Here is a 72,089-nt window from a genome sequence, read left to right on the forward strand (position 1 = left end):
AAAGGAGAACACCCCCCACCACCAAGGTGCATATAAATTGCCAATCACCCCCCCCATCCACCCCCTGTCAGGTCCTTCGGTGTTGTTGGACGTCAGCCAGGGAGTCATGTATGCCGCTACGGATCATGATGTCGAGGGGATCTCGACAGGCGGCTCCCCCTACCAAGGCTGCTCCTGGAAGATACAAAGGAACATATTAACATCTGGTTAAGGGTTTAGACTCCCACCCCAGGGACCAGGTTTCTGTGGATAGCGTCTGTGGAACTGTTTAAGAAGTCGGTTAGCATGTACATCCTTAGCCCCCACCCAGGATGCGTCCTCAAATGGGTACCCTTTCCATTTGATTAGATAGTGTAAGTTACCTCTGCTAAACCTAGAATCTAACACCTCCTCTACTTCATATTGGTCTCCGTTTATCGGGCCAGGTCTTTCCAACTGTTCACGAACATTATCCACTGGTTTTAATAGGCTACTATGGAATACAGGGTGAGCCTTGCCTAGCAGTGGTGGTAATTTCAACTCCACAGTTACTGGGTTAATGACTCTTATCACAGGAAAGGGTCCTATATATTTGGGTCCCAGCTTACGACTAGGCGCTCACATCTTTAAGTATTTCGTAGACAGATAGACAAGATCTCTTACAGCAAACGGCTTGTGTTCTGCTCTCTTCCTATCTGCTTGCGTTTTGTATGCTTCAGCTGCTTTCTCTAACGCCTCTTTTATTCGTGGCCATTGGTTTCCGATACGAAGGGCCCACGTATCAGGAGACACCGGTTCTTGATCTTGTGTATCTAATTCGGGAATGGCAGAAAACTCCTTTCCTGACACGACCTGGAAAGGGGTGGCTCCGGTACTACCATGGACCGCATTATTATACGCTACTTCAGCAAACGGGAGTAATTCCGACCAATCGGATTGTTGATATGATACGTAACTGCGTAAGTATCGTTCTACCATGGCATTAGCCCTTTCGGCTGCCCCATTAGTGCTTGGATGGATGCCTGAACTCAGCCCCTGTGACGACCCTATCATCCGGATAAACTCTCTCCAAAACCTAGCGGTAAATTGAACCCCCCTGTCAGAGATGATACGTCGGGGCACTCCATGTAGTCGATATATATGCCAAATGAACAGCTTTGCCAGCCGTCGAGCTGATGGTAGGCCGTGACAGGGAATAAAATGGGCCTGTTTAGAAAAAAGGTCAACTACGGTCCATATCACAGTATTCCCGTTACTTTCCGGAAGGTCCACAATAAAATCCATACCGATCTCATCCCAGGGCCTTGTTGGTTCTGCAACAGACTGCAAGAGGCCGAGAGGTTTTCCTGGCCGTGGTTTCACCGTGGCACATGTCTTGCAACTGTTCACGTATCGTTCGATTTCTTTCCGCATGCATGGCCACCAAAACTGTCATCGTACTAGATGTAACATTTTGAGAAAGCCGAAATGGCCGGCTGTTTTTGCATCATGACATCTAGTCAATACGGCCTGTCGCAATGACGCGGGAACGTATAATTTATCTCCAACCCAGGCAAACCCGTTACGGTGTGTGATCATAGTTCGGTGTTTTAACAGCCACTCATCTGCAGCCAAGGCCCGTTGTAACTCATCTTTCCACGTGGAGGACAGGTTGGTCTGCGATGTTTGGCCCACTTGTTGCTTTCCTGGCATCATTGCCTGCACCACCTCTTCTCGTTTACTAGCATATTGTGGTAACCGTGACAGTGCATCGGCCAAAAAGTTTTTCCCTCCCGGCACATATTTTAAATCAAAATCGAAACGTTGGAAATACTGGGCCCACCGTACTTGCTTAGGTGACAGCCGCCTAGGGTTCTGGAGAGCCTCTAAATTCTTGTGGTCTGTCCACACCTCAAATCGGATACCGCTGCCTTCTAGCAAATGCCTCCAGGTAAGTAACGCCCATCGTACCGCAAAAGCCTCTTTTTCCCAGATGGCCCAGCGTCTCTCAGTTACAGTAAATTTACGAGATGTATAAGCACATGGGTATAACGTGCCTTTCGGATCTTTTTGCAACAAAACTGCACCTACCGCAACGTCGCTAGCGTCTGCTTGCACAACGAATGGTAACGTGGAGTCGGGATGTCGTAATATAGGAGCTTGCGAAAACATAGTTTTCAATCCGTCGAAAGCCTTCTGACAATCCGGAGTCCAGAGCAGTACCTGGCCTGGTCGTGCTCTTAAGCCCGTTGCTTTTGTACGTAATAACTTGGTTAACGGAAGGGCTATATTGGCAAATGCGGGGATAAACTGACGGTAGAAATTGGCAAAACCGAGAAAACTCTGTAGTTGTTTTCGTGTTTTCGGCGCCTGCCAACCTAATATCGTATCCACTTTCTTCGGGTCCATTCCTATACCAGCCTCGGATATGCGATACCCTAAGTAATCTAGTTCTGTATGATGGAACTCACACTTCGAGAGTTTCACGAACAGTTTTGCACGAAGTAGTTTAATTAACACCTGTCTCACCAAACTTATATGTTCCTCCATTGTTTTGGTATAAATCAGAATATCATCTAGATAAACGAGCACACCTCGGTATAGGTGCTCGTGTAACACTTCGTTTATTACTTGCATAAACATGGCCGGGGCACCCTGTAAGCCGAAGGGCATCACGCGAAACTTATAGCTTCCCAAGGGACAGTTAAAGGTAGTTTTCCACTCATCACCGGGCTTTATCCGCACCCTATAATAGGCCTCTCGTAAGTCCAGTTTGGTGAATACTCTCCCAGTTGACAAGGTGGACAACAGGTCTTTCATCAGAGGCAGGGGGTATAAATGCTCGACGCACACAGCGTTCAATTCCCGGAAGTCCACACACAAACGTAGGCCCCCATCCTTCTTTTCTCGAAACAACACAGGAGCGGCCAAGTGCGAACGACTCGGTTGGATAAAGCCTCTAGCTAAATTCTTATCAATATACCGTCTGAGTTCCTCCAACTCTGCTCTGGTCATGGCATACATACGCGGCTTGGGCAATTTGACACCCGGTTTTAGCTCTATGGCACAGTCGGTGGCTCTATGAGGAGGCAACACCTCACATTCTTCCTCTTTAAACACGTCCGCTAAATCCTCATATACATCAGGATACCCTAGCTGGGAAGGGTTATCGGGAACCTCACACTGTACGGCTGCTTGGTCTACATGGGCTTCTGGCTCTGGTTCCGGGCCGATGCTTAGGCGGAGCCATCTGAAACCCCCCTCCCACCATATTCTAGGTCTCCATTTATCAAGCCATGCCAATCCTAGTATAACAGGCTCAACCATATCATCCACCACCACAAAACGGATGCTCTCCCAATGTTCGCCTATCTCTAACCACACCAGCTCAGTTACTCGTGTCGCCGGTTTACCACCCAAAAGGGACCCATCCATCTGTTCAAACCTAATGGAGGTCTGCAATTTTAGTGTCCGCAAACCCAATTCTCTTGCTACTGCTTCCCGGATGAGACAGCGGGTACAGCCCGAATCTATCAAGGCGTGTTGTTGGACTACCCTCCCTGTTTGGGGATGTCGGAGTATGATAGGGATAACAAAAGGGCGTATCGGATCGCTCACCATAGGGTCTACTGGAGCGTCTTCTCCACTGCTATCAGAAGCCTCCTGCACCACTTCATGCCCAGCAGGCGTCTCAGGCTCTGTCCGCAGACCACGGGCCGCTGTCGGCGTCGTTGCTCTGGACCAATCCGACGAAGACCGGGCTCTCTCCCGTCCTCTGCCAACCGATGATGGAACTCGGGATGTGGTGGTAGATGCGACAGCTGGTGCGGGACAGTCAGCTGCTCAATGGCCTAACTGATTACAGCGAAAGCAACGGATTGTCCCTCTCCCAACAGGTACTAACGAGCGAGGCAGGGATGAGCTCACCCCGCGCTGAGGCGCTGGCCTCTCTATGTTACGTCGGGGAGGGAGCGGATCGCTAACCACCCCACATGCACGAAATTCTTTTAAACCAACGTCCAGGTCTACTGCGGCACTAAACCACTCTGACAGCTTCGGTGGCAAGCCTCTGTATACACAGGCTTGTCTTAGCTCTCTATCCAGCCCCATCCGGAACTGGTGAACTAAGAGGCGTTCGGGCCAAGATCGTAAGCAGCCGGCCACAGTACGAAAGTCCTTAACATATTGTCTAGCAGGGCGTCCTCCTTGTCTTAACGCTACCAACTCCCCTTCCAGAAGTTGTGTTCTCGACTGGTCCTCGAACCGGGCACGTAGTGCTTCCAGGAACAACCCCACGTTTGCCAACTCTTTTGCATGATCGCTGTGAAGGTCAGCGACCCAATCCACTGCCTCGCCTGTGAGGACAGTAGTGATGGCAACCACGACCGCCCACTGGGACGGGTATAAATGGCCATAGAGGTCCATATAACTCAAAATCTGACTGAGAAACAAGGATACTCTATCCGCGCTGCCGTCGAAGGTCGCTTGTATAGGGGGAGGGCCCCAGGGCAGTTGCTGTTGGCCCATCCCGGACAACCCCAAATGAGGTGGCCCCGCCCCCCGAGCATCCGGGACAGCGCCCACCCCGCCAGCCGGCGGACCTGAACGGTTACGGATAATTGAGGGACCCATAAGGTGGGGGCCCTGCCAGTGCTCGGTCGTTCCATGCGAAGGTCCCCCCCCTGATAACGAGGCTGACCCAACAGGGGGATTATCCTGCCTTCCAGGGCGGCTCACTCCTCTCTCAATACGGAGCTTCGGGATGGCGAGATGGAACCGGGTCTCCATACTGCTCCGAGTCTCCCCCAGCCCCTGCCAGGCATCCTGCCCTGGCACCCACGGCTGCCAGGAGGGGGCGTCTTTGAAGCTTGCCTCGCCAAATTTCTCACGTAGCACGTCCGGGGTGGAGGCTCCCACCCCCATGGAGTAACTCCAATCATACTCGTCCTCTTCCATCCAACGCCGCTCCCTCCAACCCCGAAACGACGGACTGCTCAACTGGGGGGTCACCTGTTTAGTCCCATCGAGTGCTGGGCTCTGCCACCACTCCCTCGCATCGGTCCTCCCCTCGCCGACCGGTCCAGTCTCTGTGGAGAGGGTCTCCTGCAATGGCGGTAACCGTTCCTTGAGGCGCACCACCTGCAGCTCCGTCTCCCCCGTCGTCTGGACCGGCTCCACCACGGCCTCCTCCACCGCCGCGTCCTCTAGCCCTGGCGCACCGGCCACAGTACCTTCTGCCATACTGGTCCTGGCGCCAGTCAAACTGGGTTTCTAACGTCGACTTTCTGTCAACTTGCCGCTGCGTTTGGAGCGAACGAGAAGAAAACGCGTTTTCTTCTCGTTCGCTCCAAACGCAGCGGCAAGTTGACAGCAATTGTCCAAAACTGGTTTCATTAGGACAACTTTTTGTGAAACAAAGGAGCAGATAGCAGACATATTTACCAAACCTTTATCCCAGGAGCAACATCAATATCTCCTTGAAAAGATACCTATGGCTATATAAAATTGTACCATTTATTGTTGTAATGGATGTATTCAATATTATATGTACTTGTATTTGTGATCAATAGCCACAGAGAAGGGGATTGTGAGAGATAAGTTCTCTCAGGATTAGCTGTAACTATTGTTTGGTTATCAGTTTGTAAGTTTGAACTGGCCAATCATGCCGCAGTATTTGATTTCAAGTTTTTCCTGGGCTTTTTCCAATGGACATTCTTGAAGTATATAAGGGAGGGCTTTCCCAGCCCAAAGTGAGACACAGAGACAGGCTCACACAGATGAGGAGAGAGACAGAGACTTGCATACGCCACAGAGCCTCCAGGGCTGAAGTCACTTCAATGGAGCAAAAGAGCTGAGTCACTGCCTTGCTTCCGAGGAAGCAGACAAAGGACCGAGAACTCCCTATGCTGAGGGAAGACTCCATGAAGAGCTGATGGACTTCGCTAAGAGGAGAGCTTTTGGCTGTTGGTGTTTTCTTGTAGGCTTTTTTTAAAAAAAACAAATAGTTTCTCAAGACTCCTCTCTCGACTTGCATGCTTTAGTGCGTTTGTGTGCGTAATTGGATCACGGTCTATTGTGCACAGAACCTCCTTCACATTTCTTTCTTTCTTTCTTTCTTTCTTTCTTTCTTTCTTTCTTTCTTTCTTTCTTTCTTTCTTTCTTTCTTTCTTTCTCCTTCCTTCCTTCCTTCCTTCCTTCCTTCCTTCCTTTTTTGTCTACTGCAGCCACCCCAAAAGACCACACTGAATTCAACCCCCTCTACTTGTTTGCCAGCTTATCTGTCAACCTACTCAACCAGTCTGCTACCCGACCTCATCTGTCCAAAGAGATCTTTCCTGGTACACAATTTCGGCCTAGAACACAGTTGCAGCCCAGCATGTAGAAAAACAAATGACAGAATAAATTATCCATGACTAACTTTCCACAAGTTATGCTTTTTATTGACCTTTAAAAAAATTAAAACAGACCCCATTTGTTATTTGGAGCATTAAAATCTGTGGTACAGATTTACTTCCTCATCTCTTCTTTGTGAGAACGTAACTGCATTGCCTCAAGCATAAATGTCTCTCAAGATTGGCACTTTTTAAATCCATGGTCTGGCACCAATGCATCCATTCATTTGCTAAATGGAAGCCCTTCAAGCTTCTGATTACATTCCAGTCAAGCACAAATGTGTGTTTCCCCTGCACATCCAATTTCAATCATTTAGTTCCCTTCTCTTCCACTGGTTTATTCCAATTGTCTTACAAGCTTCCTCAAAGTATTCCAAAGACCATATTCATCACTTGTATTGCCCATTTTGATTTAGTCTTGTTCTACTGTTATATTGCAACAGAGTGTGCAAGATTATCAAAGCCACCCTTGTCATGAAGACCATGTCTAACCCAACTTCTCATAGATCCTTTGGCATTCTAAAAGATGCCAGAAGAAACAGAAAAGGTTTAAAAGGGGACATTCTGGTACTAGAGCTTTTTAGCAGTTGTTTGAGGAAAAGTGGAAGCTGAGGTTCATTGGGGAGAGTAGAATTGCTATTTTTCAAAGAAGCAACTGTAGTATGTTTCTGTGATGGAAGACAGACACGTTCATGGTCTAAAAGGAACATTCAGACTTCCAGAAACATGCCTGCAGCTATTCAGCAATTTGGAGGCTTGAGATCCTATAAAGAATAGAAGGGCCAAAGGCAACAGAAGAGACAGCAACAGGCAAGTCTAATGTCTCCAGAGGTGTGATTCAGCCGGTTCGGACCTGATTAAGCAAACCGGTTGTTAATTTTTTGTGCAGTTCGGAGAACCAGCTAATCCCACCACTGGCTGACCGCCACACCCCGCCCCTCACAATCAGTCCTTATCTCTCCTCGCTGGCTTTGGCCGCTCGCCTAGAGTCACACCTGTGGCATAGCTGCTGCTGCTCTCTGGTTCCCTTGCTTGCCTTGACCACGCGGCCCAGCTGATCTCTGCCTGGTGATCCTTCCTTCTCTCCTCACCATGCTGCCTCCCATGCAGCCCCCATCCCGCTTGCCTGCCTTCCCCACGGCCTTCCATGCGGCTCCCGCAGCCCAGCCTGCTTGCCTGCCTTCCCCATGGCCTCCCACATGGTGTTGTGGTCCACCAGCAGCCTGCGGAGCTGGCAGCAGAGTCGGACAGTGAGGAGGCTGGGGAGGAACATGGGCCAGTCCTGGAGTCTGGGGAAGGCTCGGATGAGGGCTCTGCATTGGAGGCAGAGATGGGGCCAGGGCCATCTGGGAATTATATGCGGACTCCGGAGCCTCCAGAGTCGGACATCAGAGAGCCAGAGGAACAGGGGGAACCTGTTCCTAGTGCGCGCATGCGCAGAGCTGCCAGAAGGCAAGAACAGTTAAAACAAAAGGGACAACTCAGGAGTAAGGCTTGGAGATGATTGGCCCCTCCCATAAGACATAAAGGAAGAGCAAAGGCACATGGGCCTTTGCAGGAAGCAACGTTGTGGATGGTGTTGGTTTGTACTTTGAAGCTCCGTTTGTGACTCTGTGTTTCTGTGTGGCCTTGCCAAGATAATTGCCAATTAGGTCTTTGGCAGCATGTCAAAGAAGATAAAGGTGGGTGTTTACCAGCCTTATCCGAAGGACTGTTGCTGACTTATGTTGGACTATTTATAAACTCTTGGTGATTCAGCACGTGCTGTGAATGAAAGGAATTCACAGCCGTTAAAATAAAAAAAGGGTTTTATTTATTTATTTATTTATTTATTTATTTATTTATTTATTGGTTCGATTTATATGCCACCCTTCTCTGGGCGGCTTACAATGTGTTAAGCAATAGCCTTCATCCTTTTGTATATACCTGCTTAGTAGGGCTTTTGGCCCCCTGTAAGCAGTGTTCTTTTTTATACAAAGTCAGCTTATTGCCCCCACAATCCGGGTCCTCATTTTACCTACCTCGGAAGGATGGAAGGCTGAGTCAACCTTGAGCCTGGTGAGATTTGAACTTGCAGTAATTGCAGGCAGCTGGCAGCTAAGTGCTACTTAACAGCACTTTAGTCCGCTGCACCACCAAGGCTCATAGTTTTTAGTAATAGTAATTAGTTTTGGGACTAATTGTGTGCTTTTTACTATATCAGGAAGCCTAGGTTCCTGGTGCCTTGCACAGCAACAGCATTCCACCTTCGTCATGGTATATTTGCGCTCAAGGCAACCCTCGCCTCCCATTGCTTTGGGCTCGGAGCTGTAAGCCATGTCCGGGAAGCACTGCGGTGGAGACAAGCAGCCGGGGCTGATTCTCCTGCACCTCATGTCTTTCTGGGTTTCACTGCCTGACAGTCAGGGTTTTTAAAAAGATTTTTGCAGCAGGTAATGGCAGGAGGCTACTTCCACCCTTTGTTGGTGCAGCTGGCCATGACTCGGTCACTCGGGGAGCGACCTGTTCTCCACCCCGAGACACTGGCTGGCCGCCGCCTCCTCCTCCTCATTGCCTGCCCACTGGCAAACAATGGATGCTTCAGAGATAGGGCGATTTCCTATGTACCATTCCGAGACCCTTCCCCCCCTTGGGCTGACAAAATAAAACCCCATCTAAAGATCACGACTGCCTGCTGAGCCTGCCTGACACATGCTGGCAAAAGGAGGCTAGGGGGAAAAAATAGAAGGGCCAACGGAAACCCCCATTTTCCGCCTCCATTGGGCTGTCTGTGCCGTGCTGGATTGGAATGGGGAGGTGGGGGAAAAAAGCAAAAAGCCCACTCCTTCAGTACTCCTTCCGCACCCAGTCAGCTTGTACTCTCCTCTCGCTCCAGGCACTGATTCCCCCAGAGCCCCATGCACGCAACCCCCCCCCCCCAAATTTTTAAGAATTAGAGCTGTGGGGAGGTAAGGCACACTGATCTCTGTCTCCCTCTAGGACTTGCCTTGGAAAAGCCCTTCCTCCGCCTCCTCCTCCTCCCCACCACAATCAGACTCCCTTTCTTCCAGCGCTCGTGCGGGGAACCCATGAGCTTAGAAGCAGCATATTGCATGCTTTTCACTCCAAGCATCCCGGGCTGGAATATGCATGGCTGGGTCCTCCTTAATAAGCTCCAAACCGTTGCTGCTCCTCCAAGTCCGGCTCTGGCTGCAGCCGACTGTCTAGACCCCAGAGGCCACCAGCAGGCTGACTGGGTAGGGAAGAAGTACTGGAGCAGCCAGGGAATGACTCAACTTCCAGAGCTCATGCAGGGAATCCGGGAGCTTAAGCGGCAGCATGTTGCATGCCTTAACAAGCTCGCTGGTGGCCTCTGGGGTCTGAATGGTCAGCTGCAGCCAGAGCCAATGAGTGGCAATGGTTTGGAACTTGAAATCCGGCAGGAGAAACCCGGGTAGAGAGGTGGACCGATCTCCCCCACTCCCCTTCCCCGAGGAAGGGCCATTGCCATGGGCAATGTGGGGAGCATGGACTCTCAGCAGATGGACTTCAGGGCACACAATCAGCACCTCAAGCTCCCGATGCCTGAACTGGGCGAGCTGGAAGAGAGATTCACCGTCGTGCTGCTGAGTACGGACCGAGTGGGTGTTTTGTTTTTTTCCCCCACCTACCCATTCCAATCTTTAGATGGGCTTCTATTTTGTCAGCCCAAGGGGGGGGGAGGGGCTCAGAATGGTATGTAGGAAATTGCCTGTCTCTGCAGCATCAGCCCACCTGCACTGCCCCACCTTGCGGTGAGTGACGTCGAGTTGGCCATGCCCACTCAGTCACATGACACACACCCCAGCCACGCCCACCCAACTGGTCACTAGGAAAAACAGGTTGTTAAATTACTTGAATCCCACCACTGAATGTCTCTATATAGTTAGTAAAGCCAAAAATCTGACAGCTGAGTGGAGAGCAAGCATTGTCTAGCTCCGTGATGGCGAACCTATGGTACACGTGCCAGAGGTGGCACACAGAGCCCCCTCTGTGGGCACGCACACTGCTACCAGCTGCTCTTCTGGTTTCCAGTGCATGCATGCCAGAGGTGGGTTTCAGCAGGTTCTGACCAGTTCTGGAGAACCGGTAGCAGAAATTTTGAGTAGTTCGGAGAACCGGTAGTAAAAATTCTGACTGGCCCTTCTCCCATCTATTCTCTGCCTCCCAAGTCCCAGCTGATTGGGAGGAAATGGGGATTTTGCAATAACCTTCCCTTGGATTAGGGAGGGAATGGAGATTTTACAGTATCCTTCCCCTGCCATGCCCACCAAGCCATGCCACGCCCACCAAGCCACACCCACAGAACTGGTAGTAAAAAATTTTGAAACCCACCACTGGTGTATGTGCACTGGCCAGCTGATCTTTGGCATGCCGGAGCCCCAGAAACCCGAAGATCAGCTGGCCGGTGCGCATGCGCGCATCAGCCACCTAGTTTCCGGGTTTCCGGTGCTCCAGCGCATGCGAAGACCATCTGTCCGGTGTGCATGCGTGCGCCGGAAACCAGAACACCAGGTGGCCGATGCATGCATGCACACCAGCCAGCTGGTCTTCGAGTTTCTGGAGCTCCGGCGCACACATGCATTCCGGTTTGGGCACTTGGTGCCGAAAAGGTTCGCCATCACTGGTCTAGCTAATGTGAAGTTAAGGGAATTTTTCCATGCTAGAGAGGAGTGAATAATTAAATTAAACAAGAATCTTGTTAATAAAGGAGAAAAACTAAAAAGAACATACAAATAAGCAGTAAAAGAAACACACACACAGAAACACACAAAACTAGAATCCCTAAAGCAAGCAAAGAGCAATTTTGGAAAACAGAAAGATTTTGTAATATAAGTTCACTATAAATAATAACTCACAATTTGAACAATTTAACACCTCTGTTTAGCTTCTAAATTATTGCTGATAATACACACTGGATAACTGAGAAGGCCAAAGAATAGCAACAAATGTCATGATGAAGCATTATGAAAATGATAAAAAGGCTTTTTATTGTGTTGATCATATCAAGCTGTAAAATGTGTTTAGAAAAATGGGGATCCCTGAATATCTCATTGTCCTCATATTCTCATCTTTTCTATTACATACTCCTACTGGCATCTTATGATTATAACTTTGTTGGTTTTATCTTATGATTTATGTCCCAAAGGTGCTTTTTCAGGAGACAACTGTGTGGGGGTGGTTGCTTTCTCAGTAGCTGGCAAACCATGCTGAGGAATGCAAACATCAGCACAATGATCCTTAAAGATCCTATCTCAGGAAGTCTCAAAACATGAGGTTTGTCATGTAAGCATATCCCATTGTTTGCAGCAGGAAAAGCATGAGCTGTCCATGAGCTGTCCACATGGATAGCATAGCCATACCATGAGCTTTGTTTAGCCAATCAACTACAAGTGAACTTTGATCAACGAATCAGCTTCTGCCACGAAGACTGTAGAGATCAATAAAAGGGATCTCCCAGAAGCTGTTCTGGGTGCCTTCCCATTAACCTTCTTCCTGCCTATGCGTCTTTCTTCCTCAAAACAACATCTGGTGACCCTGACGTGATACCCCTCTGCACTCATTCGGCCGGATGAGCCCAGGTGCACCACAGCGAACTTCGCTCCCAAAACTACGTGAGTATGGGGGGGGGGGAACTGTCAGCAGAAGTGTCATGCAAAAGAGCTACAGAAAATACTTAAAGACAATGGAACAGCAGGAGTTAGGTTAAGTGATTTAGAGCAGTTAGTAAATGAGATAGGTTGTCAATGTCCCTGGTACCCTGAGGCAGGAACCTTAGACTTGCGGGACTGGATAAAACTTGGAATTCATTTGCATTCGCCACCACGAGCACCAATTCAACATTTGTTGCTGTGGCAAAAATGTAAGGAAGCAATTGAGATTATGGGGACTCATAAACTCAAGGCACTGTCACCATCTCTCTCTTTGCTTCCTGAGGAGGGGTCTGCTCCCCCTCCACCATATATGCAGCTGACTTTGCCGGCAGCAACTACGCTGAAGACAGTGGAGTCTAGCTTCCTGACTGCATCTTTACCGATTGCTTTTTCACAGGAGCCATTTAGCGCAGTCAGAGCAGGGTTTAGGGAAGAGCAGCAAAAAGGAACCCTCACTGGGATAGAACTTGCAGAGGGTCTCCAAGCTTTTCCGGTCACACAGACAGTCAATCCACAAGGGCAAGCTCAATATCAGTGGAATCCCTTGCCATATCAAATTTTGAGAGAACTGAGGAAAGGTATCACAGAGACAGGTTTGCATTCCACCTATACTGTTGGAATGGTGGAAGGCATATCTAATGGTTATAATTTGATCCCACAAGATTGGAAGGATTTGTTTCGCATGCTTCTCACACCAGCACAGTATGTTGTTTGGGATTCAGAATATCAGAGAGAGGCAATTCATGCAGGAAACACTTCAGGAGGTTTATATATACCAGACCAACTGTACGGAGTTGGTGCTTTTGCTACAATACAGCAACAAGCTGCAGGCACACCCCTGCTAGCTTACTCAGTGATAGGGTGTTGTGTACTCAAAGCATTTAAGAAAGTGCCAATCTCAGGCAAACCTAGCAAGTCTTTTGCAGCAATTCGGCAGAGTGCTAGTGAAACATATTCTGATTTTATTGATAGATTGCAAGAAGCTATTCAGCGGCAAGTAGATAATGAGGAAGCTAGCGGAGAATTAAGGAAAGGCTAGCTTATGAACATGCTAATGCTGATTGACGCCGCGCATTGCAATCTGTTGTTAATAGAGGGGATTACACCTTGGCTGATATGTTGAAAGCATGTGCTGATATAGGCACAAATGTTCATCAAATGGATGCCTTAGCAGCTGCCTTACAAAAAGGAAAGTTTGGCAAGCCCAAAGGTAACTGTTTTAATTGTAATAAACCTGGTCATTTTAAACAGCAGTGCAGACCCCCTGGTGGTGGAGCCCATAAAGGCAATGGGCCAGGAGGAGGTCAAATAACTAAACCAAAAACTATTTGCCCTAAATGTAAGAAGGGGTTTCACTGGGTAAATCAGTGCAGAAATCAGGGAAATAGTCAGGGAAACTAGAGTTCGGGCTCACGGCAAGCCCCGGCCCAATTGCCGCAACCACTATCAAAAATTCTAAAGCAGCTACAAGAGGGAGTGCAGGAATTGATTTGATTAATCAAGAGGATAAATTCATTCCTTTCCCTGGAGTTGTTACCTTAATGTCATCACAATTGAAAGGACCATTACCTGATAACACTGTGGGGTTGGTCCTTCCTCGATCCTCTGCAGGGAAAAAAGGAATTTTTGTCATCCCTGGAGTCATTGACTCAGATTATGAAGGCATAATTATGATACAATTTGAAACAAATGTGCCCATGACTTTAAAACAAGGAGATTCTTGGGCACAATTGGTAATTGTTCCATATGTAGTGCCAGCAGGAGGTAAGCAAATTAGTAGAGGAAGTGGAGGATTTGGTTCTACCAATCCTATCCGCTCCCTGCATCCTAGCATCATGGCAGTAACACAAACAATTCAAGAAGAAAAACCAAAGCGTATATATTTGTTAAATGGAAGATCTTTTGAAGGAGTCCTCAATTCTGGCGCAGACGTCTCTGTCATAGCCACTGACAATTGGCCCACAGATTGGCCTACTACAGAATCACCCTCCGTGTGGGGAGTTGGAGGACCCCAAGCAGCCCGATGCAGCACCAAATGGCTTACGGTAACAGCTCTTGATGGCAAACGCACAGCCCAGTTAAAGCCAGTTATACTCCTCATTCATGTAAACCTATGGGGAAGAGATTTGATGTTGCAATTTCAAGCAAAATTAATGATTAATGATTAATAATTATTATGTCTCTGCCTACTGCTCTCCCTTTAGTATGGCAATCTACTACGCCTGTATGGATCGAGCAATGGCCTTTACTGCAAGAAAAACTTTTAGCCTTACATGAGTTAGTGAGAGAACAGCTAGCCGCTAACCACATTGAACCCACTACAAGTCCATTTAATACACCAGTTTTTGTAATAAAGAAGAAATCTGGTAAATGGAGGCTTCTTCACAACCTCAGGAGCATCAATGCAATTCTACAACCAATGGGGCCACTACAATGTGGCACCCCGAATCCGAACATGATTCCTAGGGAATATCAAGTTATGAACATTGATTTAAAGGATTGTTTCTTTACTATTCCATTATGCAAAAAGGATAAGCCTCTCTTTGCCTTCACAGTTCCAGTATTAAATGCTGAACAACCCACAGAAAGATATCAATGGACTGTATTGCCTCAAGGCATGTTAAATAGTCCTACTCTCTGTCAGCACTTTGTTGCAAGAGCTTTGAAGCCTTTTAGGAAAAGATATCCTCAAGCATTTGTATATCATTATATGGATGATATCTTAGTTGCTGGACCACAAATTCCTCCATATTGGCTAGAACATCTAACACAAGATCTGGCTACATATGGTTTGCAGATAGCACCAGAAAAAGTACAGCTACAAGAACCATTTATTTATTTAGGTCACAAGTTATTGCAGACATATTCACACCCACAAATTCCTCAACTAAGGATAGAGGATAAAGTTTCCTATGTTCAATTAAAGCAACTTTTGGGTTCAATTAATTGGTTGCGACCATACGTAGGCCTTCCTACTAGTATGCTTAGTCCTTTGTTTGATGCATTAAAAAATAAGAAAGATCCATCTGAATTGATAACAGTTACCCCAACTCAAAAAGCAGTCTTTACAAAAATTAATGAAGCATTAAAATTGGTTTGGGTAGATAGATGCCAGGAAAATATTCCCTTGATAATGATTATCATTCCAACCACAAAACAACCTACAGAGGTATTAGCTCAGGAAATACAACAAAGAAGCAAGAGTAAGCCTTCATTATTAATAATTGAATGGCTATATCTCTCACATAGCCCAAGTCATACTATTAGCATACTGGCCCAAATGCATGCAGAATTAATTTTCAAAGGAAGAGAACGATGCAAGGTACTTATAGGTCAAGATCTTGTCAATATCATAGTCCCCTTGCCATTGAAAGATTGGGAGCGTATGGTTAGCTTCTCCTCTTCTTTACAAGCAGCGCTGACCAATTATGTTGGGAAAATTTCTTACCATATTCCTGCAGACCTGCGCCTGCTTGCCTTTAATCAAGTAGAAATCATAGTCCAAAATGGTATCTCATTAAAACCTTTGGTGAATGCCCTCACAGTATTCACTGATGGGGGGCCAAAGTGGGGCGCAACTGCCTGGCTTGAACATGGACACTGGGTTACGAAAATTACACCTCCGCAAAAGTCCGCTCAGCGTGCAGAGGTTGCAGCCGTAATTTTGGCCTTGCAAATCTTTCCATCTCAAGACCTCAATATTATTTCAGATAGCCAGTATGTCTGTCAAATTGTCACCTCTCTCCCTGGTGCATATGTTACACCATCTTTGGATGATGATCTTCTGTCCCTCTTTTTGACATTACAGCTTTTAAAGTTTTGCAAATTAGAAAGAATCAAATTTACTTTTTTTTTTTTTAATATATAATTTTTATTAATATATTCTATACACTAATACACAAATAAAATATACAATCCTGCCACCATGGTATAATATGATTACATTGTCCATAAGTATAAAATCATTCCTTTATACATACATATTTGCCACCATATATATATACATCATCATATATCTATTCTATCCCACCTTTTCTGGACCCAATCGTACCATACTTTCCAACTGTTATAAAATTCTGAATCTTTTTTACCATTGATCAATCTAGTTAATCTATCTGATTCCGCACACTCATTAATTTTATATATTATTTTCAAATCTATCGGTAAGTATTGATTTTTCCACTCCTGCGCATACGCTAATCTTGCTGCAGTGATAATGTGAATCAACAAGAACCATATATCTGATTTAACATTCAAAGGTTTTGCCCCCAATAGGAAAATCTCAGGTCTTAATTCCAAATTAATCTGTGTAATTTCCAAAATCCATTGCCGTATTTTTTTCCAATATTTAACCGCCTGCGGGCAGGTCCACCATTGGTGAAAATAGGTTCCATTGCTGTAACCGCACTTCCAACAGCAGGCAGATGTCCCGGGAAACATTTTAGCTAATCTCGCCGGGGGGAGATGCCACCGGTAGACCATTTTATATATGTTTTCTTTATATGAGGAGGCCATGGTTAATTTCATATTTTTCAACCAAATCTGTTCCCATTGCTGGAAGTCAAGGGGATATCCAAAATTTCGCCCCCATGCTATCATACAATCCTTCACTACATCCTGTCCTATCTGCAGAGACAATAAATATGCATAACATTTAGATAATATCCCTTTCCCTCCTTCTAATAAGATCTTATCCAATTCTTGTCTTTTACGGTAGATTCCTTCACTATGTAAATCTTTTTTATACCTGGAGTGCACTTGAGAATAAGACCACCAGTCTATCTTATATCCTTGAAGAGTTAGTAATTCTCGTGACTTCGGATTACCCTGAACATCCAAGAAACCTTCATACGTCAAGGTTTTCTCCCCTTTATACAATGTCGGGTAAACCTGAGCTTCCTGCGCCGAAATCCAACATGGAACTTTTAAATATACTCTTCTTCTAACCTTTTCCCAAGTGTACCCAAGCGTCCTACGTAAATAGTGATCATCAAAGTGTCTAGGGCGGCCGGATGCTCCCGGCCATAGAAAATAGTGCCAGCCATGTTGAAGACCGGCTCCCTCAAATGTCAAAAGTCGTCTCTTTTGTAGGACCATCCATTCTTTCACCCAAATCAAGTTTGCTGCTTGGTAATAGAGCTCCCAATTTGGGAGTCCAAATCCTCCTCTATTTTTGGGTTCTTGTAACATTTTAAGTCTAATCCGCGGCCTCTTTCCCTGCCAGATAAATTTAGATATACTCCTATCCAGATTTGTAAAAAACTCTTTATTCAACCTTACTGGGGCTGTTTGGAATAGAAATAACCATTTGGGTAACATGCACATCTTAATGGTTGCCACCCTTCCCAAAATTGATAGCTGGAGATTTTTCCATCTTTCTAAGTCTCTGAGCATCTGGCTGTAAAGAGGAAGATAGTTATCCTCCTTTATGGAGGAACATCTGGTGGAAAGAATCAAATTTACATCGCACATATCAGAAGTCATCAGTCTTTTCCAGGCATGTTATCAGAGGGAAATGCTGTTGCAGATGCCGCAACAAAGCAGCATGTTCTGTCTGTTACTCCATGGGAAAGTCATTCTATGTTTCATCAAAATGCCAAGGCTCTTGCAAAACAATTTCATATTCCTCTAGATCATGCTAGAGCAGTCATACAACAATGCCCTCAATGTTCTCAAATCACCCCATCTCCCTCCATTGGGGTGAACCCGAGAGGTCTTAAAGCAAATGAACTTTGGCAGATGGATGCAACCCAATACCCCTCTTTTGCTCCTTGGAAATATCTTCATGTAACTATTGATACTTTTTCTCATTTTATTTGGGCTACTCCTCAGAAAGGGGAAGCCACCAAACATGTTGTTAATCATTGTATTCAAACATTTGCTGTCATGGGCCTACCTTCTACGTTAAAAACAGACAATGGCCCTGCATATTGTAGTCGCTCCTTTGCTGAATTTTGTGACAAATGGCAAATTAAACATCTTTTTGGCATACCTTATAACTCTACGGGACAGGCCATAGTGGAGCAAGCAAATTTTACATTAAAATCTGCTTTGGATAAACATAAACAAACAGGAGAGATTCCTATAGGTCTCCCTGGTAAACAGGAATGGTTGAATAAAGTTCTGTTTACTTTGAATCATCTTAATATCACAAATTTATCAACTCCAGTAGATAATCATTTTGGAAGTAGAATAAGTCATCCCCAGCCACAGGTAATGTATCGATTATTGCCTAATCCCGAATGGCATGGACCTGTTCCCTTATTGACGTGGGGAAGGGGGTATGCTGCTGTGCTTACTCCTACAGGTCCGGTGTGGATCCCTGCTTGGTGTGTGAAACCGTGGAAGGATGGCGTGGCACCAAGGACTGAAAAACCCAATCCCGAACTTCTCCCTCAGCCTGCAGAACCCTCAGCAGGATCGGGACCGAGCACCTCGTCAGAAACATCAAGTGACCTGGGGGCAGATTAAGGCCCTCTCTGCTCAGTCTACAAAATTGCTACAGGAAAAGGACATGCCGCAGACACCAGAGAACTTTTTGGTAGCGGCATTTGCTTGTTTAAATGCTAATTCTGTAACTATTGTAATGTGTATTCTTTTTATGTGTATTTTTCCTCCTGGTGTGGCTACAGTGACTTTGCAAGATGGAATTCCAGAGCAAGGACTTTGGGAACAAAATTCCTATATATGGGATGTGCAAAATATCTCTCGATTAGTAAACAAGACTGATTGTTGGATCTGCATGCACGTTCCCCCACATGCCAAAGGAGGACTTTTAATACATGCTATTCCTTTTAATGAAACCGGATGGAAACAACATCCTCGGATCACCAGAACGCTACAAAAAGAAAAAGTTAATTATACTATTTTAGCTATTGGTAGCAGTCTTCAAGAAGTAGCGACATATTGTTGGGAATTCATCAACCATACTAGGAAGGCATCTGTTGATGTTGGAAAGTATCCCTATTGTAACATGACATTTGTTCTTAACACCACTATTGAGAGACATAATTCCTTTTTGAATGCCACTATAATGGAACATCTTCATAATTTTACCTCTTATGGCTGTACATACCAATTAACTGGGTGTCCAGTAATGGTAAGGGGAGGGTGTCCGACAAGTACGACCATCGGGATAAATTTTGGCAATCCTAGCTGGTGCTAGGTGCCACCTGTAGATCATCTTATATTGGTTCTCCTTGTAGGTGGTTGCCTTGGTGAATCTAACGTTGTTATTCCATATTTGGTCCCATTCTTCCAAATTTATATTTTTCCCAATATTTTTAGCCCATGCTAGCATTGGGTCTTAAACCACCTCCTCCATCAAATTATATTCTACCAAATAGTTGTACAATTTAGCCAGTAATTTATTATCCGTGCCCATCCAAATCTTATCAAAATCTTTGCTACCTGTTTCTATGCCATATTGTTCTTTGTCTTTTTTATACCTTGATTTAATTTGTGCATATGTCCACCATTCTATGTGAGTGCCTTGTTCTTTTAATTGTTCTATTGTTTTGAGATTTCCTGCCTCGTCTAATATTTCTTTATATTTCACCGTTTTACCAAGTTCCAGAACATTTGGGTATATTATCGCCTCCATAGTTGAGAGCCAACTGGGGATTTTAGTATAGTGTTTTCGTCTTATTTCTTCCCAGGTTAACATCAATATATCCCTTAATTTGTGTTTATTAAAGTAGGTTTTTGTTTTTTTCCCTGTTTCCCAGAGAAAGGCATGCCAACCTTTCTGAAGATCGTGCCCTTCTAACGTTAGAATTCTTTTATTTGCCAAAGTCGCCCAATCTTTTAGCCAAACTAGAATTGCTGCTTTATAATAGGTTTCCCAAATAGGTAGTCCAAGCCCTCCTCTGTCTTTTTTTATCTTGTAAACTCTTAATTGCTATTCTTGGCTTTTTCCCTTCCCAAATGAATTTCCTAATGATGGCATTAAATTCCCGGAAATTTTTTTTATCTAATTTAATTGGCGCCGTTTGAAACAGATACAACAATTTAGGTAAGACACTCATTTTAATTGTTGCTATCCTCCCTAGAAAGGATATCTGGAGCTTCTCCCACTTCTCTAGGTCTTGTTTTATGCTTTTTATCAAAGGGACATAATTGTCCTCTTTGAGGGCCGAATATTTTGTTGAGATCCACACTCCCAGATATTTAACTTTCTTCACAATTTGTATTTCCATGGATTCCTCCAGAGCTTCTTTCTGATCTTTCGTCATATTTTTAGTGAGCATTTTGGTTTTAGATTTATTTAATTTGAGCCCCGCTACTTCTCCATACTTGTCAAGTACTTCCAGTGTTTGTATACCTGTTTCCACCGGTTCTTCCAATTTTAAAACAACATCATCCGCGAACGCTTGGACTTTATATGTTTCCTTTCTGATTTTCAGCCCTTTAATTTGGTTACTCTCTCTAATCTTCTTTAGTAAAACTTCTAGTGCCAATATATACAGGAGTGGTGACATTGGGCATCCCTGTCTCACTCCTTTACTAATCTGAAAGGTTTTAGTAAGTTCGCCGTTTACTAAGATGTTAGCCCTTTGCTTCTCATAAATCGTATTTATTGTGTTTACAAAATTTTGTCCAAATCCCATTATATTAATTTGTTGCTTTATAAACTCCCAGTTCAAGTTGTCGAAAGCCTTCTGGGCGTCTAAAAAAACTAATGCCACCTCTTTGTCCGGGTGTTCCTCGTAATATTCTAGAGTATAGTTTATTGAATAGCCCGAAGGCCTTTTCAAACAAAACAGAAAAGAAAAAGGGAAAAAGATAAAACAGTTACAAAAATAGCAATCTAAAAATATATGATAGATGACATTAAAATTTTACAATATCAAATTTCAATAGCTAAGTTGCCAAGACTAGATAACCCAAATAGGATAGCTCCTCTCTAACTGAGCTCATCTTCCTTACAATCGATAAAATGTTTTTTGATATAACTGGCTCGTATTGCCGTCATTCTTTTAAGGTATCGAGTGATCGCTCTTACCAGGGGAGGAGAGTCAGCCCTCAACAGAAATGCTAATTTTTGGCTTATATTCCAGTGGGGAAATTTATTTATAATTGGGGACAGATATTGTTTTCTTACTTCTTGATAGAGACTACATTCGAATATTATATGCGCCGTGTCCTCCACGACGTTTACCCCACATATGCATATTCTTTTGTCATACGGGATTTTCCGATAGCGGCCGAATCTAACGTTGGTATCTAGAAGTTTGAATCTAAACTTAACAAATAACTGTCTCTCCACTGATGACATTTCTAAATGTAAATACTTCTCCAGAGTGAAAGTTGTTTTAACTGCTGTCAGCAGTTTAACAGAATGATTAGTTGAAAGGGTTGCCATGTCCATTTGCCCATGTATATCTTTAATCCGTTGTTTAACTTGGTTCAGTGTGTCACACAACGGGAACCCTACGCCATATCGGTTCAATATTTCCGACAGCCGGGTTAGCCAGGAATACCTTTGAGGATTTGAAATCTGCTGTTCCTCTAGACATATTTTAGGGAGTCTGCTGGCATCCATCTGGGTCATTTTTAGCCAGTAGGCTACCGCCCTAGTGATTGTATAGGTGTACAGTGAGAAATGTCCCAATTCAGCTCTGACGGCTGCAGCTGAAGTGGAATTGTTTACCCCAAGCATCCTCCTTAACAAATTATTTTGAGTTCTCTCTAATATGGGGGCCTCTGTAAGACCCCAAATTTCAGCACCATAGAGCATGATCGGAACAAGTTTAGCCTGAAAGACTTTACGAAGAGGTAAAATGGAGGTTGGTTGGATTCGTTTACTTAATTTGGATACAAGGCTTGCTCCTGCTCTGACCTTTTGAGAAAGGTATTGATGGTGCGGAGTCCAACCTCCTGCACTGGAAAAAACAATTCCGAGATAAGTATATTGGGTAACTTGCTCAATTTTTGTGTCATTAATCTGCCAATTGTGCTTTTTATTCTTATTGCCAAAGACTAACACTTTTGATTTAGCTACATTTATAGTCAAGTGGTTTGCAGTACAGTAACGTGTGAGCTTGTCAAGAGGTCTCCTCATTCCTATTTGGGTTCTAGAAAACAACACTAAGTCATCGGCATACATTAATACGTTAATAAATCTAGAGCCTTTTTGGGGGCTGTGCATCAGAAGATCATCCAGCTGCACTGGGATATCATTTATATAAAGGTTAAAAAGAGTAGGGCCCAGCAGGCAGCCCTGCCTCACTCCTCTAGTTGTCGGTATGCTGTTTGTTGAGGCCCCATTTGCTGCATATCTGACTCTAATTGCCGTATTAGTATAGAGAATCCTGATCAACAAAGTAAGTCTGGGGTCCATCCCCATAACTTGTAGTTTCCTCCACAAGTGGTTCCTATCTATAGAATCAAAAGCAGCAGTAAGGTCAATAAAGGCGGTATACAGCTTTTTCCCCTGGGTCTTATATTTATTAATTAAGTAGGAAAGGACAAAACAATTGTCTATGGTAGACCTACCTGATCTAAAACCTGCCTGCTCATTTGCCAGAATTTCCTTATCCAAGCACCAGTCCTCTATTTTATTTAGGAGATGTTTTGTATACATTTTTGAAATTATATTAAGAAAACTGATGGGTCTGTAGTTGGATGGGGCAGCTCTGTCACCTTTCTTAAAAATTGGAAAAACTATAGCTAACCTCCACCCTTCAGGGATTATCCCTACTTTATCGATATAAGTAAACAGTGCTACCAGCACCAGTACCCAAAAGTCAATGTTGGACCTAAAGAGTTCAGGAGGCAACAAGTCCTCTCCAGGGGCCTTCCCGGCCTTTAAGGATTGAATTATATGCTTAACTTCGGTAGGGGTAACTGGTGTCCATTCCGGACATTTCCTTAATTCTTGCTGGAGGATATCCAATTGCAAGACATTTGTTGTATTGTTACCATCAAATAAAGCAAGATAGTGCTTCTCCCATTTTACTGCTGATATATCAGTGTCCATAAATGGGGAACGTTGTTTTAATATACCGGCTATTTTATGCCAAAAGATCGTAGGGAATTGGGATTTCGCTGCCATTTCTACCTCTTTCCACATCCTGGTGTTATAGCTACTTTTCTTGTTTTTCAGTAGGGATTTGTATGCTCTCCTGAGTTGAACCATATTTGAATAATCACCATCCTGTCTGGATTGGTTAACTTTCTTAACTGCGGCTCTTAGATTTGACCTCAAGTTATGGCAATCATCATCAAACCACTTTCTAGAGATCCCATCTACTTTTCTATCGTTCTGGATCATTAAGTTCTTAAGAGTAGAAGTTAGCTCTGTATAAACTGGCATTGGGGTGTTGTCTCCGGGCTTAGATTGGGAGATTTCCCTTGCTAGGTGTCTGGCTTTGTCTGAGCCCAAATAAGTGGTGACAGATTTGACATCAAGTCTGTGCCAATATAACCTTTTATAGTTATAAACCCGGGCGTTTGCTAAGGTGTCGATTTCCTCTCTTGAATGAGGCCTAACTTCTGAAGAGAGTGAAACCAGAGCCGTGATGGGAAAGTGGTCACTTTCCTCTCTAAATATAGCTCTTACTTCTGAAAAATGGTGTACTAAACTAGAGGAAGTGCAGATATAATCGATAGAGGTTGAGGTTTTGTTGGACGAGAAAGTATAGGGATATATATACCCATCACTCGAGCCACTAAGTACTTGCATATCATTCATAAACAGCAGGGAAATCCCTAGCCTTTCCCTCCTGTCCTGGAATATAGCAGGCTGGAAAGGCATTGCAAACCAGATGGATTTTATAAAATTGATTTCAACACATCATCTCATCCTCCTTCAAGAAACCTGGCTGACTACTAATGATCCACAGAAAAGCTTACCGGGTTTTGCCTCATGGCATAAACCGGCAGGCAAAGTCAATTTAAGAGGGAGGGCAATTGGGGGCTTAACCACGTTGGTCAAAAGGGATACGGGCTGGAAGGGTGAAGAAATTTCTTTAGATCCTCAATTCCAATATATTCTGCCTATTAGGTGTACGTTCAGGGGGATGGACTTAATCTTAATTAATGTATATATCGCTCCATTTTCATTCCACCTTCTAGGAAGGGATTTGTGGGATGAATTAGATTCAGTATTAGCTACCTTAAAGGGACGCTTTCCCCAAGCAAAAATTATATTAGCTGGAGATACTAATGCAAGACTAGGTCCCTCAATGAAGAGCTATGCTAACCGAGGCCTGGTACCAACTGGTTACTTTTATAATGAGTTCACTTGGTCCTCAATGGACAAGAGGACCAATAAATATGCCCAGAGGTCATAATATTCTATCACATCCAGAATCGTCCTTGTGTTATTCCTAATTTGCCTCCCTGGGAGGAATCCATTCTGGTCACTATGTATTATCTTATTGAGGATTATTTTCAGTCTTTCCGCTAATATGCTCATGTATATTTTGTAATCAATATTGAGAAGGGAGATTGGCCTATAATTCTGTATCAATTTGGTGTCCGTTCCTTCTTTTGGTAGGAGTGTAATATAAGCCTCTCTCCAGGATTCTGGTATTTTATTTTTCAGTAGGGCCTCATTAAAAATTTCTAGCATTCTTGGAAGTAGAATGTCTTCTAATTCTAAGTTTTTATATAATTCCCCTGGGAATCCATCCGGGCCCGGAGATTTATTCTTTTTCAGTTTGGCAATTGCTGTCTTTAGCTCTGTTAATGTAATCTCTTTTTTCAACATCTCTTTTTCCTCCTCTCCGATCTGTGGCATTCCCTCCTTCGATAAATATTGTTTTACATTCTCTTTGGGAATATCTTCTTCTTTATATAAAGATGCATAGTATTTGCATACTATTTCCAATTTTTCTTCCTCCTTAGTTACAATATGGCCTTCCGGATCCTCTAATTGGAAAATAATTCCTTTCTCTTTCTCTTTTTTGATTCTATAGGACAGCCATCTGCCTGGCTTATTGGCGTTCTCGAAGTAGTATTGTTTTGTTCTCTTAATTTCGTACGCTAATTTTTCTTGGTCAATTATGTTTAATTTATGACGAATGGTCATCCAATTTTCTTTTATTATTTCATTATCAGGGTTTTGTTGTGCCTCTTTCTCTGCCTTTGCCAGTTCTTCTAGCAATATTCTTTGAGCTTCTCTCCTCTCTTTGTTTCTATATGCTCCGTATGCTATCATTAGGCCTCTTAAATAGGCCTTCATTGTGTCCCAGATTATTCCCCGGTCCATTGGTTCTTTTTCATTTTCTTCAAAAAAGTTTGTTAGCTCCCCTTTAACTTTATCAATATTTTTTTTGTCTCGCGGGAATTGTGTGTTCATTCTCCATCTCGTGTTCTTTCTCTTGTATCTACTCTTCCATCTAATTTCCAGTGGGTTATGGTCTGCCCAGATGTTGGGTAAGATCTCTGCTGATATAATGTCCATTCCCTTATTCCTGCTTAGCCCAAATTGCTGGAAGTGCGGGCACCAGCAAGGCACTTTCTACCACTGCTGGTGGACCTGCCCCCAAGCAAAAAAATATTGGAAGATGATTGGCAATTGGTTGTCAGAAATAATAGGTGAAACTTTTGAATTAGAACCTAAAATATTCCTCCTGGGAATCCTGAAGACAGAAATGGCAAAAAAGAATACCTAGCAGTTCACATAACAACAGCAGCAAGAATCTCCTTTGCTCAACAATGGAAAGAGAAAAAAATACCAACCAAGGAACAAGTGATCGGCAAAATAATGGAATGTGCTGAGATGAATAAATTAACGTTGGAAATCAATGACAGAGAAGATACTGATTATTACAGCGTGTGGGACAAGTGGTACGAGTGGTTAGATAAGAGGAAACTGAAATAAAAAATGAAAGAGACAAGATTGAGTATAAGAAATAGCTAAATGGTATAGTAAGATAAGATGTACTGCAGACTGTAGAAAGTAAAATGAAGTAAGGATAGGTTATATATGTAAGTAAAAGATATGACTTATGTATCTACTGATTTACCTTTAAAGACCCATTATATATATATACATTAAGAATGATATAAGTAAATATTTATGTGTAGTATTTTTTAAATTAAGATAAATAGGATATACCATGTAATTAAGTAGCAAAGATTATTTATGTGTACATACATCTGTATTTTTATTTATTTTCTTTCTTACACCATGTAACCGGATGGACAAAAACTGTATTATTATAATTTCTTAACAATAAAAACTTAAATTTAAAAAAAAAAATAAGTACGACCATCGGAGGTCTCCCTTTATGTAATTTGGTAAGATCTATGATCAGACAATTAGCAGGGGGTGATAATCAAACAGTCAACACATTAGGTAATGTTTGGATGTTATGTGGTAGGCGAGCATATCAACGTATCCCTGCATGGTGGTCTGGTCGTTGTACCTTGGGATATATTGCTCCCTCCGTAGTGATATCTGATCATCGACCTGAAGGACGGTTATGGAATCGTAGAAATATAGATGTTCAAAATCCCATTAATCATTACACTGAGACCATGTTAGCAAGGGGTGTTATTCCTCCTTTAGGAGTAATGATGAATTATAGAGATTTACATATCTTATCAAATTGGACTACTGCTTTATTTAATGCTACTATCAAATCCTTAAAATTGATAAATGAAGAAATGTCGCAAATTCGAGAGGTAGTTTTACAAAATCGTTATGCTTTAGATATTATTTTAGCAGCCAAGGGTGGTGTATGCGCTTTAATTCATTCACATTGTTGTATATAGATCACTGATCATAAAGCAAATATTTCAGCCACAATTGAGCACATGGAAAACATGATTGCAGATAATCCAATTGGTTCCACTATTCCACAATCCCCGTGGGAGTGGTTATGGTCTTGGCTCCCAGATTTTGGATGGGTGCAACAAATAGTGCCCATTATTATTTTAGTTATCACTGCCTTAATTTGCTGTTGCTGCTGCGTGCAATGTTTGCCTGGTTTGTTGACAGTATTTCGTCCAAGAATTCGGCCCTCCAGATCTGAAGTTATGTATGCATACAAATTATTAAAAAATAAAGAATAAAATAAAAAGGAGGACATGTGGGGGTGGTTGCTTTCTCAGTAGCTGGCAAACCACGCTGAGGAATGCAAACGTCAGCACAATGATCCTTAAAGATCCTATCTCAGGAAGTCTCAAAACATGAGGTTTGTCACGTAAGCATATCCCATTGTTTGCAGCAGGAAAAGCATGAGCTGTCCATGAGCTGTCCACATGGATAGCATAGCCATACCATGAGCTTTGTTTAGCCAATCAACTACAAGTGAACTTTGATCAATGAATCAGCTTCTGCCACGAAGACTGTAGAGATCAATAAAAGGGATCTCCCAGAAGCTGTTCTGGGTGCCTTCCCATTAACCTTCTTCCTGCCTATGCGTCTTTCTTCCTCACAACAACACAACTGGACCTTCTTGTTTTTTCTTTGAAGATGTTTTTCTTCTCATCCAAGAAGCTTCTTCATCTCTGACAGGATAGTGGGGAATGGAAAGATTTTTTTTTTAATAATTTTTTTATTGGTTAAAAATTACAAACAAACATAAATACAACAATACAACATACAAAACAAATAAACATGAATCAAGTCTTACGACTTCTTTTTCAAAATTGTCACATCGGTAGACTGTATTTATATTTCTTATCTATATATCTATATATTTACATATAAAGCAATATGATAAACTCCATATTTAATTAATTATGTTCCTTAATTGGTACCCAATTTTTGTCTATAAATTACGACCTCTCTTTTGTGTCCCTATTTTTATATTCCTTTCTTTTTCTCCATCCAGTTATACCATTTCTGCCATACTAAATAATAGTCTGTTTCATCTTTTTCCTGTAATTCTTTTGTGAGTCTGTCCATTTCTGCACATTCCATAATTTTGGTGATTATTTTATTTTCCGTTGGTATGTCTTCATGTTTCCAATTTTGAGCAAAGAGTATCCGTGCTGCCGTTAGTATGTGGATAATTAGATATTTTATTTCTTTTTCATAATGGCCTGTAATTATTCCTAGTAAAAAGATTTCCGGCTTCATTTCCAATTTCTGGTTTGTGATTTCTTCTATCTGTGTCTTTATTGCCTGCCAGAATTGTTTTGCCTTCTGGCATGACCACCACATATGGTAGTGATTTTGTGATTTGCACTTCCAACAGGTTGGGGAGGTATTCGGAAACATTTTTGTTAGGCGCGCAGGAGGGAGGTGCCACCGGAAAAACATTTTATACAAATTCTCTTTGTAGGGTATAGACATTGTTAGTTTATAATTCACACTCCATAATTTTTCCCATTTGTCCAATTCAATGTTATATCCAAAAATTTTTGCCCAAATTATCATATTTTCTTTGACCACTTCTTCTAATTTATATCTTAATAAGTAATTACCGTATTTTCCGGCGTATAAGACAACTGGGCATATAAGACGACCCCCTACTTTTCCTGTTAAAATATAGGGTTTGGGCTATACTCGCCGTATAAGACTACCCCTCTTCCAACGCACACCAAATAAAAATTAAAAAACATCAGATTTGATTTCAATATGGTAATTTTAATTCAAATGCTTATGACATGCAGGTACTTAGCAGGAAAACTGTCACTTATAAACATAAGGCTGTTTGTCATCAAACATGTAAACATAAACCAGTGCAATTGGATTAAACTTTTCCTAATTCACTCTAAAGCTGAAAGGAAGGATAAGACAATAAACCCATGGGAGCTGCCATGTTGTTTGTTTTCTTAACAGAACCGGTACAGATACCTACGAGCCAGGCTGCCCATCTGTCAAGGTAATGGGCCATGTGTAGAGGCAAGAGGGCTATTTCGTACCAGGTTTTTTTCCTGTCACCCTGTCCTGTCACCCATGTCCTGTCACCCATGCAGCCTTGACGAGATCGGCACAGCTGGGTCCAGAATTCAGCGGCATGCAGCCTTGATGAGATCAGCACAGCTTCCCCTGAATGTTGTCGGCACTCCCCCACCGACTTCCCCAGACAGCTGGGGCTCGCCATCACTGGGGGTCTGGGGAAGTCGGAGCGTCGGTAATATCCACCTGGATGCCTGGGATGGTGGGGGAAGCTCCGCGCAGCAACCAGCTGGGTCCAGCATTCAGTGGCATGCAGCCTTGACAAGATCGGCACAGCTTCCCGAATCTGAGTTGCCGGCGCTGACTGATGACACTACGGGAGTGCCAACAACATTAAGGGGAAGCTGTGCCGATCTCGTCAAGGCTGCATGCTGCTGAATGCTGGACCCAGCTGGTTGCTGCATGGAGCTTCCCCCACCGTCCCAGGCATCCAGGTGGATATTACCGACGCTCCGACTTCCCCAGACCCCCAGTGATAGCGAGCCCCAGCTGTCTGGGGAAGTCAGAGCGTCGGTAATATCCACCTGGATGCCTGGGACGGTGGGGGAAGCTTCGCGCAGCAACCAGCTGGGTCCAGCATTCAGCAGCATGCAGCCTTGACGAGATCAGCACAGCTTCCCCTCAATGTTGTCGGCGCTCCCGTAGCGTCATCGGTCAGCGCCGGCAACTCAGATTCAGGTTAGAAATCTCTAGCAATGACTAGAGATGGTAGTAGCCGCTCTTACCGTTTCCGTCAGTCTGTCAAGGTAGATATCGTAGGCTTATACCCGGCATATAAGACGATCCCCGACTTTTGAGAAGATTTTCCTGTGTTAAAAAGTCATCTTATACGCCGGAAAATACGGTATATATTTTGGTTATCAATTTCTCATCCGTTCCTTGTAAAATTTTGTCTAATTCGTATGGCTCTTTTTGAATCCGAATTGTACCAGGTCTGTCTTGTACCTGGATTCTATCTGTAAATATGGCCACCAGCCAATGTCTATACCCTGTTCTTTCAGTTCTTGTCTTGATTTTAACTCTCCCCTGCTATACAGTAGTTCTTTATAGGTTTTCATTTTCTCTGTGTCCATGGCATTTGGATAAATCTGTGCCTCCATGGTCGATAACCATCCTGGAATTTTATTGTAATGTATTTTTCTAATCTCTTGCCATGTTTTATATAGTGCTTCTCTAATAATATGTCGTTGGAAGTATCTGTGGTGTTTATCTCTCCCCTCCCACAAAAAAGCATGCCAACCTCTTTGTAAATCGAAGCCCTCTAATGTTAATATTCTTTTGTTTTTAAGCTCTATCCAATCTCTTATCCAAATCAAAGATGCCGCTTTGTAATACAGTTCCCAATCCGGTAATCCTAATCCTCCTTTCTCTCGTGTATCTTTGTTGCAGGAAAAGAAACGGGACCAGGCCAAGCTCTTCAATGCAGGAAAGAGTTTATTGTGCACGGTTCAAACAGCCCAAAGGCTGTTCTGTCCCCATACCACGCACACACCCAACCAGCCAGCCGAGGGTTAAATAAACTATTCAAACACTCAACGTCAGTGATAAGGAATGTGGCAGCAACTCCGTGGCTGCCTGCCAAGAACTTTTACTCCGATAACACAGACAAAAATACACACAGTTTGAATAGTCCAGTTTGTAATTAAATCCACAGCAAATAGGTGTTGTGTCCGAAGGTGCAAAGTGCCTCGCCAGAGATTAGCTTTGTCCGTCACAGAGTCCGAATGGCCACCACACTCCCTTTTATAGCCTGTGGGGTGTGGTCCAGTGACTCAGCTAATCTCTGGCATGCCTTCCCCTCTGCTGTGCACGCTTCTCCCTGCACCTCTGGCGAGGGTCCAACCAGCACTTATTTTCCTCGTCGCTGTCCACCTGTGGCTGCGGGGACGTGCTTGGCTCTGAGCCTATTGTTTGGCCTTCGGTGTCCTCCGGAGGCATTGCCAGAGAGGAGGGTCCTGGAGAGGGAGGCCTTGCCAACTCCTTCCCCTCACTCTCAGAGTCTGCATCTGTCGATAGCCCAGGCTCAGGCAACGGAGCCACAACAAAGGCAAACAAAAGTTTGAACCCCGAGGGGTCCTTTGTGACAAGTATTTATACAATCCAATTGCATATGCATATCAGGGAGCGTTACATTTAACACGTAGGAACTAACCTCCATCAGTTTGCAAGGATCAAAGAGGAGAGGAAATAATAAACACCCACTAACACATTCATGTTCTCTGGTCAGTGTCTCAAGACAAAACATAAGAAGATAAGGAACAGGAAGATGCCTCAAGGGTAATAAGGGAAGCAGCATTTGTTATCTGGGGATATACATGATATTTGGGGTACAATAAACAGTGAATAACAGGATGCATTTGTTTTGGGTCAATTTACCCTTTTACAGATAAGTACCTTCGTCAAATACCTTCGTCAATCCAGCAACCTTTTATCGGCACGGAAGAGGAACTTCAGCCTTGGCCAAAGTTTTAGGACATTAATATTCGAAGTTTAGCCAATATCAGAATTTGGTCTGCCTCATCTTGAAGGTATTTTAATTTAATTCTTGCCTTCTTCCCCTGCCAAATATAATTTGCAATCATTTTATTGAAATCTTTGAAAAAGTCCTTTCCTGGCCATATCGGGATTACTTGGAGGAGGTATAATATTCTGGGTAATATTTATTTATTTATTTTATTTTATATCAAATTTATATACCGCCCTTCTCCCTGAGGACTCAGGACGGTGTACAGCCAAATAAAAACATAGACTACAAACATTAAAATACTATTAAAAAGATATATATAAATTTGGCCCCATAATTAAAAAACAATGACAAGCCAGCCCGGTTTACTGAAAAAAGAAAGTTTTAAGGGCACGGCGGAAGGCACCGAGGTCTTAGATTCTCCTTATCTCTGGGGGCAGTTGGTTCCAGAGGGTAGGTGCCCCCACAGAGAAGGCCCTCCCCCTGGGGGTCACCAGCCTACATTTTTTGGCTGATGGCGCCCCGAGGAGGCCCTCTCTGTGGGACCACACAGGTCGATGGGAGGCCGTCGGTAGCAGCAGGCGGTCTCGAAAATATCTAGGTCCTATGCCATGGAGCGCTTTAAAGGTGATAACCAACACCTTGAAGCGCACCCGGAAGACCACTGGGAGCCAGTGCAGCTCACGCAGGAGAGGTGTTGTATGGGAGCGTCATGCAGCTCCCGTAACTACCCGCGCGGCTGCATTCTGGACCAGTTGGAGCCTCTGGGTGCCCCTCAAGGGGAGCCCCATGTAGAGAGCATTGCAGTAGTCCAGGCGAGAGGTGACGAGGGCATGAGTGACTGTGCGCAGGGAATCCCGATCAAGAAAGGGCCATGTTATGTTCATTTTAATAGATGCAATTTTTCCTAGAAATGATAATTGTAACTTGCTCCATGTTTCCAAATCCTTTTTCATCTGTTTTGCCAATTTGTTATAATTATCTTCTCTAAGTGATGATACTTTGTTGGTGAGCCAGTTTCCTAGGTATTTTACTTTCTTTGCCGTTTGTATTCCTAATTTATCTTCTAATTCTTTTTCCTGCAAATTTGTCAGATTCTTCGTTAATGCTTTTGTTTTTTGTTTATTGATTTTAAGACCGGCCACTCTTCCATATTCCTCTATTTTTGCTAACAATTTAGTTCCTGTTACTGCTGGTTGTTCCAAGATAAACACCACATCATCCGCGAAGGCTTGTAATTTATACTCCTCTTTTTTGGTTCTCAGTCCTTTTATTTCTTTATCTTTCCTGATTTCATTTAATAGCATTTCTAAGGATATTATAAACAGTAAGGGGGATAGAGGACATCCCTGTCTCACTTCTTTTGATATTTCAAATTGTTCTGTCATATCCCCATTTATCATAATCTTTGCAGTTTGAGAGGAGTAAATCTTCCTAATCATATTTAAAAATTTGTCGCCGAATTCCATACTTTCCAATTGTAATATAAGAAATTTCCAATTTAGATTATCAAAAGCCTTCTGCATGTCCAAGAAGATTAAGGCCAATTGTTTGTCCGAGTTTTTTTCATAATATTCGAGAACGTCAATGATTAGTTTCATATTATTTTTTATTTGTCTTCTTGGAATGAAACCATTTTGATCTGGATGGATATATTCGTGAATGATTCTCTTCAGTCTCTGTGTGATAATCAGCGTGAACAGTTTATAATCTACATTTAGCAGTGATATTGGCCTGTAATTTTTAATTTGTGTGGGATCTGTTTCTTTTTTTTTATTTTTTTTTTATTTTTTATATATATAATTTTTATTAATATATTCTATACACTAATACACAAATAAAATATACAATTCTGCCACCATGGTATAATATGATTACATTGTCCATAAGTATAAAATCATTCCTTTATACATACATATTTGCCATCATATATATACATCATCATATGTCTATTCTATCCCACCTTTTCTGGACCCAATCGTACCATACTTTCCAACTGTTATAAAATTCTGAATCTTTTTTACCATTGATCAATCTAGTTAGTCTATCTGATTCCGCACACTCATTAATTTTATATATTATTTTCAAATCTATCGGTAAGTATTGATTTTTCCACTCCTGCGCATACGCTAATCTTGCTGCAGTGATAATGTGAATCTGTTTCTTCTTTTGGGATAAGTGTAATGATAGTTTCAGTCCATGATTTGGGAATAGTAGCTTCTAAAAGTGCATCGTTGAAAACTTGAAGTAAAATCTTGTCCATTGGATGTTGGCATGTTTAAAAAATTCTGTTGGTATGCCATCCGGTCCTGGGGTTTTATTGTTTTTTTGTTTTTTCCTTGCCTCTATTAGCTCGGTCATGGTAATTGGTCTGTTCAGTAACTCTCTCTGTGTCTCTTCCAGCCTTTGAACATTTGTTTTGCCTTAATATCCTTTAATATCTTCTTCCTGAATTTCCTCTTGTTTATATAGGTTCTGAAAGAAATTTCAGAATTTCTTCTATTCGTTTTTTATCTTCGTTTCTGTAATGTGTTTCCCCTACCTCGTCTTGCAGTTGGTGTATTGTTCTCTTCTCTTTTTCCTTTTTCAATTTATACGCCAACCAGCGACCTGTTTTATTTGCGTGTTCAAAATGGTTTTGTTTTACTAATTTAATTTTCCTTGCAATTTCTGTTTGTGTAATTAAATTAATTTTATGTTTAATGAGACTTAGCTTTCCTTTAATTATTTTATTGTGAGGTTCTTTCTGCAACTGTGATTCATATGTTCTAAGTTCTATTAATAAGTTGTCTCTTATCTGTTGTTTATCTTTGTTTTTGTTTGCCATGTAAGCAATAGTAAGGCCTCTTATATAGGCTTTGGCTGTGTCCCATAGATTTTGGAGTGAGGTTTGCTCTTTCATATTTATCTGGAAAAATGTAATCATTTCTTTCTCAATCATTTGTGAATATCTTTATCTTTTATTATTTCTTTGTTGATCATCCACCTTCTTTGTTTTCGATATCCTTTCCATACTACCATTATTGGACTGTGATCTGCCCAGGTATTTGGTGATATTACCGCCCAGGTATTTGGGAATGGAAAGATTTATATTCCTTGCAGACAGCTGGTCATTTGCATCCTTTTAGACTTTTAGCTATACAATTTGGGATGAACACCCTTTGAATGGTGTGGGAGTAGGAATGGATTTCCAGAGGAAAAATTGCAGACTACCAGCTGTCTTCAAGGAATATAAATCCTTCCATTCCCCACTATCCTGTCAGAGCTGAAGAAGCTTCTTGGATGAGAAGTGAAATGTCTTCAAAAGAAAAAACAAGAAAGCCCAGTTTTCTCCTGAAAAAGCACCTTTGGGACAATCATCACCTGGATGACTGAGAATCTCTACAGACTTATAATTTATGATTGTATCTTATGTTTTATGATTTATGACTTTGTTGCTTATATGTACACTGAGAGCTTATGCAGCGGAGACAAATTTCTTGTGTGTCCAATCACATTCTATTCTATTCTATTCTATTCTATTCTATTCTATTCTATTCTATTCTATTCTATTCTATTCTATTCTATATATGGGTCAGGAAGCCACAGTACAGACAAAAACACAACTGATGAAATAGATTTGCTCCAGGTTGGCAAATGCATAAGACAAAACTATGTATTCTCTCTCTCTTATTTATTCAGTTTATATGCTGAAAATGTTTTAAAGGAAGTCTGATAGGAAGAAGATGAGTGTGGTTTTAAAATTGAAGGATGAAACATCAATAACCTTGCTATATAGATGGCATTACTTTGACAGCCATAAATGTAAAGATTCTGCAAGCTCTAGTAATAAAAGTCAAGGAGTACAGGTGAAAAATGGGACTATAAAGAAATCCAGAGGTTCAGCCATCAAGGAACAAACAGTCAAGAAATATTCCCGGAGTAGCACTTGGTAGCGCAGCCAGGAAGGCCATGGAAAAGATACAAAGATGCTCTAATGCAGGGTTGTCCAATCTTGGCGACTTTAAATCTTGTGGACTTCAGCTACCAGAATTCTGCAGCCAGCATCTTTACATTTTTGGCTTTTAGAGTAATGCCATCTATATAGCAAGGTTTTTTATGGTAGTTGAAGTCCATAGGTCTTGAAGTTGCCAAGGATGGATACTCCTGCTGTAATGCGTGTATACCTACAAAGATCAGAATACTGAAAGCAATGGCATTCGCTGTGACACTCTGTGGAAACAAAAGTTGGATTTTGAAGAAGCAGGATTGAAAAAAATAATTATGCTTTTGATGTTGGGAAAAGATAGCAAAAACAAACTGCTTATAGAACAAATCAATCCAGAGAGACCAGGCTCATTAAACCACTTTAGACACAGTTCCCGCCTGGACTACTGCAATGCTCTCTACATGGGGCTCCCCTTGAGGAGCACCTGGAGGCTCCAACTGGTACAGAATGCGGCCGTGCGGGGGATTATGGGAGCGAGGGGGCGCTCCCATGTGACCAGGGCCGGATTTAGATGAAAAGAGGCCCTAGGCTATTCCACTTATGAGGCCCTTTCACCAGTGGTGGGATTCAATTTTTTTAACAGGTTCTGTGGGCGTCGCTTAGTTGGGGGTGTGGCTTGGCAATCATGTGACTGGGTGGGCGTGGACAGCTGGTCACGTGACTGTGTAGGCGTGGCTAGCTTGTCATGTGACCGGGTGGGCGTGGCTATGTGCATAGGGACTACTCAGAGGGCTGAAAAAAGTCATTTCTGACTGGGCCTCGCACTTTTGACCGGTCCTCACACTTATGACCATCCTTACATTTATGCCCATGCAGCTTTCTTAACAACCATGTCACTCATTTCACAACTGCTTCTCTTCACCATGGTGACAAGATAGGGCAAAAACGTAAAATGTGAGGACAGTCGTAAGTTCGAGGACTGGTCAAAAGTGCGAGGACCAGTCAAAAATAACTTTTTCAGCCCTCTGAGTAGTCCATATGCACAAAAGGATACAGCAATAGAGAGGGATGAAGGAAGGGAAGGGAAATTAGAGTAGGTGTGAGGGTAAGAGAGGGAGGAAGAGAGGAGGAGAAGGAGAAAGGAAGAGGAAGTAGGGAGGAGAAGAAGAGGGGGAGGAAGAGAAAGTAAGAAGGAAAGAAAAGAGAGAGGTGGTAGGTTTGAGGAGAAAGATTGCTGTACAATAAAAAAGATGAAAGGGAAGAAAGCCAACCCCAAACAAATATAAAGATATTAAGATAAAGAATGAATTGTTAAACTTTAAAGAATAAAAGAGAACAAATATGAATAAATAATAATTAGAAACACACATACAAACATACAATGTATTTTCTTTGAACAGAGTATTTGGCCGGTTCACAAATTTAAACAGTGTTTAGTCATTTCAATTAAATTTACAATTTCTATATTTCCTTTTTACCATATTTATTCCTCATCTATTTTTTGTAAAAAACCAATATTACCCTTCATCCTCATCTCTAATCTTAATCAAATTCAATTTTTCCCTTCTAGTCTATATTATACCCCTTCCCATTGTCATCTATTTTTATATCCATCCTCACATTGGTTAATTATGTAATATTAGTTGTTTAATATAAATTCAACATTTTAATATAAATCAATTAGTTATATAACTACCTTTTTTGTATATTAATCAATATGAACATGAATATTCCAATTATTTCCATGCAATCCAATTTCTTACAAATCAATTAATTATATTTACCAATAATAATAAACCAAATAATTTCCCCCATATATTCCTCCAAACCACAACTTAACCATTTCTGCTTTCAACACAATATACAATTAATAGTATCTCAATTATTACAATTCCCTAGTTAAATAGAGCTTTTTTTCTTTTGTGTTTTAAAATCTTGAACTCTCCTCTTTTTCCCTAAATTTCCCATTGTTTGCACCTACCTTTTTTGGTGAGGAAAAAGAAAAGAATTCTGCCTGCCTAATTTTCCAACCTTGCAGCAACAGCAAAGCAGTTTCACTTTCGTTTCTCAGCATAGCTAGGGGAAAAAAAATCAGCACTCTTTGCAAGGAAGCAGAAGAGCCCTGAGCAAAACAGCTGAGACAAATCAGCTGAGAGCCGGGAGGCCAATTAGCCTATGCTGAAGCTCCGGGGGCCAATAAAATTACAAAAAAAAACACCGAACCCTTTGTTAAATTGCTGGCTCCCCCGCCCCTCGCCCACCACTATTGATTGGCCATAAATAGTGGTGTGGAGGGGCGGGGCAAGCCAGCAATTTAACAAAGGGTTCGGCTGCACCACTGGCTCTAGGGCGGCCCTTTGAAGCCATGTGGCAAGAATTTGAAGTTTTTTTTCCCTCTAGCCATCGGAGGCAGCAATAGATTGGGAGTGGGCGGGGTAAGAGAACGACAGAGAGGGAGGGTGAGTGAAGGCGTGGAAGCCGCTTTCTCCATCCTGCTCTCTTGCGTCCAGAGCCCCACATGGATCCCAGGCAGTGAAACTCAGGCTAGGGAAGGGGTGGGCAATTGTGGCTCTTTTACAACCTGTGGCCTTCAACTCCCAGAATTCCTGAGACAGCCAAGCTGTCTCAGGAATTCTGGAAGTTGAAGTCCACAGGTTGTAAAAGAGCCACAATTGCCTACCCCTGGCTACGGTAGGCTGGCGCCGCGCAGGTGGGAGGCGAGGGGCGGGCGAGCCAGCAATTTAACAAACGGTTCGGCCGAATCCCCAAGAACCCCACCACTGTGTAGGCCCCTCTTGATCTTGAGGCCCTAGGCTGAAGCCTAGTTAGCCTATAGGAAAATCCGGCCCTGCATGTGACAACTCTCCTGCGTAAGCTGCATTGGCTTCCAGTGGTCTTCCGGGTGCGCTTCAAGGTGTTGGTTACCACCTTTAAAGCGCTCCATGGCATAGGACCTGGGTATTTGCAGGACCGTCTTCTGCCGCTGATAGCCTCCCACCAACCAATACGCTCCCACAGAGAGGGCCTCCTCAGGGTGCCGTCAGCCAGGCAATGTCGGCTGGCGACCCCCAGGGGGAGGGCCTTCTCTGTGGCAGCTCCTGCCCTCTGGAATGATTTGCCCGGATCTACGGGTCTTTCACCATGCCCTAAAAACTTTTCTTTTCCATCAAGCAGGGCTGGCGTGAACACCCCCCCCCTTTTTTTTTAGCTTTTTAAATTGTCAATGGGTTTTAGTTTGAATGTTTTAAATTCTGGGCCAAAGTCATGTAATTCTTTTTAAAATTTAAAATTTTGTATTGGTATGTGTTTTAGTTCTGGCTGTGCACCGCCCTGAGTCCACTAGGAGAAGGGCGGTATACAAATTGAATAAAATAAATAAATAAATAAATAAATATGCAGAAACCGAGCTCTTTGGAGAAGGCTTTAATATTGGGAATGGTGGAAGGAAAGAAGAAGTGGATGACCAACAGCAAGACAGGTGGACCCAGTTACAGTGACAATGGGTGCACCATTGGATGACCTGAAGGACCAGTTAGGGAGAAACCAGTGGTGGGTTCCTCCCGGTTTGGCCCGGTTCTCCCGAGCCGGTAGCGGTGATGATATGACATCACCGAACTGGTTTTGCCCCCCCCCGCCCCCGCACCTTTTATTTGGCCCCACCCCCAATCTATTGCTGCCTCCTGAGTCCCAGCTGATGGCTAGAGGGAAAAAAAACTGTTTAAACTCTTGCCGCGGGACTTCAAAGGGCCGCCCTACAGCTGATCAGTGTTAAAAGAAAACAAATGAGTAGACCAGTGCCTGCAAAAATACATGAGTAGATCAGTGCCTGCAAAAATAAATGGGTAGACCAGTGCCTGCAAAAATACATGAGTAGATCAGTGCTTGCAAAAATACATGAGTAGATCAGTGCCTTGCTTTCTCTTGTGTACAAGCACTCAAACAAACCCCTTTCGCATAGCTTTTCTCTATTATGGCAAGCCAACGTGCACCTCGGGAAAGCTGCTGGAATGGGGGGAAGTGTCACTGTGTTATTTTATTTACCAGCTGAGCTTCATATTTCTGGACTATCAGACTTTCCTTACCTTGCCAAGATTTGTTATCAACAGCTACTACGCATGTCCATCCACCCACATTCCTTCTCACACTCCTTCCTTTGTTCTCTTGCCAGAAAGGTCCGGCTGAGAAATAGCCGGCAAGAACTATTTCAAAAATGTAGCAATTACTTTTCTTAGTTAGTGAGGTGTTTTATTTATTTTTATTCTTCCTGACAGGAAGGAATGTTGGAAGAAAGGAAGATGCAACTGCCATGGCTGTCGGCTTTACAAAATGTAGCAGCTGCTAATTGGATGCAACATCTCTCCGGACTTTTAATAGAAGAGCAGAAAATTGAACAAACACACAAGCAAACAAGCAAATTGTTGAAATTGTAAATAGAGAGTGAAGCTGGGAGCATAGGCTTCACTCAGGTCCGGGTTTAGCTGGACATTAGCATACCCACCGCTCATTGGTCCGTTTGAGCGGCGGGAAAATTAAAACAATGTCAGTGGCTAGGCTGCCAGACAGCTCCCTTTAAAAGAGAGCACTGCCGGCTAGCCCGCAGAAGTTTTCCCAAGCCACAAATAAAGAGCTGAAGTTACTTGCTGGAGTCCTGCCTCTTCTTTCAACTCCCACACGTAACACTGGCGATGAAGGTGGGATTTTGAAGCGAACAAAGGACAATGGAGCTGATCTGAACTGGGCATCCATGTGACATCTGCCATCATCGCAGAATCTGGACATCTGCATTGGCATTCAAGATGACCTCGTATGCCCCACCCATTCCATTCAACCCAGCTAAGGAGACGTGGAAGAAATACATGCTCCGATTCCACTGCTTCTTGGAAGCCAATGACCTACTGGGTCTATCAGACAACAGGAAAAGGGTGCTTTTCCTGAGTTACTGTGGACCCAAAGTCCTTGACATGGCTGAAGTGGTATTGGAACCAGCTGACCTACAGACAGTACCGTGGCTGATGCTACAAGAGTCACTCAGAGCCGAGGCTTCCGGTTTGGCTTCCGTCGCCGCCAGACGGTCTTTCGGGACCACCAGCCTTGTCGCCCGTAAGAGCCGTCTCTACAGCTGAGAGACGGCTCGAAAAACTCCGTCTCATTGAGGAGACGTGAGAGAGAGCCGGTGAGAGCAGGTAGAGCCCTCTGCGAACTCCCCAGAGTTTTTTTTTTTACTCTTGGGGAGGAAGCAGAATGTGGCTCCCTCTCCAGCTCGCCGCTGCTCCGGGCTTCGGGGGAACTCTGCGCCTTGCAGAGCCAGGCGATGGGACCAATCCAATCAACAAAAACTAACAGATTGTCTGAACAAGCAGGACGAAACCTGGATTTGGGACTCTAAATTGCAAGTATTTCTAATAACCCTATGAGTGATTTTAAAAGCGAAGAAAGAGTGAAAGGGGGAAGAAAGAAATTTTAAAATGGCGACTGGCTGAGGCTTGAGAAGAAAGCTGAAAGTGAAAGTCCTTCCGTTTGAATAGTTTAATACGTTGCAAAGTATCTGAAGCAATAGTGCTGGCTAGAAGTGAAGAGAAAAATTCCTATTTCATGCTTCTTCCTTCTTAGAGACTTGATATTGATATTGTTTGGAGAGAAGTCTTTTTCTTTAAAAAGAGTTTGTTTGTGTGGCAGGATGGCGTTAAAATTGATAAAGCCAGACAACCAAGCTGTGGGGGGGGCCCTCCCCCATTTACAAATCACATGAACAAGTTTTGAGCTTGCAGATGCAGAAGAATGGCTTTAAAGACCTAAAGGAATTTGTTTTGGAGGAGATGGCAAGACATGATGAGATTGTGAACCAGAATCTTGGAAAATTTAGACAGGGAATTAAAGAGTTGGTACAACAAAAGTATGATAACCAGAAACGATATATTGTAACAGTTTTGAAAAGCTTTTCAGAAATAATTATAAAGATGGATAAAGATATCAACTCAGAAATAGAGTCTAAAATGAAGGAAGCTGATTATAAGATTCATAATTTGGATAATAAGATACAAAGAATTGAAAATGATTTGATAAATATTCAAGAAAATAGCTCAGAAGTAGAGTCTAAAATAAAGGAAGCTGATCACAAGACTTATAATGCAGATAATATAAAACAAAGGATTGAAAATGAAATCACAATGATGCAATTTAGAGCCATGCAATTTGCGGTCAGAATAAGGGGATTACAGGAAAATAACAGAGATGATTTGAGAAAGATGTCTGCTGAAGTTCTGGCTGTGATTTTAAAGGTTAGTCCTGAAGAGGTATCCTGTAAGATTGATAAGGCCTACAGAATAAATTCTTGGGTGGCAAAGCAAAGGCAGTTGCCTAGAGATGTGGTGATTTACTTTACTGATAAAGGAATAAGAAATGATATTGTGCAAAAGTCTTTTAACTCCACTCTAGAAATGAATGGAAGGAAGATTTGGATATATAAAGAGCTGCCGTCCAAGATGTTAAAAGATAGAAAGGACTTTGGATTTTTGGTGACTGAGTTAAAGAAACAAAACATCCCATTTAGGTGGGATGCTCCAGTTGGTATAATATTGAGATATCAAGGAAAAAGACATCAACTAAATACTGTTGAAAAAGCGGAAGAATTTTATTATAAGGTTTTTAAAATGGATCCAACATCTCCACGTATGTCATCGGTCTTAGGAACACAGGAGGGGGATAAAGAAAAGCAAAATGAACAAGAGATTGAAACCCAGGCTAAGCAGATGGAGTTAGAGGTAATGGAAAAACAACAAGTTACAGAGGCCTTTTTGGATGAGCCGCTTTTGGATTCTCCTTCAGAGGCTATAACTGGATTACCTATAAATATAAGAGAGGTGGCTTTGGATTTCGATTTGATGTCTTATCAAGTTACAGACCAGCATGTAACTCAATCAGCTGATATACAAGTCTTAGAAAGGCAACCAGGATGGAGATCTAAACCACAACAAGTTAAGAAAAGAAGAAGCAGGTTCTACAAAACTAAAAAATTTTAAACTTTTTTTTCTTCTTTTTTTTTTTTTAGCCAACAGACTAATGCCAGTTATATAAGAGACGATTAAATATAATACGCGGGATTTATAGAAGGCTGATACTTGAAATATAATTGAGGCAAATTACAGACTTATACTATTTTGAGAAGAATAACAGATTTCTGCAGTGCTGGTGTCCTTGGGATGTGGAAGATGGCCTTTAATTGAGCGGACTGGAACTTTCTATTTTGGACTCTTTGAAAAATGGATTACGTATATGTTGAGTTATAAGGCAAGAGAACTATGGAATTGGGGCATGCAGAAGATCTGGTTGCTACCCTAACGTGGTGGTTGGAATTAATAATCTAGACAAAAGACACTACAGAAGATACTATATGGAATATAAATATAAAGTCACTTGGGTGGTTTTTTATATATGAAAACATTTATTATTGATGGGGGCAGATGGTAATTGAAGATACTGAATATACTGTTGGAAGCAGAACTTGATGTTACCCTAACATGGGCGATGGAATTAACAATCCAGTTGAAAAACATTACAGAAGATACTATATGGATTACAAATTTAAAGTCATTTGAGGATTTTATTTATATATGGAAATATCTTTTAGTGGTGTGGGCAGAAGAACAAAGATATTAAAAATATTATGTATGGTAGACCTGTAGGAAAGTGGGTGGAGATAGGTTAGGCTACTGATTGTTTAGTTTAGGAAAAGGGATGTTATGGGGGTGGAGGAAATGGGTAGATTATGAATTGAATAAATGCCAAATTAGGATTTATTATATAATTTCATAGCTGAATGTTGCTTTGAAATGTATAGTATAGGGGGGATAAAATAATAATGTTAAGAAGCCTTCCCTGGACCCGGCAGTATTGGCTAATTATCGTCCAGTCTCCAACCTTCGCTTCGTTGCGAAGGTTGTTGAGAGTGTGATTGCGCAACAGCTTCCCCAGTACCTGGATGAAACGTCGTATCTAGATCCGTTCCAGTCGGGTTTCAGGCCTGGGTACAGCACGGAAACGGCATTGGTCGCATTGGTTGATGATCTCTGGAGGGCTCGGGACAGGGGTTGCTCCTCTGTCCTGGTCCTGTTAGATCTCTCAGCGGCTTTTGATACCATCGACCATGGTATCATGCTGCACCGGTTGGAAGAGTTGGGGGTGGGAGGCACCGTATTACGGTGGTTCTCCTCCTTTCTCTCCGACTGGTCGCTGTCTGTGTTGACAGGGGGGCAGAGGTCGACCCCGAGGCCCCTCATATGTGGGGTGCCGCAGGGATCGGTCCTCTCGCCCCTTTTGTTCAACATTTATGTAAAGCCGCTGGGCGAGATCATCCGTGGTTTCGGGGTGAAGTACCATCAGTACGCTGACGACACCCAGCTGTACATCTCCACCCCGGACCACCCCAACGATGCCCTTGAAGTGATGTCCCGGTGCCTGGAGGCCGTACGGATCTGGATGGGGAGGAACAGGCTCAGGCTCAACCCATCCAAGACAGAGTGGCTGTGGTTTCCGACGTCCCGATATAGTCAGCTGGTGCCATCGCTGACTATTGGGGGTGAATCATTGGCCCCCACGGAAAGGGCTCACAACTTGGGCGTCCTCCTGGATTCACGGCTGTCTTTAGAAGATCACTTGACGGCCGTGACCGGGAGGATTTTTCATCAGGTTCGCCTGATCCGCCAGTTGCGTCCCTTTCTAGATCGGGACTCCCTACACACAGTCACTCATGCCCTCGTCACCTCTCGTCTGGACTATTGTAACGCTCTCTACATGGGGCTCCCCTTGAGGTGCACTTGGAGGCTCCAACTGGCGCAGAGTGCGGCCGCGCGGGTGGTTATGGGAGCAACATGGAGCTCCCATGTAACTCCTCTCCTGCACGAGCTGCACTGGCTCCCGGTGGTCTTCCGAGTGCGCTTCAAGGTTTTGGTTACTACCTTTAAAGCACTCCATGGCTTAGGACCTGGTTATCTACGGGACCGCCTGCTACCACCAATAGCCTCCCACCGGCCAGTACGTTCCCATAGAGAGGGGCTCCTCCGGGTGCTGTCGGCCAAACAATGTCGGCTGGCAGCCCCCAGGGGGAGAGCCTTCTCTGTGGGGGCACCTATGATCTGGAACGAGCTCCCCCCGGAGATACGGAGGATCCCGGATCTTCGCACCTTCCGTCGCGCGCTTAAAACGTTTTTATTTCATCAAGCTGGCCTGGCCTAAATCATCTCCTCTTTTAAATTTAAATTTTAAACATAAATTTTTAATCTGTTTAATTATGGGGTATTTTAAAATTCAGCCTAAATTATTTAATTTGTTTTAATTTATTTTAGATTTTGTATTTCCTGTGTTTTATCTTCTGGCTGTTCACCGCCCTGAGTCCTTCGGGAGAAGGGCGGTATAGAAATTTAATAAAATAAATAAAATAAATAAATAAATAAATAAATAAATAAATAAAGTTAGAAAGAAATGGTTAGCATATGGGGGGTAGTGTAAAAGGATGGTAAAGTGTTACACAATGTGATATCAATTTGGATTTTATTTTGGAGAAGCCAAGGGGGGAGGGGAGGGTGAGGGGGGGTTAGGGAGGAGGGGGGGAAAAAGGGGGAAAAATCTGTATTTGAAAAACTTTTTCAATAAAAAAAAAAAAGTCACTCAGAGCCCACTACGCACCCGTGCCCTCTCTGATGGTGTACAAGCATGACTTCTACCATCGGAATCAAGAGGAAGGTGATGTTGTGACCCAGGCCCAAGTAGGTAGTAATCGACGCAAACAGTTCCAAGACAAACAGACTTTATTAGAACAGCTGAGAATTAACTCATTCTCAGCCTAGTCCAAACTAAATTAAAACAAACTCTTCATAACACAAATTCTTCAGTCTAATCACCAACCTTGGTATAATTAGGCAAACTGCCAAAGGCTTCTCTTGGCAAAAGTTCAAAAGCAGAAGACACCGACAAGAGATAAGTGCAGCAAGACTATCAACGTTGTTTTCCGACAAAGAACCCAAGAGCCGTTGCTGGCCTTTTAAGCCTTATGGGAGGGGCCAATCATCTCTTGGCCCTACTCCTGAGTTGTCCTCTTTGCTTTAGCTGCTCTTGCCTTCTGGCAGCTCTTCTCTTTTATTTTTGGAAAAGTTTTTCAGTTTTATTTCTTATACACATAATATAAAATGTACATTTCTTATACATAATTAATCCTACATATACATGTTTTCCTTAAAGAAAGCATTAAAATAAGGCATTTTTCTTCCCTCATTTCGCAACAACCCTTCTTCTTCTTCTCCTCTTTCCCTTCCCTCCCTCCTCCTCTCCTCTCCTACTTTCTCTTCCCTCCTCTCCTACCTCATCCTACCGGCAGCTCTTCTCATAGGTGCACTAGGAACAGGCTCCTCCTGTTCCTCTGCCTCTCTACTGTCAGCCTCTGGAGGCTCCGGAGTCCGCACATCACTCCCCGATGGCCCTGGCCCCATCTCTGCCTCTGACACAGAGCCCTCATCCGGGCCTTCCCCAGCCTCCAGGACTGGCCCATGTTCTTTCTCAGTGTCATCGCTGTCCGACTCCGCTGCCAGCTCCGCAGGCTGCTGGCGAACCACAACAGGTGAGACTATCCATCAATACATCACTGCGTTAAGAAAAAACACGGCCCACTTTGAATTCAGCAATATAGAGGAGGCTATGATAAATAGACTGGTCTTCAGACTGAGAGACCTCCAATTACAGAGAAGGTTGCTATCCAAGCCTAACCTCACTTTTAAGATTGCCTTAGAGCAGTGATGGCTAACCTTTTCCAGACCGAGTGCCCAAAGCACATGTGCAAACCCTCAAAATGCAATGCGTGCACACCCCTGCATGCACCCCACCCTCTGTGCATGTGCCCCCCACATGCACCCTGCCCCCCGCGCATGCACAGTAGAGACCTGAACACTAGTTGGCTGGTGGGAGGCGCATGCGCGGCACAGCTGAGCTGAGCTGGGGCGACGGCTTGCATGCCCACAGAGAGGGCACTGTGTGCCACCTCTGGCATGTGTGCCATAGGTTCGCCATCATGACCTTAGAGGAAGCCAGAGCCTCAAAAGCAACTGATAAAACAGCAGCGGCGATCCAAAAGACGGGACACACCAATGGACAACCGAGAGTGACCTGGGTGCATCAGGAGAGCTGGGGGCCTGAAGACTCCACCAATGAAGGCGATGACATCCATCACCTGCGATTAGAATGGAGGTGTTCTGTCCTCTCCCATGAGTGGCCTTGCAGAAGCTCAAATAACCCGGCAGTAACAAACGCAGGCTAAAGAGATTGAAGCTGGCCCTTTAATAAACAGTTCAGTAGTTACCGGCAATATTCCAAAGGTATATCAGTTCAGTAATTACCAGGCAATGTTCCAGAGGTCTTGGCAGACGGCCAGCAGGCTAATGCAGACTCCTTTTCAAAACTCAAAACTAGCAGTTCTAAACTCCAAAACGCCAACAAATTGTTCACCACACCTTTCTGGCCCAGCCACACCCCTTTTATACTTTGTAGGGTGTGGCCCTACGTCTCCTGACCACACCTCTTGGGACGTGGCAATAGCTGTTCTCTACAACGTCTCCTACGTCTCTCTCTTGCATCCAGTAGGGGCTCCCTCTCCTCGTTACCAGCCTCTGTTTCCTCCTCAATTTGGCTGGGGTCCAGAGGCATGTCAGCAACTGTCAGTTCTTGCTGACTCACCAGTGAAGACGGCCCCTCCGGCACATAGCTTGTGCCAACTTCCTCCATCTCATCCTCCGAATCAGCATGTGAAGATAAATCAACCTCCGGGGCCAGAGTCACAACAGGAGGACAGGGAGGCCAGAGAAGCGAGAGAGACCACCATTGTGTGCCGGCTGCAGAGAAAACCATCCCAGAGCAAGCTGCAGGTGTTGTGGTCCGCCAGCAGCCTGCGGAGCTGGCAGTGGAGTCGGACAGCAATGAGGCTGAGGAAGAACATGGGCCAGTTCTGGAGGCTGGGGAATAAAATCTGTTTGTTTTTTGGAACTGTTTTGCATTTAATATTAACTATGTGGGCCTGGGTCACAACAGCAGGTTCCGGGAAGCGACTTGCGAGAGATGTGAGAGGAAGGGGCACATCGCAAGGGCTTGTCGAGCCAATTAGTCGGCCATGTACCAGCCACGTGGCAGACCGAAAACCAAGCAAAAGCCAGGAAAACACAATTCCAAAAGAGCAACCACAGGGGAGACTGAGCCGGGGACACCAAAGCAGCACATCAAACAACTATAGGGCACTCCAGCCTGAACAAATTTTTAAAAATCCATATCACGGTACTCATCGAGGGGTACCCATGTGATATGGAGGTGGACACGGGGTCATACCTGACCATTGTGTCCTGGAAGACCATCAAAAAAGCAGTCCCAGGGATAGAAAAGAAACAGTTAAAACCCCCAAAAAATGGTTTTAAAAGACTACCAAGGAAACTGCATACCCATCCTAGGGAGTGGATCATTCCAAATCAAGTTTAAAGAATTCACCAACCAGCTACAGATGACCATCGTGGACCTGCCCAGCCTGTTGGGACTGGAGTGGTTCAAGTCCCTGGGCTTGGGAGTGACCAGCATCCACACTGTCCAAGATGACAGCATAGAGGACCTCATGTGAGAATTTGTGGATGTCTTTGACGGAACTCTGGGCAAGTATATGGGGACACCCATCTCTTTCAATCTAGATCCTAGTGTAGTCCCCATAAGAATGAAGCCAAGGAGTGTCCCTTTTTCTGGAGCTGGTTGATCATGCTAAATGGGAGACCCCAATAGTCACCCCAATTAAACCAGATGGGTCAATCCGCATCTGCACGGACTACAAATGTACCCTGAATAAGGTTTTACAACAGAGTGCTTACCCAGTTCCAGTTGTTTAGCATCTACTACACTCACTGGGGCCAGGCAAAATATTCACAAAACTTGATTTGGCACAAGCCTACCAGCAACTGCTTGTGGATGATGCCACCGTGGAATCACAGACCGGTTACAGTTTGGGGTGAGCGTGGCCCCAGGGCTTTTCCAAAGCATAATGGAATGCCTCCTACAGGGCATTCTGGGAGTAGTGCCTTACTTTGATGATGTTCCCATGTCAGGGGACAACAAAGAAGAACTAATCCATCGATTAAAAGAAACATTGAGGTGGTTCCAGGAAGCCAGGCTTAAAGTTAAAAAAGAAAAATGCAACATAGCCATGCCACAAGTCAAATTTCTGGGATATTTAATTGATGGCTCAGGGATACATCTGACCCAAAACAAAGTTAAAGCTATTAAGGAAGCCCCCACACCAAAAAATCAAACGGAACTCCAGGCGTTTCTTGGCCTGTTAAACTTTTACAGTATTTTTGTGCCACAGAAGGTGACGATTGCTGAACCATTACACCAGCTGCTAGATAAGAAGGCCAGTTGGACCTGGGGACAGAAGGAAGCCTCTGCCTTCTCCGCAGTCAAGAACTTGTTGTCATCCAAAAGCCTACTTGTCCAATATAATGAGACATTACCCCTTATATTAACTTGTGATGCATCCCCTTTTGGGATCGGTGCAGTCCTCAGCCATCGGTTGCCAGATGGGACTGAGGGTCCAATTGCCTTTTATTCTAAAATGCTGTCTTTCGCAGAAAGGAAGTATGGACAAGGAAACACTGGCCGCTGTAGCGAGGGTCAAGCGTTTCCACGAATACCTATATGGAAGGGACTTTGAATTTATCACTGATCATAAACTGCTATTGGGCATCATTGCAGGGGACCGCCCTACCCCAAACACTTTATCACCCAGAATGACCAGATGGGCAACTTTCCTAGCAGCATACAACTATAGACTATGACACTGGCCGGGCAAGGACATTGGTCATGCAGACGCCCTCAGCCGGTACCCCCTCCCAGACCTCGTAGAAGACCCCGCACCCGTCGCACCCATCCTGCTAATTGAGGACCTTGCAGCCAGCCCGGTCACAGCAGCTGAGATAGCAGGACAATCAGCGAAGGACAAAACTTTGTCAAAAGTTCTGAACTGGGTGTGGAAGGGGTGGCCTGAGGGGAAAATGGAGGAATTCAAGCCATTCCTAACCAAACAATATGAACTGTCAGCCCAAAAGGGATGTCTGCTGTGTGGGGATAGAGTGGTTGTACCACACAGCTTAAGGAAACAAGTACTAGAGGCGTTACATGTGGGGCACCCTGGCATTGTCCAAATGAAGACATTGGCCAGGAGCTATGTTTGGTGGCCAAACATGGATGGGGATATAACAGAATGGATTGTCACTTGTACACCATGCCAGGAATCCAGGCCAGCACCACCCAGAGCACCCACAAAGGAATGGGAGAAACCAAAGGGGACATGGTCCAGGGTACACATTGATTTTGTGGGACCGGTTCAGGGTCAAACATTCTTAATCATTGTAGACGCGTACTCAAAATGGCTAGAGGTAATGCTAATGTCTACCACAACAGCTGAAGCTGTAATCAAGGTATTGCGGAAAGTATTTGCCACCCATGGGTTGCCAGACGTTCTAGTATCTGACAATGGGGCACAATTCACTGCAAGGCAATTCGAATTATTTCTAGCAGAACAGGGAATATGGCATGCCTTGGTCGCATCTTTCCATCAACCAAAGAAACTTTAGCTAGGATGGGTCCGGGAGACTGGCAGGCCAAAATAGACAAATTCATGCTAGCCCAGCACATAACCCCTAATGCTACCACAAATCGGAGCCCGGCAGAATTATTAATGGGTCATAAGCTAAGGTCCCAACTAGATAGGCTACACCCAAACTACAGCGCCAAGGCACCCCTAGATTCGACCAGCAAGCCCTGGTCCTTTAATATAGGGGACCTAGTCTATGCACACAATTATACAGGGGACCCCGCCTGAGTCCAGGCCAAAGTAGTTACCCTTACCAGTCCCAGGTCATACCAAGTGGAACTAGAAGATGGGAAAATTTGGAGAAGGCATTGTTGTGGCCCACCAGCGGCCTGCGCGGATCGTGGCTGATCCTGACGACGAGGAGGCTGGTGTGGTGTGGTGTCGCGCCGGCAGCCTGCGCAGCCGGCGCTCGCGTCGGACAGCGAGGAGGCTGAAGAGGATGTGGTGCCAGAGGCAGAGACTCAGCCAGGGCCTTCAGAACCTCCAGAGGCTCCTTCAAGTGGAGAGAGCGAAGTGGAGGAGTCTCTTCTCAATGCTCGAGCACACAGGGCTGCCAAAAGGCAGGAGTGGCTACTCAGGAGGAGGAGGTCTCCTCGAGAGTAAGACTTGAGGATAATTGGCCACTCCCTTAGCCTATTTAAGTCACACGCAGTTAGTAAGTTTCTTGCTGGAAACAACTTGTAATTATCATCAGAGCATTTTTGGAAAAGTCTTATTGTATTTTGTTTTCTGGGCTGGTTGCCAACCTTTGCCAGACTTTGGTTTATTCTTGCTACTTAATAAATTTGATAAGGACCGTTGGTGTGTGTCAATATCTTCGGAAATCCAGAGCTGGGGCAGAACAGGCATATAGATCAACTCTGAGGCCAAATAGGGAACTCTAGCCTGAGACAGTTCGAAAATACTCTGCCCCAAACCGCTTCCAAAACACCAATCGAAAAAGACAGTACTCCGCCCCAAACAGACTCCAAAACAAATAACAGCAGGGGACGGTCCTCAGAATTTCAGGACCTTGGACAGAAGCACCGCCTAACCCGATTGGGATTATACTGTGCAAGGTTCCCTTAACTGGAGAACCAAATTCCTCTCCTCCTAAATTCTCTCTCCAACACTCCTTTTTAAACTAAATCCTACAAATCCACCACATCCGCCATCTCTATTGACTCCTTTTCCTTCCAAAGCAGAGTCTAGCTCCTGACCACACCACTTCCACTATTAATTCAGTAGTATCCCTCCACTTCTGTTTTTGACAAATTGCTCAGAAAGGCATTCTTCTCTTTCTTTTGCCCTGCTCTCCATCATCACACACACCCAGCCCCCCCCGCCCCCCGGGGACCTTTAGCATGGGTATGATTTCCATCCTGAATGATTAACAAGTGACAACAGAGCTGGGTGCAAAGGACCAGAAAACTCAAGGGGACAGCTCTTTCAGATGATCCAAAGTGCATGCTTGTCTACATTTCAACCAATCAAACTGACAGATCGATTTCTTCTTTTTGGATAGCCACATTCATCTCCTGCCAAATAGGCCAGGACAGACTTAGGACCTTATAATAAACGCTACAATGAAAAAACTCTTCTGTGCAAGCCAACCTGCCCTAATCGTTGCTCCTTTACAAGTGCTAACATGTCAGCAAGGTTTCAACTTGAGACACTTGGCTTCCTTTTAACTTCTCTACTCCCATCCCCAAATTCTGCCTAGGATCAAAGGAAGCTGTGGATGAAGGCTACAATCTGTCTCTCAGCACCAATTGCTTGACTTGCTCTGCTCTTTGCATTGATTGCAGATGCTGCTGATCCATTGATTGATTGATTTTTTCAAATGTGACTGTATTTATATGTTACATCCTGTTTCATATAAAAAACCCCAAGCAAATAAATAAAGTGACTTACAACAGTTCGTTTAGTGATCGGTCAAAGTTACAACAATACTAAAAAAGGAGACTTATGACCATTTTTGACTCTTTGAAAAGCACCCCCCCTCTATAAAAAAACATATAAGGAAGATGGCATAGAACAAGACAGGACCACCAGAGCCCATGCTGCAGTAGTAGCAGCTGCCCCCTTTTGCAGTCAGTTCTACTTGGTTCTCTCCATTTGGTATTTCTAGGGGCATAAAGATGGCTTAACCATACATGAAGGAAACCTAACCAGTTTGTACAAGTTATGAACTATTAGATGAAATAAAACCAGACTGCTTGTTTGAAACAAAATTAAAGTGTAGAGCAGATGTTTGATAATGTGAAGGCAAAAATAATACTGGAAAAACATAATACAGTACTTGGAAAAATCAGTCTACAGTGGTATCTACTCAATGCATTTTGACATGAACTTTTTGTCCCGGTACTCGTTGTTTGTCTGGTACTCAACATGCAAGCTAGAACTTGTCAGTGTCAGCTGCTTCTGACTTGTCACCCTTTCCAGCCAAAACAAAGGGTCATGCATTAGTCACTCATTTTTAAGTACTTGGCGCACCTCCTGCAACCAATTAACGATGAGTTATGAGGTACTACTGTATTGAAAAATACATCATCGATGACACAAACTAAGAAGCAACTAGTGACAGACAACCTTAACAAAATGATGTCCATCAAGTCATGAAGAGTCAGAAGTGACAATTATAAGTTTGCTATTCCATATTTGCAGGACTTGCTGTATTATTGTAAAGTTAAGCTAAGCTACAACAAGATATAGACATTACAGTCAAGCTAAATCACAATGTGACCTATATTTAAACTGCTCTTTGGGCTTGAATGAATACAGGTAGCCTTCCACTTACAATAATTTGTTTAGCCACTGTTCAAAGTTACAACAGCACTGAAAAAAGTGACTTATGACCAGTCCTTGTACTTATGACCATTGCAGCATCCCCACAGTCATGCAATCAAAATTCAGTGCTTGGTAACTGCCATGCATTTATGACAGCTCCACCATCCCAGGGTCATGTGATCAACATTTCTGACCTTCCCAGCTGGTTTCCAACAAGCAAAGACAAGTGAGGAAGGCTGTATTTGCTTAACAACCATGTGGTTCACTTAACAACTGCAATGATTTGCTTAACAACCATGACAAAGAAGGTTTTAAAATTGGTTGTGACATACTTAATAACCACCTTGCTTAGCAACAGAAATTCTGATCCCAATTGTGGTTGTAAATCAAGGATTACCTGTAATGAGCTGAATTAAAATTTAGCTTATTGTGTCAAGTAAATATATTCATAGTACCAGTGGGATCAAAGGTGCCTCTTTCCCCCCATCTGGTGGCCTTTGAAGAGACTGCCATGGCTGGCACAAAACACCTAACAATTCCCCTTCTTGCCAGCCAATGACAGGTGACGGTGAATATGTCTGAGAGGGCGAGCAGGTGTCCTGCCACCTCTCCTGTTCTTTAATGGGCAGGTCCTGGATGTCAGAGAAAGTCTTTGGGGTGACCACGACGCTGTTGACGGATGCGACGTACCCAATGTCAATTCTCTTTGGCGGGACCCCCTTGTTGGACCGCTTTGACCTTCTGACCTCCTGCCACTCACCACCCTTTTCCTCTGTGGGTTCCTCGCCGACTGGCTGTTCACAACCGGGATGTGGAGGCCCTCGGTCCCAGGTGTTGGGCATCATGGGCCTCTGAAGCGTCGCTGGAGGCGAAGAGTCAGGTGAAGATGGCGTGTCTTCCCCCTCAGGACTGGACGGCTCATCCTCCTCATCTGGACCAGGTAGGCTGACCTCTTCGTCCTGTTCCTCGCGCTCGTCAGTGGCAGGGTCTGTGGTTGTCTCAGGCGGTGTCATGGTTGGTGCGGCTTTGCTGGGCCGGTTGATGTATGGGCCCAGATCATTTGAGTGGATCTGGGTCCAATTGGAGTCCTCTTCAAAGGAGGCAGATTGGGAGGTCACAGTCCTGCCCCCTTCTCCCAGGAATCGGTAGGCCTTGGAGCCAGGGGCATAGCCCAAGAACCTCAGTCTCTGGGAGACGGATCTCCCCTTCTTCCGCAGCTGCTTGGGGATGTGCACCCAAGCGTAGGAGCCAAACACACGCAAGTGTCCCAAACTTGGCTTCCTACCATGGACCAGAAAATATGGGGTCTGGTTCACAACGCTGCTCCAGGTGCGGTTCAGGGTGTAGTTGGCGTAGTGTACCGCCTCCGCCCAGTACGATTCCGCAACCCCAGCATCTGCAATCAGGCTGCGCACCATGGTCTGCAGAATGCTGTTACGTTTTTCTGACACACCGTTCTGCGCAGGAGAAAAAGGTGCTGTACGAAAATGGTGTATGCCCTTGTGCCTTATCCGGTCCTGGAATTTTCGGGACATGAACTCGGCCCCACGGTCGCTCTGCAGCTGCGCGATCTTTGTCTTGTACTGAGTTTCCACGTAGTTGTACAATGATTTTATGGCATCAAAGGCTTCAGACTTTTCTGTGAGGGTATACACATGGCCATACCTCGAGAAGTCATTGACGGCAGTGAGGAAATACTGCCTCTTTCCTAGGGACGGTGTAAATGGCCCAACCAAATCAACATGTATTAATTGATATGGGTATTGAGTTTTATGCAGTGACACCTTAGGTATTGGGGCGGCCTTCCTCTTTGCCCTCTTACAGATGGCACAGTCCAGAAACACCTCACAATCCTGGAGATGAATCCCCTCAGCGAATTCCCCCATCTTTTTAACCACTGGGAAGCTCGCATGGCCTAACCTCCGATGTAAGTGGTGGGCACATTTAGTATGGAGCGGCTTTCCCACTGACACCCCCTTGGCTCTGGTTGCCTTGGGCGGTGCTGGCACCTTAGGCCCTTCTTTGGGCTTACCTGCCTTAGGTGCCTGCTGAGGCTCGGGTTTCTTGCCCGCATTGGCCTTGGAAGGCCATGGTGCTGGTTGAGGCAGTGTGGGCGCAACTGCCTCAGTCTTGTGCATCTTTAACAGCCTGAGAGCTGGCTGTGGAGCCTTTCTCTCTCTCTGCGCGCAGGCCCCTTCTGGGGTGGCACCCCGTGAGCTGTCTCCTGTGGCTGGGTACTCGGGGGAGAAATATGACAAACCATTTATAATGGTAACATTCCCAATGACCCTTTTGTCTCGAGTGACATGATCTCCCCCTTTGTGAAACAATACCTCCATCCTGCCATCATCACATAGCTTGGTTATGCTTAACAGGTTATTGGCTATAGAGGGAGCATGTAATACACCTTCAACATTGCCCAACCCTGGTACAGAGACAGTGCCCTCCCCAACAACCAAAGCATTGTTACCATTGGCAACCTTGATTGAGGAGTTAATTCTCCTTAACCTCTTAAAGCCTTGCTTCATGTTAGCAATGTGAGATGAAGCCCCAGAGTCCAGTAACCACGGGCCAGTAGGGCCATCAGCCCTTGTGGTGGGGGTGAGGTAAGTAGTACACACAAAATTGCCCTTAGCACCACCTTTGCACCCGCCAGGCCCCCTTCTCTGCCCCCTGCCCCTTCCTTGATTGGAGCCACGCTTAGGTCCTTGCTGGTAATGGGGGCAGTCCTTCTTCAGATGCTCCTCAGAGCCACAGATGAAACACTTGGGTAGAGCATTAACCTGCTCTGAACTCTGGTGCCTTCTGTTGATGCGATGAGTTGTGGCCCTGGTGTACTCTCCCGCATCTCTACGCCTCCTGTCTTCCTCATTGAGCCTCCCTGTGAGGTAGGACAGAGTCATGGCTTCCTTTCTGGTTCCCTCTAGTGAGACAATAAAATTGCCCCAACTTTTGTCCAGGGATGCCAGAATGACAGCGATCATGTTGGCCTCAGTCACGGGGTAGTCCCTGAGCACCAGCTCTGCCCTGAGTGCCTTCAACTTTCCCAGGTGCTCAGCCATGCTAGCCCCAAATTTTAGCTTGGTGTTATAGAACTCCGTTGTGAGTCTTGTGGTGGAGCCCAAGCTATCACTATTAAATAAGCTATATAACAACCCCCAAATTTCACCAGCTGTGAGCCCATCTGGAATGCTAGGGTACAATTTAGCATCCAGTGAGCTCAGTAGAGTGGTATAGGCTCTCCTGTGGTACCACTCTTCTTGAGGCCCCCAAGGGAAAGGTGGGGGGTCTAAAACCATTTCTAGGGTCCCCTCTTTTAAGAGACATACCTGTATCTCTTTATTCCATATGTTAAAATTTTCCCCTCCCAGATGTAATTTTTCAAAGTTATTTGGGAGAACAGACACAGCTGGGGCAGAAAATGCTGATGTATTTTGCTGTCCTTGGTATCTCTTCTTAGGTTCCATTGAAGTAAATGGGAGAGGGATCCCTCTGCTGGCCGGTGTAGGTATTTTTCTCTGATTATTTTTCTCCTTTTCAGATGGGGCCAACTGAGCATGCTCATTCCAGCCCAGGAGCCAACGGGAGCAGACCTCTCCCTCTGTGCTTCAGAGCCAGGCCTGGGCCCAGGCCTGTGGAGCTCTGAAGAGTCTTCTGGAAGCCCCCCTGGTACTGGAACACTTACCAGGGGGCGAAGGCTGCAGGATGGGGCTGGAAAAGCCTGAAAATGCCGAGGATCGCCTGGAGGGGCCCACCACTGGCCCTGAAGACTCCGGAGGAGGCATCCATCTTGGGAGGTGGGAGGCTCGGCTGGAGGCCCCCTGAAGTCATCCAGGTGAGTCCTCCGTTGCCTCGGTGGGGGTGTTGGGAAGGCTGGAGCCCCCAGGGGTTCTTCTGGGGCTCTCTGGAGGCCTGGGTCCTGGCTGGGGGGCTCTGGACTGGACCCCCCCTGCTGGTCCCCTGGGGGTGTTGAGGGAGGCTGGCTGCCCCCCGAGGTTGAGGCCACGGTCATCGTGGCCTCCAGGGCTGCGACCAGGACTTGGATTGCAGCCCTGATGCCCGCTGCAGCAGGAGCGGCTGGGCAGACTTCGAGGCTTGCATGTGGGGGGGGGGGAGAGCAGTTTGCATGCTGCTTTGGCTGGCTGCCATCCGTTGCTGGGCCTCATGGCCTAGCTGAGGCCTACCAAGCCTCGCTGGAGTAGGTGGCCTGGGGGCCGCCATGTTGGGGAGCCTCCTGGGCACTGGGGAAGGACTTACCTGGTGTCCAGAGGTCCCCTGCGCTGGTGTCCCATGTGGCTGGGCTCCTGGCATCTCTCGGATTGCTAGGAGCGTTCGTAGCAGCTCTCTGCATTCCTCACCAGTGAGCTGGTCTATGCTGGGGGTGGCCTGGTCCCTGGCCTCCTCCCCAGTGTCCTGGAAGTCCTGGGTGGATTGCTGGTCTTCCATGCCTTCCTCTGTGGCTTGCAGCTGCAAGGAAGCATGCAAAGGGGTCCCTTGCATTCTGCTGGGTCCTCTGGGGGCATAGAGATCATCTGTACCCTCCTCTGGATCGAAGCTCGCATCAGGGACTGGATGCAGGGCTCCCAACCTTGCTTGGAGACTCCTAGTCATGACCGGGGAAGTCCTGCCATCCATCTCTTGGGGGTTCTTGCTGGAACCTCCTGGCATCTTGCTTCTGCTGGCTTGGAAGCGTTGCCTCAAACCATCCTCTGCTACCACTTTGTGAGGGATCTCACGAAGAATGATGGTTCATTGAGGGCGCTTCTAACAAAAGGTCAGCACGCAAGGATGCAATCAAATTAAGTCTTTATTAAGAAGTAAAAGTAGAGTAAAATAAGTTCCCAGGCATGGAGGCATCCATGCCTGGATTGAGCCCATGGGTCAGTCCCATAGGGGAGTAGAACAAGAGCAGGGAAAAAGGGAAAAGGGTAAAAGCAGGGAGCAGCCCCTGTGCAGGGGTTCTTATAGGGGCCTCTGGCCCCTCCCTTACAAGGAGTGTGAGGGGGCCGGAGGGCCATTAACTTTCCCCAATGGGGCTGCAGGGGCTGGAGCCCCTTGACCCACCAGTGGGATCAAAGGTGCCTCTTTGCCCCCATCTGGTGGCCTTTGAAGAGACTGCCATGGCTGGCACAAAACACCTAACAGTAGCAGTATCTCTACTTGACAATCAAACTTTTTCCTATGAAGAACTATTGAGTCAGAAGAGAAATCAGGTTCCTGAGAACCACTTGGGAAGAATAAGAGTTTAGGGGAGGATCTGTAGCAGGGCTGTCAAACTCCCGGCCCACAGGCCGGATGTGTCACGCGCTGGTCACGCCCACATCTGGTTTAGAAAAGGGGGGAAAAGTCCCGATACGTCACGTGACAACGTGAGTTTAACACCCCTGATCTATAGGATTGAGTGACAGTCTCCCTCCCTCACCGGTGTGTGTGTGTGTGATGAGAAATTACATCAAATCAAGTCAGGTATTTCCTATTACAGAATGAAAGTTTCTTAGTCAGAACAGCCATTCCTTTATTGGACCGCAGACAATGTTGTTGTCAGGTTTCGATATCGTCTTCAAATAAAATAAATTGCATTTCCAAAAACAGATAGTCTTTGAAGAAATCTTTCATTTTATTAAGCACGACAATCTGGCCCCGATCGTGGCGTAGCCAGCTCTGGCTTCCTGACCCCAAACCCTCCCTTTCCATTCCCCAAATCTCTGCGTCTCATTGGCCTTCTTCCAAATCACTCTCCCCATATCTACTACCTAAGCTCCCAGGAATGCCCCCCCTCCCTCTCATCTCCTAGGGGATATTATCTTCAAGGAAAATAAGTAGGTGAAGTGTCAAGCCTTCTCTTGCCAGCTGGCCCCTCTTCTTCTTATGTCAGCACTAGAGTAAATGCAGGTTGAAGTGCTGACAGTTGTAACCAGAAATATAGTCTGTTAAGGCTTATGCTTTGTAAATATATTCATCTCCACAGGGTTTTTTGCTGCTTGTGACAAATTAGCCCATCTATCATTCTGTAATCTGAAAGGTTATATAAATATCTCTCTGATCATGTCTCAGCAGGTCACAAAATCTGGCGGCACTTACTACACAGAGTTTAGAAGTACACAGGATTAAATTTGGGTCTTACATGGATGGAAGATTATGACATCTGTATGCTAGAAGGGGAAGTCAGAAAACCATCCCTGAAAAAGGCAATGGCATACAACTTCATACTGTTGCATTCCTCTGAAGTCACCACGACTAGAAGACTTTAAGCAAGTATTCAATCTTCTTGCCCTATTACAGGGGTGTCAAACTTGATTTCATTGAGGGCCACATCAGGGTTGTGTTTGACCTCAGGGGGCTAGGGTGGGCATAGCCAGCATGACATCACTCGTGTTGGGGGCGCCTGCGGTGGCCCAAGCGCTCTGCCAGTGAAAACGGGCTCCTGAGCTCCATTTTCAGCTGCAACTGCCTCCTCCAACCCTCTGCCAGTGAAAATGGAGCTCAGGAGGGCTGCCCGCGGCCCTCCCGAGCTCCATTTTCGGCTGGGATGGTGTCCTGCAACCATCTGCTAGTGAAAATGGAGCTAGGGAGGGCCGCCCGTGGCCCTCCCGTGCTCCATTTTCACTGGCAGAGGCACTGTGGGCCAGTCCTTCACTGTTTGCAGGGCGGCCCTGTGGGCCAGATCTAAGCACCCCACGGGCCGGATCCGGGCCCTGGGCCTTGAGTTTGACCCCCCCTGCCCTATTAGAACAGCAGCACCTAGACTTTCTTTTGAGAACAGATGAAGTGGCTCCCAAATAGGTACAAATCTTAGTAAATATTGCAATGCGCTTTGGGGAGGAAACCCCTGAGTTTGGTGCAGCAGGTGTTCTGTCCCCGTCTCACACGCACACACACCAACAGACATCTAAGAGTTAAAGACCAAACCAGCCGACAAAATCCTTTTCCTTATGATAACGGAACTTGGCAGCAACCTAGTGGCTGCCTGCCAAGAGTTTATTACTACAAAGGAAAGAGATAACTTCTCTCCGCTTCTGGTACATCAAAGTAAAATGCTCAATAATTACAGAGTCAATCAAGTCCAAAGATAATCCAGCAAAGTCTATAGCAAAAGTCCGGCAATGCAGAATGGCGTGGAAGCTTTCAGCTTTGTTCGTCACAAGGTTTGACTGGCCACCACGCTCCCTTTTATACCCTGTGGGGTGTGGTCCAGTGACTCAGCCTAATCTCGGGCACGCCTTTTCTTTTGTTGCATGCGCTTATCTCTGCGACGCTGGCGTGGATCCAGCCAAGACTCATTACTCTCATCACTGTCCATCTGTGGCTGTGTGGACATGCTTGGCCCCGGCCCTATCTCTTGCCCTTCGGCGGACACCGAAGGCATTGCCAAAGAGGAGGGTCCTGGAAAGGGAGGCCTTGCCAACTCCTCTCCTTCACTCTCGGAGTCCTCTCCTGCCGATAACACAGGCTCAGGTAACAGAGCCACAACAGCAGGAGTTGGTACATTCCAACAACTCTCTGCCTAAACTGGCTTTCTCTGACTGATGAAGCTGCTTGGATGAGCAGCGAAATGTCTCAAACTAACAACAAAAATTTGTCCAGGTGCAATGACTCAATCTTCAGACAACTCTATCTGGATAACTGAGAATCTTCATTGACATACATTTCTCTTCTTAGGAATTAATTAATGTCCATGCTTCTTCTACATGGACATCATCCTGAGAATGTGTTTGTAGTTTGGTTTGGTTGGTTAAATACCTTTCAAAGCTTATAACGTAAAACTGACTGCTCATTACAATATTGAGGCTGCGGCCAGACATATGATTGCATTGTTTCAGATGGAAAGAAGAAAAAAAAAAATCCAATAGAATCATGGAGTTGAAAAGAGCTACATTAGGCCACTTGAGTGCAAAGTTTTGTTAGATTCCTCTCTTGCTGGGGCCAACTTTACTTCCCTAACACCAGTTTAAAGAGCCAAATCTGCCAAATTACAGGTAGTCCTTGATTTACAACAGTTCATTTAGTGACCATTCAAAGTTACCACAGCACTGAAAAAAGTGACTTATGACTGTGTCTGTTGCAGCATCCTCATGGTCACATGATCAAAATTCAGATGCTTGGCGACTGAGTCATATTTATGATGGTTGCAATGTCCCAGGCACATGTGATCCCCTTTTGCGACCTTCTGACAAGCAAAGTCAATGGGGAAGACAGATTCTCTTAACAACTGCAGTGATTCATTTAACAGTTGTCGCAAGTAAGGTTGTAAAATGGGGCAAAATTCCCTTAACAAATGTCTCACTTAGCAACAGAATCACCCTTTTCCCATTTGTGTGAGCAGCAGGAATGCAAGCATGCCACTCGTGCAACTGGAGCTGCACGTGCACGCTTGCCAGCCGTGCATGCACAGAAACCCCCCCCCCCCCCGTCTACAAAGCCGGAAAGGTTGGGGAACTCTAAACTAAAATACAGGCAACTACAGGTAGTTCTCAACTTACAAGCATTCATTTAGTGACCATTTAAAGTTACAAAGGCATTGAAAAAAGTGACTTAAAACTGATCCTTGTACTTACAACCATTGCAGCATCCACACGGTCATATGATCAAAATTTGGGCACTTGGCAACTGGCATATATTTGAACATCACATGGTCATGTGATCACCATTTGTGACCTTCCTAGCTGGCTTCCAATAAGCAAAATCAATGGGGGAAGCTGGATTCACTTAATGACATATGATTCACTTAACAACCGCAGTGATTTGTTTAGGAAAAAAGGTCATAAAGCTACTTAACAATTACCTTGCTTAGCAACAGAAATTGGTCCCAATTTTGGTCATGAGTCAAGGACTGCCTGTAGCCTACCTCCCAATTTCTCTTTGTGACCTAATGTATCCAAAGAACCCAAATCTGGGATTCGGAAGCACTTGTGTGTGATTCTCAGAATTCTGAAAGTTGATTTTTTATAGTAGGAGCATGGCAAATTAGTCATGACAAATTTATTTATATTGTGAGCTTAACAAATGCTGCTTTAGGAATGGTTTGCTCACTGGAGCCCAATGAGGGCATTGGGAGAATAAACACAAGAATCTAACAGAGGGAAGAGTCACCTAGGTGGAATGGGCAGTATCAAAATGTGATGAATAAAAAAATAAAAATATAGCAAATAGCCTGCTGTATCTCTGCAAAGATACTCTCCAAATTTTCTGGGTTCCCAACATAGGTAGAGAAAAAGTAAACAGCATGCCATGCTTTTGCCCAATAGCAGAAACATGCATCTCATTACACTGATGGAGAAAAATATTTGACTTGGCTAATAGCCAAGTTATGATAGCAATGGTAAAAGTAAAACAGAAATGTAGGAAAAATGCCTTAACCATAATCTGTACTTAGGCCTTGATTTAGTTAGTTTACTAATGATGGTTGATTCAACCCTAATGGCTAACTTAGGGATACTTGTGCTTGTTCAGAGACAACCAAAACTTTGTCAGGAATAATCTACCATGTCATTTAGGGCATGGACTTCTGGTAAAACTCTTCTCCGTGATGAATACTAAGCATGCCTTAATGGTTTCATTTATTTATTTATTTGTCGTGTACGTATTAGATAATATATATAAGTATAAGCATGAATTGAATTCATAAAATGAATACAATTAAATGGAACATTAGGACAGGGACAGTAGGCACGCTGGTGCTCTTATTTGTGTGGTATAAAACAGTTACAACCACAACTGAGCCCAAAATTTATGTTGTTAAGTGAGACATTTGTTAAGTGAGCTTTGTCCCATTTTACGACCTTTCTTGCCACAGTTGTTAAGTGAGTCACTCCAGTTAATAAGTTAGTAACCCAGTGGTTAAGTGAATCTGGTTTCCCTATTGACTTTGCTAGTGAGAAGGTTGCAAAAGGTTATCACATGACCCTGGGAGTGGGACACAGCAATGGTCATAGATATGAACCAGTTGCCAAGCATCTGAATTTTGAACACATAATCATGGGAATGCTGCAAAGGTCGTAACTGTGAAAAACAGTCATAAGTCACATTTTTCAATGCTGTTGTAACTTTGAACAGTCACTAAACAAACTGTTGTAAATCGAGGACTACCTGTACTTCATCATGATTGGAAGAAATGGAAAAAAAGATGATTGAGGTTAGCCAAGCCATATACATGTAGTCCTGTAATAGAGCCTGGAATTATGGTTGTAAGTCATGGTTGTTAAGCAGGTCACCATGTCACTGCACCCAATTTTACAACCTTTTTGTGGTGGTTTTTAAGCAAATTCAGCTGTCATTAAATGAATCCAGGAAAAAACACCAAAAATAGTGATCACATGACTGTGGGAAGCTATAAATGGTTGTAAATACATAGAAAACCCTGTTCTGTGTAGTGTTCCACTTTGGCTATCACCTCATGAAGCACTATATAGAACAGAGATGATATCAGAATGTAAATGGATGACATATCGGGACTTATTGATATTTGAAAAGAGGGGTTCAAGATAAAGACAACAGAACTATTAGTACTGTAAGTGAAGGATTTATTTGTGATTGGTTTAACTATTACAGAATTTTTGAAAGATTTAAACTTCAAAAAAAATGTTTTGTTTTTGCAGGAGCTAATTCTGAACTGGATGTTGATTTATATTCTGAAGTTGTCAGAATTTCAAAACCAGGTTATGAGTAGTTCTGGAGTGGTCCATCATAACTTCAAATGGTTGCTAAGTAACTGGTTGTAACTTGAGAACCAAATGTATACTCAAACAGTGATAATTTCAAGGTTCCGACTAATGAACCCAAACAAATCAGAACTCTGAGACTTGGATCCACCTCAAAGGACTTCTTTACTGAGTACATCATATCAGCACTTATTAAAGGAAAACTCTAAATAGTTCCCGCAGTTTCAGTATAATTAAAAGAAGAAATCCCATCCCCAAGTGTCACAGGTCATGTTGGCCAATTGGGTCACAATTGGCAGCCTCTCCAGGCACTCCTTCCTTTATCTTATCCGTTCCCCATGGAGATGACCTTGGTTCCCACGAGAAAGCTCTCTGTTATCTCTAGCAGGGTATTCCAACCTCCTTCCCCCCTTCCCTTTCTGTGTGACAACTGAGGAACAGTAAAATGCTATTGCTTAACGCATTGTAAGCCGCCCTGAGTCTCCGGAGAAGGGTGGCATATAAATCAAATTAAAATAAAATAAAATAAAAAAATGGCTTCTGCCAGGTTTGGTTCGAAGTTGACAGATACATGGTCTATGCAAAGGTTGCAGGAAAGCTGACAAAATTAAATAAGCCTATTGCTTTCTGGGAGGCAATTCCATTGATGAATTTGGGAAACCTTTGTTTTTCTCCAAGAACTGAAGCAAACCTTAGGGATGAGTTCAATACATGGGTTTTCAGACATGGATTTAGAGAGGAGCCACTATCCATGGTTATGCAAGTTGTTTCCTTCCCAGCAAAAACCAAAAGCATAGCCACAAATAGCATAGCTATAGCAATAGCATTTAGTCTTATATATCACCCCATAGTGCTTTACAGCACTCTCTGGGCAGGTTACAATGTAGAAGCATTATTTGCATATTGCCCCCAACAATCTGACTCCTCATTTTACCAACCTCGGAAGGATGGAAGGCTGAGTCAACCTTGAGCTGGTCAGGATCGAACCTCAGGCTGTGGGCAGAGTTAACCTGCAATACTGCGCTTTAACCACTGAACCACCAGGGGGCATCAGAAGCAGCCATTTTCCTAATACTTAGTAAGTCTTAGCTTGGAGAATCACATTTCCACTTCAGTTATGGAAGGAATATTGAATATATAAAAATAAAGCAAAAGTTCATATGGACATTATTCCAATTCTTCTTGTATGAATACCGAAGGTTAAAAAAACCCACAACTTCTTTCATGCCAATGAACTTAATTCATTGGAATGAAGTATCCATATTCTCTGTAGTAAAATAACCCCTTTTTGATGACCTTGGGAATCCTTTCCGACTACAACTGCCAAAAATTAGAATAGAATAGAATAGAATAGAATAGAATAGAATAGAATAGAATAGAATAGAATAGAATAGAATAGAATAGAAAGGGACCTTGGAGGTCTTCTAGTCCAGCCCCCCGCTCAAACAGGTGAACCTCTACTATTTCAGATAAGTGACTGTCTAGTCTCTTCTTAAAAACCTCCAGTGATGGAGCGCCCATGATTTCTGAAGGCAAGCTGTTCCACTGGTTTTTTGTCCTGTTAGGAAATGACTCCTTAATTCCAGATTAGTTTCCAACCATTATTTCTTGTCCTGCCCTCCGGTGCTTTGGAGAATAATTTGACCCCCTCTTTGTGGCAGCCCCTCAAATACTGGAATACTGCTATCATGTCACCCCTAATTCTTTTCTTTAGACTAGCCAAACCCAAATTATGCAGCTGTTCTTCATGTTTTAGTCTCCAGGCCTTTGATCATCTTAGTTGCTCTTCTCTGAACTTTTCCCAAAGTCTCAACATCTTTTTTGCAGTATGGTGACCAAAATTGGTTGCAGTATTCCAGGTGTGGTCTTACTAGGGTTTTATAAAGTGGTACTAATACTTCACGTGATCTTGATTCTATGCCTCTGTTTATACAACCCAGGATTGTATTAGCTTTTTTGGCTGCTGCTGCACACTGCTGGCTCATATTCAAGTGATCATCCACTAGGACTCAAAGGTCCCTCTCACAGTTACTGTTTTTAAGCCAGGTCTCGCCTAATCTGTACTTCTACCTTTGATTTTTCCTGACTAAATGTAAAACTTCGCTTTTCTCCACACTGAAATTAATTGTGTTGGATAGGGCCCATTGTTCAAGTTTGTCAAGATCTTTTTGGGTCCTTCAGGGGTGTTGGCTATTCCTGCCAGTTTAGTGTCATTTGCAAATTTGAAGTGTTCCCCTTCTATTCCCTCATCTAACTCATTTAGGAAGATATTGAAGAGTACTGGGCCTAAAATGGAGCCTTGTGGTACCTTACTGCTTACTTCTCTCCATGTGGATGTAGTACTATTAAGGACTACTCATTGGGTACAGTTTGCCAGCCAGCTACAAATCCATCTAGTGGTGATGTTGTCTATTCCACATTTTTCTAGCTTACCAAGAAGCAGGTTGTGGTCTACTTTGTCAAATGCCTTACTGAAATCTAAGTATACTATGTCCACAGCATTTCGCTGGTCTACTAATTTAGTCACATGGCTGCATGGCTTCCTGCCATTTTAAGGTAGAGACTACTAAGTTAATCAAATAAAAATAGCAAATGGGGGAAAATCTTTTACTCAAACTTCCTCAAATCCCCAAATAAATTACCCAGACCTAATCCACGTATCAAAGGATAAGGTCTGTAAACACAGTGGAACTCCATGTTCACAAGAATAAACATCATAGGTGACATACCTACACACACACGCACCTCAAATATCACCCTAGAATCAGCACATAAACACTTCCACACCCACAACCTCCTCTATAAAACGTTGTCACTGAACCCCATTTCTCTGCAGCTGCCCACAAAGTAAATCCCTCTGCTCTGGGAAATAAATATTTCTCCTTTCCTCACAGCTGTCTGGATCTCATTTTTATTTATTCTTGTGCAACCCAGGCTCGAGTTGGAACCCCAGATTATTCTTCTGACAACTCTCTCTTAAACACTTACACATTGGAAAAGGAGAGCTCTGTTAGTCTATGGGAACAAAAAAAAAAAAAAAAAATCAGGAGGAGATCAATAGCACCTTTTCCAGTCAACAAATCCTACTATAAAGCATACACTTTTATGAGCAAAAGCTGAGTTTATGCCTTCTGATAAAATCTGTTGGTTTGAATAGGCACCACCAGACTCTTTGTGACACTTACTTAGAAGTAAGTTATGTTGAATCCAGTGAATGTTACTTCCACATTGATGTAGAAAATGTTAACCATATCTCCTAACCATATCTTGCAATGCATGTCTTTTAAAAATTTAGAAGCTTCCAGAGAGGTAAGAATACTATTTTACTACAGGGAGAACAACCAGACAAGGTGGGACCAAGAAAAATTGTGCTGCCATTAGTCTGCTGGTGCCAAAACTAGAAAGCTTCCAGTTTCCTGGATCAACCTTTTTTTTGGGGTCAGGATCATGACACTGAAGGGAAACAATAATAAGGATATAATAAATAATGCTAGGATATGATATACTGGTATACTAGATTCTGTAACCATTAGGTTCCTGTAATACACATATGCCTTTGTATTTGTATCACATATATTATGCCTTTATATTTGTATCTCCTGTAACAAACATATTCTGTTATTAGGCCTGTAATGTATCTGGTATTTGTCAAACATATGTTCCTGCCATTTGACCTGAACCCATATTAATCTTCTCCCTGTTTCTTTCTTGTGCCATCTAAGAGCATGGTACTATCTCAGTCTTAATTTATGTTGATCTGGATAGACTCCTACTTTCCAGGGCCAGGGGGCCTAAGTGGCCAATTGAGTAAACAAAGAAATGCTCAAGATGACTAATTGGGAAGTTTCTATTCCCCTTGCAGGGCAACAAGGAATGCACGGGCCTGGATTGGGAGGCCAGAGTTGGGTACTAAGCTGACGTATCTGAGGGTATAAAAGGACGCCATACCTTCCCCAAGGTGTGGCTATCTCCTCGCATGCATTGTATCTGTATGTTCTGGACATAGTTCCACCCAGTATTTTGTTTTTGGCCATAAATAAAATCTGTTTTTTTACAAGCCTCGTCTTGAGTCTCTCTCTTTGGCATTCTGGTGACTCAAGTGTATTTTGGGACCTTACATTTCTGGCGCCCGAAGTGGGACTTGAAGGCAAAGTTTCTTCAAGGTGGCTGCATTCAGCTTCCCACAAACTGAGCCGCTTTGAGGCTTGGTGGCCTTCATTAAAGGCAGACGGAAGAAACCAGCTTGGACCAGTACCGAAGTCAAGAGCGCTCCTGGAAAAATTTATCCAGTGACTTTGATCTGGTCATTTGCTGGCAGGCTCTGATCCTGCCTGTCCTGAACGCCTAACAAAGAGGCTTGCACTGTGGGGGGGTATGGAACTGAGCTCTTCTGGGTGAGTATATTTTTTTTTCTCTTGGGAAGGGGAGTGTTGCTTTGTGAGTGTGTGAATGAGACGAGGGAAATTCCTCAGAGGTTTGCCCTCGAAGCGATGTGCGGAGATCCAATCTGCGTTTCTGATTATCCGAGAGGAGATCAGCCAGAGACGATCGCTTTGAAAGGAGTGTGACTGTTGGAATAAGAATCTGTAGTGCAGGAGAGGGCTCTGACCAAACTTCGGACCCACAGGGGAGGTCTGGGAAATCTCTTAGGGAAAAAGAGAGGGTTTGGTTAGGCTTCGCACCGATGGAAAGGTGTGGGAAATCTCCTCAGGAAGAAAGAGAGTCTAGTCAGGCTTCGAGCTGACAGAAAGGAATCCCCTGGGAAAAATGGGCAACCATGCTGGTAGCCTGTTTGGAACAAATAACTAGTAACAAGAATTGGGCCGTGTTCTCCATTTGGCTATGTTAGCCCACTGGAACACGTTACAAACAAGTTGTGAAAAAACAAAACAAAAAAAAAGAGTATAAAAAAAAATGAATGAAAAATGTTGTGGCAGTAAAAGTTGTCTGTAAAAAAGAAAAATGGAGTTCAAACTTGCTCATGAGAGCCCTGGCTAAATGCAAACGATGTGTATACCTCTTATACATCTTGATCTTTAAAATGGGCCAGCGATTGCTGAGAGGTCCAAGTTAGAATGAGAACACACAGAACACCCCCAGGGCAGAGGCACGTAGTAACAATCTAGTGCCTAAAGAGAGATCTATGGGTGGCGAAGAAATATTGCAATGTTATAAAGATCTTGATAATTTACCATTCTCAAAAGAGCCAGAGAAGTCTGAAAGAACTAAGAATAAAGAAGAAATTGTTTATTGTTCTTCCCACCTGGGTTTTAGCAGGTAATAAAAATGTAAAACCTGCCTAAATGGGGAGACTCATATAATTTTACTTGATCAATCTGGTGTGATTTCTGTTACAAAATTCTTGGATATGCATCTATAATAATAGTATGTAGAATTGATTGTGATATCTGGCCAGCCTGCAAATTAAGTAAACATCTCGGCTTGGAGCTGTGGGAAACGGAAAGTAGTTAGGGCCCACAATCATATTTATGATTTAAACTGCTCTCTGAGTTTTCCCACTGCTTTAAGAATAAGCTATAGGTTGCCCAAGGAAATAAAATTAAAACAAAAAACAAAAAAACAACCTTCACAGGTCTGGAAATGTTTGATGGTATGTGTGTGTATGTGTATGTATGTAATCATTTCCAAACCTGCAGGAGACCCTCTAACAACAGTACACAAAAAGCTATTTAGAAAATGGAGCGCATTGGCTTGTGAAAAGCTCCCTGAAATAATTTGGTTTGCATGGAGGAAGCATTAAATGAAATTTTTGTATGTGAAATTGATGTATACAAAAAGTCTGATTGCAGTACAAATGTGAGTGTGTGTGTGTGAGATGTCCCGAAGCTCATAAAGTAAAGTGATCCTGAGACCTGTGAATGCCTGTGTGTTGAGGTTACAGAGAAATGCAGAGGGTTGTTTTGTTGAAAGGATGCTGAGAGATGAAAGGAGGAGAGAAGCAGGAAAAAGGGGGGCTGCGGGCTGGTTCTCTGCTGAACCAGCCTGAAAAAGGCAGGATAAAGGGTGATATCTGATACCTGCCTTTGCAGTTTCACTGTTTTTGGCTCGGAATGCAATTTTGACAAGGTGCTCTATCCTATCTGTTTGTTTGTTTGTTGGTTTGTTTGTTTGTTTGTTTGTTTGTTTGTTTGCTTGCTTGTTTGTTTGTTAGCAGCACAAGTTGATGCCTTTTTAGGAATTGTTACAGAGATGAATTAGAAATTACAATATGTAGTAAGAGAGAGTCAGTGGCATTTTTGTCTAAAATGTTAGATCCTGCCTGTTAAGGATTTCCAGTTTGTGTTCAAGCAGTGGCAGCTCTGGCAGTGTTAATGAAGGAAAGCAGAAAGTTGACTTTTGGAGGAGCCCTAGTGCCCCTCCTCAAGTGAGGATGATCTTGATTGAGAGTATGCTTGTTTTTGTTTGAATCCAGCTCAGTTTACAAGGAGATTTAGAAGGACGATCAGATATTGGTGCTGAGAAGGGGTTAATTTGTTTATAGATGGGAAGAGAAAGTGGTAGCAGGTAAGAGAAGACATTTAGGTAGGTTGGTTTGCACAGGCTTGTGAAATCAAGCTTTGAATTTCTTTGAAGCTTGAGGTGCTACTTGGAAGCCAGGATGGCAGTGGCAGAAAGAACTGAATGTTTAAGTGTTAGGTGAGAAGTACTAGTTAAAGAAAATGTGAGCAGTAGAAAGAGAAGGTAGGGCTACTTTAGTGTGAGACCATTTCAATGCATTTGAGTTGATTTCATTAGACTAACTTAAGTGGGGAGACTTAGATATTTATTGGTGATAGTGGGTCACTTGACTGGATGGGTTGAGGCTTATCCAGCCATGAGAGCCACTCAGCAGTAGTCACCAAAATTAACAGATAATACCTATATTATACCTATACCTATATATACCTATATAGTAGAAGTAGAAGCTATAGACAGCAATCAAGAGACTCATTTTATTGCAAAAGTGCTTCAATTAATAATGGAGGCAGTGGGAATGTCATGTTCCATGGAATGCAAAATCATCTCTGCTGTGAACCAAATCTTTACCCTTGCCTTGCCTTGCCAAATGATGTTTGGATTACCACGTTTGGACAGAATGGGGGAAATTCCACAATATGAAACTAAAGACATGTTTGTAAAGAACTGTATACTTGGCTTCTATTCTTCTTTATCTTACCTCAGAATCAAAGGACTCCTAGCTCAAACCCTACCTCTCGATTTTGCTGTTCATAAGTTCCAGCCTGGTGATTGGGTCCTGATAAAACCTGATGTGAGGACAAACTTAGCCAAGCCTGGGACAGGTCCTACCAAGTCCTGCTGACTACTGAAACAGCAGTCCAACCTAAAGACAAAGGGTGGACCGTGTAAAAGGACCAGTGGAAGAACTTAAAGAGTGGCAAGTGATTCCTGAAGAAGACCTGCTGAGAATAAACTTTTCCAAAAACTGGTGTGGTCATTGTGGTATGAATGAGTTTTGTTTGTGATTTTTCTTGTTGCAGGAGTAGCAACTTTTTGGACTTTCCAGCCTGAGTGGTGGCCTCTCTTATTCCGTCTGAAGATCCCAACAGCAGCTGTGCAATTTCACACTCTCCAGATTGTGTTGGTCCCGTGATTGTAACTGTATCACTGAATGTTATTGTTACTCTTGTTATAATTGTGAACTTATATACACCTGTGGGGAATAATGGGACACTGTGCTTGTGTAAATGTGCAAGGGATTGCTCCCCATAGAAACTCTATTCCTATGTATATATTTATCCTACACTGGAGAATTGAGACATTGAATCAGGTCAATCTGACTTGAACACAGTAGTCCTAAGAGATAGTGATATCATGATCCCTGAAAATATAGATATCAATTCTATATTTGATTTAATGCAATGGTTCAATATTTTGGACAATTTTCTTATGCATAGGACTAATATGAGGAGAATATAATGCAATGATCAGTGTGAAAAATCATTTTACACGTAAGGGTGTTTTCTTTGCTTATTGTTACTTTTCAGTCTGGAATTAACCTGACACAACCTAGTAACCCATTTGAAAATATACCTAGACTGAGTGGGTTATGGACGGATGTGGTAACTCTTAATTGGCATGCTCCAGATGGCTTATATTGGATAAATGGAAAATTTGCCTATGTGCAATTGCCTAGCCGATGGTATGAAGCATGTGTATTAGGAACTGTGAAATCTATTTTTCTTCCTTTTTCTACTGACAATACAACAAGGTGAAAAACTGGGTATACCTATTTATGTGGATATAGGCCATAGAAAGATGAGTGGCCTCCAGAAATAATAGTTCAGGTATACGGACCAGCCACCTGGGCAAAAGATGGTACAGAACTCCCTTTATATGCTGAATAGAATTGTAAGGTTGCAGCCAATGATTGCAATGATACCTAATACAACTGCTAGTGCTCTAAATTTCTTAGTTAAACAGCACTCTCTGTTTAAAACAACACCCTCTGTTGAAAACAGCAATATCCCAGAATAGACTTGCTGTACACTATTTCTTAGCAAAAGTCGGTGTGTATGGAAAAATTATTTCCACAAATTTTGTTTGCAAAATTGATGATTGTTAACCCTTGGAGGTTTCCTTCTTCTCCCTTGTCTCATTCCTTTAATCCAAAGAATAGTCACATGATTCCCGCGATGGAAAGCATTCCATCATTTAAATAAAAAGTGTGGAATGAAGAGAAACAATAATAAGGATATAA

General features: G+C 43.8%; 1 long non-coding RNA gene across 1 annotated transcript; it reads left to right on the forward strand.

Annotated features, from left to right (window-relative positions):
- Positions 1 to 11,942: 11,942 nt before the first annotated feature.
- LOC139317552 (uncharacterized) lies at positions 11,943 to 39,897 on the forward strand. Its single transcript, XR_011600467.1, has 3 exons — positions 11,943 to 11,983; positions 31,273 to 31,414; positions 39,550 to 39,897. It is a non-coding gene; the product is annotated as an uncharacterized lncRNA (long non-coding RNA).
- Positions 39,898 to 72,089: the final 32,192 nt, after the last annotated feature.

The sequence above is a fragment of the Pituophis catenifer genome, unplaced genomic scaffold (genome assembly GCF_029215685.1).
Source record: "Pituophis catenifer annectens isolate HBS135680 unplaced genomic scaffold, rPitCat1.0.hap2 SCAF_5, whole genome shotgun sequence".
In the NCBI taxonomy this organism is placed as follows: Eukaryota; Metazoa; Chordata; class Lepidosauria; order Squamata; family Colubridae; genus Pituophis; species Pituophis catenifer.